The sequence below is a fragment of the Odocoileus virginianus genome, chromosome 2, assembly GCF_023699985.2.
Source record: "Odocoileus virginianus isolate 20LAN1187 ecotype Illinois chromosome 2, Ovbor_1.2, whole genome shotgun sequence".
Taxonomy (NCBI): Eukaryota; Metazoa; Chordata; class Mammalia; order Artiodactyla; family Cervidae; genus Odocoileus; species Odocoileus virginianus.
The window spans coordinates 79,269,722-79,341,810 of NC_069675.1; the positions used below are offsets into that span (position 1 = coordinate 79,269,722).

Below are 72,089 nucleotides of genomic sequence, written 5' to 3' on the forward strand. Positions count from 1 at the left end.
CTAAAGTAATATTAATCTATTATTTTCTGCTTCGTGTTGAAAGTAATTTAATGAGGATAATCCTCATTTCATAGGTAAGGCTAAACATATGCACAAAGTCCTTTAGGAAAGTGGAGGTAAAGCTGAAACCCAAATTTTGAGAATTCTCTGGAATTGTCATTTTCAGGCTTAGCAACCAAGACCATTCCTCTGACCTGAGGTTCCTTATTGTAAGATGGGGACTCAGCAGACACAACTGTGGTGTGGGTAAGAATAATCACAACAGGGAGATCTAGGTATCCCTGAAGATTCTGATGAGTGGGTACGATTTCAGGGCAGTGATAATAAAGCACTACTGCTCAGTGGTTGTCCACTTCGTGCTGGGAATGTCACCCTGAGAGGCCGTGATAAGCCCTGCTGGGAACTCTCCAGTGGTCCATGCCTGTTCTCTGACTCTGCCCTAACTCTCTCCCAGGATGTTGTCATCTCAGACCCCAAGAACTCCTTTCTCTTCCTCTTCATCAGAACCTCCATGTCCTCGGGACCTCAGCCTCAGTTGCCAGGTTACAGAGGCTGGGATCCTAGAAACCACTCTAGACGGCTCTTGCCATGCTGAAAAGGTCTGGATTCTTGAACATAGCATTTGAGAAGACTCAGTTTTGGAGTGGAGGATCCAGGGTTTGCTGGCTGTGCCACCCTGGAAAAGTCACTTAACTTTCCTGAGCTTCTGTGCCCTCCTTTGTAAGTGGATTAATAGAACCCAAACGATCATCATGCGATGAGGATTAACTGAGAGAATTTGTGTGAAACGATTTTGAAACTTTTCTTCTCTCTTTCCTAGCCCAGAGTAGCAGGGATTTGGAAGAAAAAACTAGAAACAGGAATATCTTTATCTGAAACCCACTACATGTGGGTTTCTGGCTGTTGTCAGATGCTGGGAAAGGCATTTTTGAGTGGGGGCATGAGAAGCACTTTTCCATGCTCTCAGATGACAGAGTGAATTGCAGTCCAGGCCGCTTCCCACTCATGTTACAGAAGAGTGGGGAAATGCCTGCAAATATGCAGAGAATGGTCCCCTTCTCGATGCCTCCTCAGCATTCTGTTCCACCTTCACCGTTCCTTCCTCCTGTGCTGTTCTAGAATCCTTTATTTACCCCTCTGTTTCCCCTTAGACTGTGAACTCATGATCTGGTCCTGTTGTATTTTCAGCTCCCAGTGCAGGGCCTGGTCCAATGCTGGTGTCAATTAATGTCCCCTGGATTGATTCATCTAATTGGAATGCCCCGGGTAAGTTGGAAAATACTTGATTGAAATTTTGATATTTATTTGGGGAGAAGATCACGTTTAGAAATTGATCCATCTTTGCTAATTGGGCAGAAAGGGCTCTTTCCTTTGAAATCTGATCTCGATACATCATCTCTAGGGGAGCTCCTATTAGCATGTGACATTTCATTGTTGTGCAATAGCTTTTCCCCAATTATGTTTTGGTGCTAGCCAGTGTATTTTTGTTTTCTTTCCAATAGAAGGGTAAATGTTGAAAGCAAAACATGGGTCACATTTATCTCTTATGGGAAGCATCCTGCTGTCCTTTGGTGAAAATAATTGCTGGATTAAATAGAAGCCTGGATGATAGAATAACCTTGTACTTCTTTATAGTTATTTACAGTTTTGAAAAATGAGGTCATCTCATTAAAATCTCACAACAACTCTGTGAGGGAGGCAGGCCTATATCATCAACCTCATTGTTCGGATGAAGAAATTGAATTTTAGGTAAGTAATGTGAATTTCTGAATTCACAGAAATTATGTGAATTATCTAAGTGTATTATCTAAGTCAATACATAAGATCTGGGGTTCTAAGTCATCCATGCTAGGTCACTTCAGTTGTCTCTGAGTCTTTGTGACCCTATGGGCTGAAGCCCTCTAGGCTCCTCTGTCCATGGGATTCTCCACGCAAGAATACTGGAGTGGGTTGCCATGCCCTCCTCCAAGGAATCTTCCCCACCCAGGGATGGAACCCAAGTCTTTTGTGTCTCCTGCATTGGCAAGGGGGTTCTTTACCACTAGCACCACCTGGGAAGCCCATTCAACTCAGAGGGTAACTTTTTCTCCACAATCTCCCTGGCTGCCCTAAGTATAAACTCTGTCTTTTTAGTTATTTGGTGAAATCTTAATTCCATACTCCACTGAGCCCCTTGTTAGTATGTTTTGCTGCAGATTGCATTTATTTCTCTGTTTTGTAGAAAACCTCATTAATACAGTTTTGCTGTTCATTCTTCTGTATGTGTAACATCAATTGGCTTGAAGATAGCTGAAATAATTGGACTGTGGGGGTTCTGAGCTTGGAGTTTATTATCAAGTCAGCTGTCACCGATGCTTCAGTGATGTGGGGAACTCAACCATGCAAAGACCTTTTTCTCCCCCCTCTTACCTGCGAATCCTGCAGTATCAGCATATTACAGGTAGCCTCACAGAATGCTAATTTTGTCATCCAGAGTCTAAATAACCAGAAACCCAACTAGGGAGCTGTCTTAATTTTGTGTAGTAGCAAAGGAAAGTTAAATTTTTTCCCTCTTTGTTCATCCTAACACTTTAAGAGAAAGTCTGAGCGAGAATTGCTCAGTTTCCTCATCCATGAACTTTGTTCACTGATTCTCTCATTTATCCACCTGGCCAATCACCTTTTACTGTTCATCTACTCCATACCAGGCACTCAGAGGTGTGTGGGAATAGAAGGGTTAACAAGAGGATCTCTGCCCAGGTGCATCATGTTCTCAGGCTGTGGGCAGAGGGAGCCTTTACACTGGGGGAGATTTTTATCATCACAGAGGTGTGAACAGAGCCCTGGCAGCCCAGTGTGGGGTGGACTCAAGGGCATCCTCTTGGTGGGGAGAACCTGAGCTGAGTGCCAAAGGCCTGGCTGGCCGGTAGAGAACCAGAAGTCTACCCAGCAGAACTGGACTCAAAACCTAGGTTTTCTAACTCTTGGGGAATTTTTAAGTCCTGTATACCACCATGGTCTCCTTAGCAAAGATACCCCAGGATAAGGGATAGAAGGAGGAGGGTGGGCTTTCATGCTTCAGAATCGGTTATGTACAAAACACAGAGGCCTACCACAGGGTGACGACTTGAGGTCACATCATGCTTTTGTGGAGAAGGCAATGGCACCCCACTGCAGTACTCTTGCCTGGAAAATCCCATGGACGGAGGAGCCTGGTGGGCTGCAGTCCACGGGGTCGCTGGGAGTCGGACACCGCTGAGCGACTTCACTTTCACTTTTCACTTTCACGCATTGGAGAAGGAAATGGCAACCCACTCCACTGTTCTTGCCTGGAGAACCCCAGGGACGGGGGAGCCTGGTGGGCTGCCGTCTATGGGGTCGCACAGAGTCGGACACGACTGAAGTGACTTAGCAGTAGCAGCATGCTGTTTGAAATTGCTGAGGTTTAGGAGATCTCAGGGACAGCTGACAGCTTCCCAGGTGGCGCTAGTGATAAAAAATCTGCCTGCTAATGCAAGAGACATAAGAGAAGCCAGTCCAGTCACTGAATTGGGAAGATGCCCTGGGAGGAAGAAATGGCAACCTGCTCCAGTATTCTTACCTGGAAAATTTCATGGACAGAGGAGCCTGGTGGGCTAACAGTCCATGGGGTTGCAAAGAGCCAGACATGACTGAGTTACACTGTGAGGAGTGAGGATGGAGAGATGGGCAGACGCCAGGGCCAGGAGGGCTCCTGTGGCCTGAGCCATGGAGGTCTTACTTAGCCTGTGGGTCATGGGGAGATATGGAAGGGCTTTTAGCAGGAATGTGTCCTGCTGACATCTGATGCTGTTAGAGCTCACTGGGGCAGTGATGGATGGAAAGAGATGAGGTTTCATGAGAAAGAGCAGGCCAGGATAGATGCAGCGCTTGTGCAGATGCACTGCTCAGCCAGAGGTGCTTGGAAGGCAGAGGCTGGTTTGTAGCTGGACCAGATTTTAGGGGCCCAAGGCATATAGGGAGGTAACATCTCAGGTTTGCCACCTATCAACTATGTGACCTTGTACACTGTGCCTGTTTTCTGTGAACCCCCAACCCCTTGTCTGTCGAATGAGTCTAGCCATCCCTACTCTGCCTCCTCACAGATTCCAGCCAGTGAAGAAGCAAACCAGGGTGCCATCTAAATGGCCAGTGCTGTCACATAGGATTTGTTATGGTCACTGAATTCAGGGTGGTGGTAAACGATAGACTGTGGACCAAATATGGCTTGCTGCCTGTTTGTGTAAATAAAGTTTTATTGGAACACAGCTGCACAAATTCACTGATGTATTGTCTTGGCTACTTTCAACAGTAGGATGGCAGAGCTGAGTGGTGGAGACAAAAATTGCATGGCCTTAAAATATTTATTATTTGGCCCTTTACTGAAAATGCTGGCTTCTGGTTTAAGTCATGGGTTATTGGTTCTGACAAATTTAATTATTAATTGACTTGGGGAAATTCCAGAATCTCTTCCATTTATGGATTTGACAGTGATTGGGCAGGAGACTGAGGCTCTTGTGGGCGTCTGGCTTTATGCACTTGTCTTGGAATAATTTCTTGTAGGGTAGGGGGTATAGTCAACTTTGAAGCCCTGCCAAGCTCCTCTCTTGTAGGAAACATGCAAGGCCTTTGCTAGCGTCATTTAATTGGTTTCATTCTGGGCCAAACCCTTAGAAGAAATCCAAAGGAGAAGGTGCCAATAGGCTTCCTGTGAATCCCTGCCTAAAACATTTGCATTTCTTTTCCGTTCTTTCCTGGTAGTAATTTTAGCCTGATTGTTGTTCATTTCACTTCTTCCCCCATTTCCTAGAGTAATCACATCTCTCTACTTCCCTCTTCCAGCAATTTTCCTTCTTTGATTCCAATTAACAGCCTGTATAGTAATAAGTAGAAACCCAACCGAACTACGGTCATTATTGCTGCTTGATTTGGCTCCAGCCAGCATGTAACACTGTCACTTCTTTGGTTCAAACTATTCTTGACACCCCTTTGCCTTTTCTGGCATCCAGGATGGCAATTATACATTTATAGATGGATCAGGACTGGGGAGAAGGGCCACTGGCCTTCAGGTGTGCCCCCCCCCCAACCCAGCCTGCTTTTTATTGCCTATCTTACACGAGAAACCAATTTGGACCAAGTTTCTACGTTAGGCTGCCAGCGATTCTCAGCTCCAGAAATATCAGGAGGATATAGAAGCTGCACGTGCTACTAAATATTGTCTGTGTTTAAAGCAAATAGAGCAACACGTGATGCACAAACACCGATCACCTTCATTTCTCGCTTCATTTTCACTCGCTAAAAGAAAGTCTCTTGCGAAGCTGACTTTGGAATCTGTGCCCTCAACTGTGAAAAGGGACCCACCTTCCCAGGCCTTATTTCCATTTCATATCCAAGAGGGGAAAAAAAAAATAAAGGGAAAAAATAGAACATCGGTGCTGGCAGAGCCCTTGGAAGGAGCACAGCCAAGACTTCTCACTGTGCAGATGGTGCCAGGCCCAGATGTGCCGCACTCGTTTATTTATTTATACGAACAACCGTGGGGCGGCTTCTGGGTGCCAGACATTTCTTCATTTGTTCAGGGTTCATTTGTTTCTTTGTCTGATGTTCAGTCAAAGATAACTTCCTGCTATTGTCCTGAGCTGGTGACCCGACCTGGATGCCCCTACCCTGTCCAAGCCACCAGGCACATTTTCCACCCCAGTCTCACCTCTCCTCTGTCCACCCCAGAGGGCTTTATTCCCCTTTCAACAGCTACTGTCTTACCAGTGGGATTCTGCCACATCAGCCTACTGGCTCTCACCCCTAGAGTTGAGCCACTTTTGTTGTCAGGGTTTGTATGGAAGAAGGTGCAGATGTAGGGAACAGAGGTCAGAGAGCAAAAATGCTCCTGGACTCAGAATATGCACAGTTGTTTGCCCTGACCAGTGTGTCCTGATTTCCCAGAGGTAAACCTGGGTTTCTGCATGGATAGCTGCCTTGTTCTTTGATTCCCGAGAAGGTCCTTGAACCTGCCATCATGGGACTCATAGTGGAAACTTTCCTCCAGAAAAGCCTGTCTATTCTCATCCAGGTCTGAGGCTGTGAGGGTGAGGTGTGGACCGGTGTTCCCAACAGCACCGAGACACGTTCTGATCAGGAAGCCCGAGGTGTCTCCGTTTGGCTTGAGTAGAGAGTGATGTGTGTGTGTGCGTGCTTGCTCAGTCGTGTCCGACTCTTTGCAACCCCATGAACTGTAGCCCACCAGGCTCCTCTGTCCATAAGATTTCCCAGGCAAGAATACTGGAGTGGGTTGCCATTTCCTTCTCCAGGGGAGCTTCCAGGCCCAAGGATCGGATTCACTTCTCCCACATCTCCTGCACTGCAGGCGGATTCTTTACTACCGAGCCACCGGGGAAGCCCCACAGAGTGATGGAAATATTGGAATAAGAGATTTGACTTTATTCAAAGGGGAACCCCTATGGCAGGATTCAGGGTAGGGACTGACATGATCAAAGTTAAACTTTGATGAATTTCATCCATCAGTGATGTGTAGGTTAGATTGAAGGGGATTAAGCCTGGAGAGGAAAGTTTAATTAGGCAGTGGTGGTGGTTGATGGTTTAGTCGCTAAGTTGTGTCTGACTTTTGTGATCCTATGGACTGTAGCCTGCCAGGCTCCTCTGCCCATGGAAGTCTCCAGGCAAGAATACTGGAGTGGGTTGCAATTTCCTTCTCCAGGGGATCATCCTGACCCAGGAATTGAACCTAGGTCTCCTGCATTGCAGGCAGATTCTTTACCAACTGAGCTATGAGGGAAGCAGTAGTTCAAGGAAAACAAACCAATTAAAAAAAAGAAAACAAACCAAAAACTTTGAAACCTGTGAGAATTAAACTGAATTTACCTCCAGGCAGGGCAGGGAGAAACTAGTCAGCCAGGGATGGAGGCCGTTGGAGAATGCTGCAGTAAGCTTGGGGTTTCTTAGAGAGAGGGGTGTCTCTGGGGAGCAGCCCTTGTGAAGAGGCTCCCAGACCAAAGGCTGGGGCTCATAAAGACAAAGACTCAAGGTTGACAAGGAACCTTGGTGGTGGGTTTAGTTTTATTTTTTAAAGTGTTTATTCATTTGGCTGCACCAATGCTTAGCTGTGGCTTGCAGGATCTTCGTTGTCCCAAGCCATGTGGGATCTTGGTTCCCTGACCAGGGATCGAACCTGTATCTCCTGCACTGGGAGGTGGATTCTTTACCACTGAACCACCAGGGAAGTGCCCTGGGTGGTGGGCTTAAAGAAACTCTCAGTGAGTCAGTTCAGAAGTGGCTGTTGTGAACTCCACACCTGTTGCTGAGCTCTACATCTGTTTGCTGATTCTGGACAGCACAAGTTCATCAGCCTGCTGGCCCTGATCAGTTTTCCTGGAAGCCTTTGCTTTGATTCCTTCTCCAGAGCCCTGACTGCTGGCTCTTTTACCCTCTGAGGGTTCAAGGTCATCCTGAGCAAGTCTGTATGCATATGCTCAAGACTCAGCAAAGATTGGCTTTATCACAGATTCTTACCCAGCTGTGATTTGGGCTCCGTGTGACCCTGGGCGAACCACCATAACCTCTTTGAGCCTCAGTTTCTTCCCTGTAATAACACTTATTTTATTGGGGCGGGGGGTGGTGGTGCAGTGAGTGTTAAATGAGATAAAGAACATATCTGACACACAGAAAGCATATGGCTGTTGTTGGTTAAGTCTCCCAAGTCATGTCTGACTCTTTTGGAACCCCATGGACTGTAGCCCACCAAACTCCTCCATCCATGGGATTTCCCAGGCAAGAACACTGGAGTGGGTTGCCATTTCCTTCTCCAGGGGATCTTCCTGACCCAGGGATTGACCCTGCATCTCCTGCATTGGTAGGAGGATTCTTTCCCGGTAAGCCACCAGGGGAGCTCAAGCATGCAGTAGGCACATGGGAAATGCTGCAAGGAGTAAAGACTGTCCAGTGGGGGAAAGCACTCCCAGACGATCCATACCTCTTTGTTGGAATCCTGCTTCTGGCAGGTACTTCAAGCTCTAGGAAAGCACCTTTCGAAGCCATGTGCTTGGTCAGCCAGCAGGACAGCACTGAGTGATGTGTGTCTGGCTGGTTCCTTCTCTCCTGATTCCACGCTCATCATCTCTCTCTGCCAATCTGCCCTTCTCCCCAGGGACAGAGGAGATGGATCACCTTCTTGAAGAGGCAGCACTCACCTCACCCCCCTGCCTAACCTGTTACAAGATTTAAGCTGTCACTTAATTTGTTCCCCATTAAGTACAGACGCCTCCTGGTCTCCTCATCTTTAGCAGAGCTTGGAGGAGGGGCTGGGAAGGGAAGTTAAGACATCCGGAGGGGATCGGCTTCCTGGACAACCCTTTCTGAGTTCCCCCAGCCCCCGGAGGCTACAGGGGTAATTGTTTTCAAGCACTGAAGAGGGCCCCCGGAACCAGGGCTGGGACCTGGCCACAGGCTCAGGAAGGGGGCCAGTGGGTGTGAAGACTGTGAGCCGAGCTCAGCTCTCTGCAGCAGCAGATTTGTTTTAAAAGTCACAACTTTCCAAAAACCTTTCACCTTATGTTAGCTTCCTCTGAAATGCTTATCTGAAAAGTTCTGGCTTGTGCACAAAATATTGAGCCGTGCTGCCTCCTGCTTGACTCCTGGGATGGGTTTTGAAGTAATCAGCCTTTGACTTTCAAGGAACCCTTAATCTTCTTTGACCCACATGGAGCCACAGATTAGCCTGTGAAAAATCGTATGTAGCTATTTCTTTAAATCCTTCCCTGGTTTACTTCTATGGGGATTTTGAATCATAGCATGTTTCCGAGTTGAAGACCCCTAAGAGACGGTTCACACAGAAAGCTGAGACCTGCCTTCCAGCTGTCTCCATCCTCAACCAATTTTTTCAGTTGTGCATCTGCTGCACAGTGCTGGCACACCAGCTGTGTGCTTGGCACTTACCTGATGCTTTATCTGCCACGTGACCTCCTGAGATTGACATTAATGTTTCCATTTTACAGACTGGTAGCCACTTAGTCATTTCAGACTGTTTGTGACCCAGTAGACTTTAGCCCACTAGGCTCCTCTGTCCATGGGATTCTCCAGCCAAGAATAGTGGAGTGGGTTGCCATGTCCTCCTCTGGAGGATCTTCCCAACCCAGGTATTGGACCTGTGTCTCTTGTATCTCCTGCATTGGCAGGCAGCTTCTTTACCAGTAGTGCTACCTGGGGAGCTATGTATATATAATTATAAATTAACTATAGTTTTGTTATTTGATGGGAATCATGTGAAATGGAAATTCTCAGAATACCTGTATTTGTAAAGTAGGACCCTGAAACAATATTACCATCAGTAACTCTGTGCATAAATCACATGTTTCGGGCATTCCAGCCACTACTAATGAAAAAGAAATTTTAATCAATCAGGCTGGAGAAAAAAATCAAATTAATTTTTCATTGTCTTTATATAATTAGGCACAGCCAGTTGCTGTCACATGAAAGGATGATCAAAGCCACAAAATGTAGAACAAAAGATTGTAGAAGTGTATCAGGCTGATGCTTAGAGATAAGAAAACTACATTATTTTCTAGGTTTTCTGATATTTATATTTGTCCATTTTCTAAAATTTGCATCTTGGAATCATCTATTTCATTTAATATAACAACTTCATTTCATATAACTTTCATTATTCATTTTCACTTCATTTTGACTTAATATTTTGTATTATTTTTTGAATAGAGGACCCCCCTCACATTGTAAAAGGCCCAGGTTTCAGATAAAGAACACCAACTCCTGGCAACAGAGTGATTTTGTAAACTGTGAAGTGCTGTGACTTGGTAGCAGCTGTGTGAGGCCTTGTACGTGGAGACAGGGCAGGATGGGACAAGGAGAAGAGTAAGATTTGATCTCTACTCCCAAAGAAGTTGGGCTTCTCTGGTGGCTCAGAAGTTAATGAGTCTGCCTGCAATGCAGGAGACCCTGGTTTGATCACTGGGTCAGGAAGATCCCCTGCAGAAGGGAATGGCTACCCCCTTCAGTATTCTTGCCTGGCGAATACCATGGACCTAGGAGCCTGGTGGGCTTCAGTCCATGGGGTTACAAAGAGTCAGACATGACTGAGCGACTAACACACACTACACAAGCAGCAAGCCCAGAGAAGTTAGACGTGGGAGAACTGGCCAGTGTGGAGCAGACCATTAGACTCCAACTGGTCCCATCACAGGAGGAAATGCAAAGCTGTGTGGGACCAGAGGCCATGCAGCACACTTCAGGTCTCCTGCTCTCTCCTGGAGCCCAAAGGCCAGCCTTTTCATTTTTTTAATTAAAAATTTTTTTTAAAAATTAACTTTTATTGGAGGATAGTTGGCTTTACAGCATGTTTCTACTGGAGAGCAAAGTGAATCAACTTTACATATCCATTTATCTCCTCGCTTTTGGATTTCCTTTCCGTTGAGGTCACCACGGAACATAGAGCAGGGTTCCCTGAGCTATTAGAGTAGGTTCTCGTTAGTTCTCTATTTTATACAGAGTGTTAACAGTGTGTTTATGTTAATCCCAATCTCCCGGTTCATCTTACCCCTCTTCCTCCCTCCTTGGTGATCATACGCTTGTTCTCCATGTCTGTGTCTCTATTTCTGCTTTGCAGATACGTTTATTTGTACCATTTTTCTAGATTCCACACATATGCGCTAATATACGATACTCATTTTTCTGTCTGACTTACTTCACTCCGTTTTGACGCTGTCTAGGTCCATCCAGTGTCTACAAATGGACTTCAGATGAAGCGTCCTGAGAGCAAGCTTTTAATTAGTTAGGAGTCCAGAGACTTTAATGATGGAGGAAGGAGAGCGACAACAACTCTCACCCCAAGGAGAGCAAAACACACATGTCAACCTGAGCTCCAGAAAAACACTGATACTTCTGTCCCTTTGGAGTTGACACTTGGAGGATCAAATTGACTCTTTGTGGTCCCTCTCACCCCAGAAACCACCCCATGTTCTAGGCCCCTGTGAAGTCCTCTTCTTCCAGGGCCTTCCTCATTTGCTCAGCCTCCAGGAACCCCCTCTCAGATGCTCCAGGTGTCTTTGCTACCTTAGGCCCTCCTCTTGTAAGCTGGAGCTCTTAGGGAACTCACAACCTCTCTGAAACTCGACTTCTGTAAGATATGGGTGGACAGTGTTCAAATAGGCCCTGCCCTCTCTTCCTAAACATTTGCAACGAGTACCGAATGTACAGTGGGGAGAAAGCCTTTGGTGAGCTCCAAGTTGTAAAGCTCACCGTTTGCTGATTCTCTATACTTCTATCAAAGTATGTCCAATCCTCTGTTATTCCTGGACCAGACACAGCATTAGTAACCTTAGGCCCCCTGCAGCTCTTGTCCAGAGTAGGTGCTCACCCAAGATTTGGGGGGTGACCAGGTAGAAGGGGATACAATTTCTGGAGTCAGGCCTGGGTTAGAATTTGTATTGTCTTATTATCCTTGTGACTTTGAGGAATGTACTTAATCTTACAAGGCTTCCATTTCTTTTTTTATCAAATGGGAAGGAAAATAATTATTTTAGAGAACAACTGAGGGAATTAACGAAGAAATGTGTATAAAGTACCTAGTATACGTCCTGGCACATCATCTAGTAAACTTTGCTATTGTATTTGGAAAATCTTACAAAAATACTTACTTGTGTGTATTTCATATAATGACTCTGCTAGACACCAAACATGAATGATACTCAAGGTCACTAGTCATGCTGTGTGTGTGCTCAGTCACTCAGTCATGTCTGGCTCTTTGTCACTCCATGGACTATAACCTGCCAGGATTCTTTTGTCTATGGAATTTTCCAGGCAAGAATATTGGAGCGGATTGCTGTTTCCTTTCCCAGGGGATCTTCTTGACCCAGGAATCGAAACTGCATCTCTTGCATTTCCTGCATTGGCAGGTGGATTCTTCACCATTGCACCACCTGGGAAGTCCACTCGTCATTAAGAACATGCAAATTAGAACAAAAATTGGATAACATTTAAGAAACATATTGGAAAAATCTAAAATATTGGTATTACTAAATATTAGAAATGACACAGGAAAGCAATCCTCTCATTTATTGTTGGTGGGTGAAGAAATTGAATTTTGAAGAGCAATTTCACAAGCTTCTACTTACACTGAAAATATGGGGACACTTTTAATTCAGCAATCCAGTCTCTCAGTGTTTACCCTAAGGAAACATTTACATATGTAAATTATGAAAGATTTACAAGAGTTTTCACTGCAACATTATTTATAAGAATGAAAAACTGGTCCAGCTTTTCCTCTCATCCATTATCCAACTGTAGGGAGAGGCCAGACTTGGGGAGTTAGTCAAGAGTCTTCTAATTCACTGTGTATGTTGGGATGACTCGGCATTCCCTGTCTTGGGGCTTCAGCCAAGGCTCAGACTGAAGGATTTCCATGTAGGATCCATTAAGATTGCAGTGCAGCCTGACTATGACTTGGATCCCAGACTATGGAACCTTTGAGGTATGGTTCTTAAATGTGCTCAGTCGCTCAGCTGTGTCTGACTCTTTGTCCCCGTGGATTGTAGCCTACCAGGCTCCTCTGTTCATGGAACTTTCCAGGTAAGATTACTGGAGTGGGTTGCCATTTCCTTCTCCAGGGGCTCTTTGCAACCCAGGAATTGAACATGTATCTCTTTAGTCTGATTTCAGTATTGACCATCTGGTGACGTCCATGTGTAGAGTCATCTCTTGTGTTGTTGGAAGAGGGTGTTTGCTATGACCAGTGTGTTCTCTTGGTAAAACTCTATTAGCCTTTGCTGTGCTTCATTCTGTACTCCAAGGCTAAACTTGCCTGTTACTCCAGGTAATTCTTGACTTCCTACTTTTGCATTCCAGTCCCCAGACGACTCCAGATGATTCCAGTCCATTCCAGATGACTTTACATATGGACATCACCAGATGGTCAATACCAAAATCAGATTGATTACATTCTTTGCAGCTAAAGATGGAGAAGCTCTATACAGTCAGTAAAAACAAGACCAGGGGCTGACTGTGGCTCAGATCATGGACTGTTTATTGCCAAATTCAGACGTAAATTGAAGAAAGAAGGGAAAACCACTAGAACATTCAGGTAGGACCTAAATCAAATCCCTTATGATTATATGGTAGAAGTGAGAAATAGATTCAAGGGATTAGATCTGATAGAGTGCCTGAAGAATTAGGGATGGAGGTTTGTGACATTGTATAAGAGGTAGTGATCATGACCATCTCCAAGAAAAAGAAATGTAAAAAGGCATAATGGTTGCCTGAGGAGGCCTTACAAATAGCTGTGAAAATAAGAGAAACAAAAGGCAAAAGAGAAAAGGAAAGATATACCCATTTGAATGCAGAATTTCAAAGAACAGCAAGGAGAGATAAGTAAGCCTTCCTCAGTGATCAATGCAAAGAAATAGAAGAAAACAAGAGAAGGGAAAGACTAGAGCTCTCTTCAAGAAAATTAGAGATACCAAGGGAAAATTTCATGCAAAGGTGGGTACAATAAAGGATAGAAATGGTATGGACCTAACAGAAGCAGAAGATATTAAGAAGAGGTGGCCAGAATACACAGAAGAACTATACAAAAAAGATCTTCACGACCCAGTTAATCATGATGGTGTGATCACTCATCTAGAGCCAGACATCCTGGAATGTGAAGTCAAGTGGGCTTTAGGAAGCATCCCTATGAACAAAGCTAGTGTAGGTGACGGAATTCCAGTTGAGCTATTTCAAATCCTCAAGGATGATGCTGTGAAAGTGTTGCACTCAATATGCCCGCAAATTTGAAAAACTCAGCAGTGGCCATAGGACTGGAAAAGGTCAGTTTTCATTCCAATCCCAAAGAAAGGCAATGCCAAAGAATGTTCAAACTACTGCACAACTGCACTCATCTCACACGCTAGCAAAGTAATGCTCAAAATTCTCCAAGCAAGGCTTCAACAGTATGTGAACTGTGACCTTCCAGATATTCAAGCTGGATTTAGAAAAAGGTGAGGAACTAGAGATCAAATTGCCAAAATCCATTGGATCATCAGAAAAGCAAGAGAATTCCAGAAAACATCCACTTCTGCTTTATTGACTATGCTAAAGCAACTGTGTGGATCACAACAAACTGTGGAAAATTCTTAAAGAAATGGGAATACCAGACCACCTGACCTGCCTCTTGAGAAATCTGTATGCAGGTCAGGAAGCAACAGTTAGAACTGGACATAGAACAACAGACTGGTTCAAAATCGGGAAAAGAGTACGTCAAAGCTGTATATTGTCACCATATTTACTTATATGCAGAGTACATCATGAGAAATGGTGGGCTGGATGAAGCACATGCTGGAATCAAGTTTGCCAGGGAGAAATATCAATAACCTCAGATATGCAGATGACACCACCCTTATGGCAGAAACTAAAGAAGAACTAAAGAGCCACTTGATGAAAATGAAAGAGGAGAGTGAAGAAGTTGGCTTGAAGCTCAACATTCAGAAAACTAGGATCATGACATCTGGTCCCATCACTTTATGGCAAATAGATGGGGAAACAATGGAAACAGTGACAGACTTTATTTTTTTGGGCTCCAAAATCACTGCAGATGGTGATTGCAGCCATGAAATTAAAAGACACTTGCTCCTTGGAAGAAAAGTTATGACCAACCTAGACAGCATATTAAAAAGCAGAGACATTACTTTCCCAACAAAGGTCTGTCTAGTCAAATCTATGGTTTTTCCAGTAGTCATGTATGGATGTGAGAGTTGGACTATAAAGAAAGCTGAGCACTGAAGAATTGATGGTTTTGAACTGTGGTGTTGGAGAAGACTCTTGAGAGGCCCTTGGACTGCAAGGAGATCCAACCAATCCATCTAAAGGAAATCAGTCCTGTATGTTCATTGGAAGGACTGATGCTGAAGTGGGTACTTTGGCCACCTGATGCAAGGAACTGACTTGTTTGAAAAGACCCTAATGCTGGGAGAGATTGAGGGCAGGAGGAGAAGGGGACAACAGAAGATGAGATGGTTGGATGGCATCATCGACTCAATGGACATGAGGTTGAGTAAATTCTGGAAGTTGGTGATGGACAGGCAGGCCTGGTGTGCTGCAGTCTATGGGGTCACAAAGAGTCAGACGTAGCTGAGCGAATAAACTGGACTGAACCGAACTCTTTAGTCTACTGGATTGGCAGGTGGATTGTTTACCACCGTGCCACCTGAGAGGCCTGGTTCTTAAATACTTATCTTCAAAAATGAGAGCACTGAGGACTAGAGATGCTAAACAACTTGTCCAAGCTCACGCAGCTGTTTACTGACAGAGGTGGCAGATAATTATACAAGGTTGTTGGTTGGTCATAACCCTTGCAGTTCTCAATCTCATGTCAATTATCATAAAGTCTAAACATGCGCTTCTTTGTACTTCTTGATTGCTAGTGATTGGTGCATTGGAATAGAATCTAGACATGATATGAAAACATTTTGAGATTATGCACTCTCCTTTTATACTTGTAATCAAATGATGGCATGTAGGCTTAGTGGCAGATCTGAGACTTCAAGCTAGGTTTTTAAGGCTGGGGGCTCAGCAAAGAGGTCACCTGGCTTGTATCCTAGGGATCCAATGTCACACCCGGAGAGGCCAATGTGACATGGTCTCCAGCTATGGTTCTCACCTACGGGATCCGGACTGTCTGAAGACCTTTGTGGTGGTCATAACTAGGAGGGGGGGAGTGTTCCTGGCATCTTAGTGGGTAGAGGCCAAGGATGCTGCTAAACACCCTACAATGCATCCAATGGTGCTCACAAAAAAGAGCCATCTGACCCAGTATGTCAACAGTGCCGAGGTCAAGAAAGCCTTCCTGCACATGAAAGGCTAAAAGCTATATGAGAGAAATTCAGCTGTGGGAAAGGTCAGAGCATGAGCAGAAATCTTCCCTGTACCCCCTCGCCCCTGACACACACTTATGGAGCACTGAGTCTCTTACCTTTCCTGCCAACTTGGCAGAGGGGGGTTCCCACACCCACTCCATCCTCCTTCTTGAAAGTGGCATCTGGAAGAGAAACCTTGACTAAGCCCAGGGTGGGGTGAAGGAACTCCTGGGTCAGCTCATCAGTGTTCAGGTGCATTGGAGAGGGTGCCTTCGAGCAGTGGTCCTCCACTTTTTTGGCACCAGAGACCAGTTTCACAGAAGACAATTTTTCCACACACCAAGGAGGGCAGGGGGTGATTTTGGGATGATTCAAGTGAATTCCTTTTATTGTGCACTCTATTTCTAATCTAATGGCACCGCTGGTCCGTGGCCTGGAGGTTGAATTCCTTAGAGAATTCTGGATCTGAATTTACCCTCCTACCATCATTCCTCTGCTTGAAAAGCACCAAGGCGTTGGCTTTTGTGCATGACTGTGGTCCACAGAGTTCCAGCTCTGAGCCTCCCTCCCCTTCTCTCCCTCTTACTGTCCCCTGACTTCTGTCCCCGATGGGCCACTAGTCTGAATGAGTTGTTGAAGAACATGGCCCACTCTTCTTCACTGCTAAGACATTTTATGTGGTTTTGGTGGGGGGAGTGGAAATTATGCTAAAAAATATCAACTTCCCCCCATTTTCCCAGAGGATGGTTTTCTGAAGACAACAGACAGATGCTTAAATTAATTAGGAGTAGAAACAGTATGATGAAGTTTCCTCCCTGAAGAATTATGAAGGCTGTGAGCCTGAATTTTTTTCTTCATGTTAGAAAGGCTGCTTTTCAGGAGGCGAATTACTAGCATTTTCTGAAGAATGGATCCTTTTGAACACCCTTCTTCCTGAATTCCCTCATTGAGGCAATACTGCAAATATTTGACTTGAGAGTCTGGCTTGGAAGCAACTAGTTCCTTCCCTCCTGTTTCCCTCCACCAGTCTCCTCCTCCCCTTTATATGATGAGTAGCGTTGGGAAGGGCCCTGACCAAAGCCTCTCAGGCAGCCAGTGGCAGAGGTGGCTGGAAGACAGGCCTGTACTCTGCCTATTTCCTCTCCATCCTTAGCTGTTTGGTCTCGGTGGAATCAGTGATTATTTCTGATCTTCTTCATCTGATATCTGCAAAGCTCAGGGTAGAGACAGACGGCAGCTCCTTCTTTTCATAGACTTCTTTAGTGTCTCATGAAAAAGAATTCACCTGCCAAGGCAGGAGACACAGGTTTGATCCCTGGGTTAGGAAGATCCCCTGGAGAAGGAAATGGCAACCCACCTCAGTATTCTTGCCTGGGAAATCCCATGGACTGAGGAGCCTAGTGGGCTACAGTCAGTGGGGTCTCAAAAGAGCTGGACGTGACTTAGCAACTAAACAACAAGATTCTTTTCACTCAGTGTGGCATTTATTCCTGACTGGTATCCATGAATATAAAGGCCGGCTTCCTCCATCCTTCTCCTTTTCTTGTTTTAAATAAAAACGTGGATTAACATATACATCCTACTATTTATAAAATAGATAAATAATGAGGACCTACTGTATAGCACAGGAAACGATACTCAGTGTCTTTAATAACCTATCATATAATAGAATGTAAAAAAGAATATATATATGTATAATGGGATCATTTTGTTGTACACTTGAAACTAACACATTTTAAATTAACTACACTTCAGTTAAAAATATTAAATGTATATATTTAAAGTGGTGATGATTTGATATACATATACACATTGAAATGATTACTACACTTGATAATTAATATATCATCTCCTATTGTTGCCATTTTTGGTGATGAGAGCACTTGAGATCCAATCTCTTAGCCAATCTGCAGTGTTTAGTGCGGTTTCATTAATTAGAATCATCATCCTCCTTTCTCCTTGACTCTGCTTCCCCACCTCCTGCCCCACTCTGCACTGTATCCCCTGATGAAACCTTCCCAGGACACACTCAAGAATGCTCATACACATAGCAGAGTGTTTTGACCAGATACTGTCAGTTCTTCTTGTGCATTTCTCACTACAAAACACACAGGAGTATACTTCCAAGGCCTGCTAGTAGTTTTCAAATTTCTTTTATCTTTCTCAAGAGTATGCTGAAATTACTCTAGCTGGACTTAATATTTTACTTCATTTCCCCCTTTTTAATTCAAAGATCCCTCTTTTCTTTTGTTACTAATAGCAAAAAAAAAAAAAAAAAAAAAATTACCTATAGAGTGAGGATAATGGTGAACCAGCCTGAAGGCAGAGTCTGTACCAGACAATCATTGTTAGCTTATTTTGGTATGAGATTTATAATTCAATTATGGTTCTAAGGGTAGTCACACCTTTGGGAAAAGGAACTGTGATGAACACGTGCAGCTGGACCTTTCTAGACAGACCTTCTTCCTCCTGTTTCTTAGAAAGTCTTTATGTTGTCTGTAAGCTTTACAAGCAGTATTTTACAATCAACCACCCTTTGTTACAAATCCTTTTGGAGCTGAGCAAAAATCAACAAGCATTCATTTGCTCATTCAGCAAATGTTTCCTGAGCATCTGTGCTGTAGTAGGCTCTGAGGCTACAGATATGAACCAGAAAGAATTGTATCTTCCTGAAGCCTACAGACAAATAAGGGAATAAATAAATTGACTCATTGTGTCAACTGTTATTCTAAGGGTTGAAAATTTAGTGGTAAATAGGATGGATGAGCTTCTTGCTGATATATAGGTCACATTTTAGGAGAGAGGGAGAGAGAAGGAAAAGGAAAGAGAATGTCAACAAATGGGAAGATATGATATCAGGTAGTGTAGTGAAAAGGACCTCTTTTAAGACTCTAGGCAGAGAAAGACTTGCATTTGTTTTTCTTTGGGATGGTTTTGGTCACTGCCTCCTCTATAATGTTACAAACATCTATCCATAGTTCTTCAGTCACTTTGTCTACCAGTCAATCTTAAAGGAAATCAACCTTGAATATTCATTGGAAGGACTGATGCTGAAGCTGAAGCTCCAATGTCTTGGCCACTTGATGCAAAGATCTTACTTGTTGGAGAAATTCTTGATGCTGATAAAGATTGAAGGCAGAAGGAGAAGAGAGAAACAGGGGATGAAATGTATGGGTGGCATCACTGCCTCATGGATATTAGTTTGAGCAAACTCCCAGGGATAATAAAGGTCAGGAAAGCCTGGAATGCTGCATGCAGTACATGGGGTGGCCAAGAGTTGGACATAGCTGATCGACTGAACAGCAACAGGGAAAGACTTGCTTGTCCTGAGGCTGCTCCTGGACTGTCAAGAAGAGGTGAGCACATCAGCATCTGGAGGAAGGAATGTTTCAGGAGGAGGGAGTGACAGAGACCACAAAGTAGACTGAGTTTATTGGGATTGAGGACAGAAAAGCTGGGACTCAGAGAGCAGAAGATATCAAAGGAATATGTTGGCATGCGAAATACATCAGGGCATATAAGCCAGAGTATAGAATTTGACTTTTAATCCCATGCAGTGGAAAACAGTTCAAGTTTTAAGCAGGAGATTGGCATAATCTGATTTCTGCCTTAAAAAGATAAAAAGTTTTCAATTAGCAATAATCAAGCCTCAATAAACCTCATTGGCTAATTGAAAAGATAAAAAACCTCTAGGTTTATGAAAATTTGGCATTAAATTTTTTGTCTTCCTGAAATGAATTGAGAACTTTTGGAACAGTTAGGAAAAGTAATTCTCAGATTTTGGTATATTTCAGAATCCCCTGAAAAGATAACAAGCAGTCCATATAGTCAAAGTGATGGTTTTTCCAGTAGTCATGTATAGATATGAGAGTTGGACCGTAAAGAAGGCTGAGTGCGAAAGAATAGATGCTTTTGAACTATGGTCCTGGAGAAGACTCTTGAGAGTCCCTTGGACTGCAGGGAGATCCAACCAGTCAATATTAAAGGAAATCAACCCTGAATATTCACTGGAAGGACTGACGCTGAAGCTGAAGCCCCAACACTTCGGTCACCTGATGTGAAGAGCCAACTCATTAGAAAAGACCCTGATGATCGGAAAGGTTGAGGGCAGGAGAAGAAGGAGGTAACAGAGAATGAGATGGTTGGATGGCATCACTGACTCAATGGACATGAGTTTGAGCAAACTCTGGGAGATAGTGAAGGACAGGGAAGTCTTGCATGCTGCAGTTCATGGGGTCTGAAGGAATCAGACGTGACTTCGTAACTGAACAACAACAGAAACCCAAACTTGCTGAAGTCTGTCAGGGTCTGAGCCTGTGTTTGCTTTTTTTTCTTTTTTTTTTTTTTGCCTCCACCAAATTTCCTAGGTGATTTGTATTCATACCAAAGTTTGAAAATCATTAGATCAGAAAACAATGCAATTATCTGTTATTTAAAAAGTTAGATAAAAATGCAGGTTTGAGCTCAGAGGTTCCAGATGAGTTTTCCGATAGTAGTCCTTAAATCACATTTCAGGTTTCTTCTGTGCTATTGAGCTAGTCAACATAACTATAAAACAATTGCACTCTTGAATGAATATAAAATTGCACTCATGAATATAAAAGCAAATGTTCAAAATATCGATCAACAGAGTCCAGCAATGTATCAAAAGAATAAGATGGCATCATGAGACAGAGTTGTTATCTAGTCAACTGAAGTTCAACATCAAGGAAACATGTAAACATCATCCATTATATCAACAAACTGGAGGAGAAAACCTTTATAGTCATAATAGGAAGTGCTGAGAAGGCATTTGATGGAATTAAGCAGTAATTCCTAATAGCAACTCAAAAAATGGAAACCCAGTAAAATTATTGAATATGGTAAAGGATAAGATAATAATACCAATTACTAAAAACTGGTAGCAAGCATTATTTTAAATGGAAAAAAACTGTTTTAATTAAAATTGGGAATGATTTAGCTTGGATGCCATTCCTTTTATTATTGATGTTCAGAGAGGTTTTAGTGAATACAAAAATATAAGAAAATAAGGTAATTGCTGTAAGCATTTGGCAAGAAGAAATAAAGCTGTATCTTTGAGCTTGTGATCTATTTTATGTTTGAAAATCCAAGCAACTCTTGTAAAATTGTTACAGTCATTAAGAGGATATGTTAAGGTGGCTGGATATAGGAGCTATCTACAAAATTATTAATGACTTTTCCCTTCTCATTTGATACAAAAATAACTCATTTACGATAGTGAAAAATTTAGAGTACTTAAGAGTCATAAAATGAGAAACACAATGAATCAACATAAAGGAAGCTATAATGCAAGCAGACATCAGAAATAGTGTGGTTTAGATTCCACACCACTGCAATAAAGTGAATATTGCAATAAAGTGAGTGCATTAAATTTTTGGTATTCAAATGCATATAAAAATTATGCTTACACTATGGGGTAGTGTAGACTGTTCAATAGTATACATTGCACAGTCAGTGAACATACCTTAATTTAAGAATAGTTCAATTCAGTCACTCAGTCATGTCCAACTATTTGTGACCCCATGAATTGCAGCACACCAGGCTTCCATGTCATCATCAATTCCTGGAGCTTGCTCAAACTCATGTCCATTGAGTCGATGATACCATCCAACCATCTCATCCTCTGTCGTTCTCTTCTCCTTTTGCCCTCAATCTTTCCCAGCATCAGGGTCTTTTCCAATGAGTCAGTTCTTTGCATCTTGTGGCCAAAGTATTGGAGCTACAGCTTCAGCATCAGTCTTTCCAATGAATATTCAGGACTGATTTCCTTTAGAATGGAATGGTTGGATCTCCTTGCAGTCTAAGGGACTCTCAAGAATCTTCTCCAACACCACAGTTCAAAAGCATCAATTCTTCAGTGTTCAGTTTTCTTTATGGTCCAACTCTCACATCCATGAAGTAGGAAATGGCAACTCATACCAGTATTCTTGCCTAGAGAATCCTGTGGACAGAGGAGCCTGGTGGGCTGCTGTCTATGGGGTCGCACAGATTCAGATACGATGGAAGCAACTTAGCACGCATACATGCATTGGAGAAGGAAATGGCAACCCACTTCAGTATTCTTGCTTGGAGAATCCCAGGGACAGAGGAGCCTGGTGGGCTGCCATCTATGGGGTTGCACATAGTGGGACATGACTGAAGTGACTTAGCAGCAGCAGCAGCAGCAGCTCACATCCATACATGACTACTGGAGAAACCACAGTTTGACTAGATGGACCTTTGTTGGCAAAGTAATGTCTCTGCTTTTTAATATGCTGTCTAGGTTAGAGTCCCTTGGATTGCAAGAAGATCCAACCAGTCCATCCTAAAGGAGATCAGTCCTGGGTGTTCATTAGAATGACTGATGTTGAAGCTGAAACTCCAATACTATGGCCATCTTATGGGAAGAGTTGACTCATTGGAAAAGACCCTAATGCTGGGAAAGATTGGGAACAGGAGGAGAAGGGACCGACAGAGGATGAGATGGCTGGATGGCATCACTGGCTCGATGGACATGGGTTTGGGTAGACTCCGGGAGTTGGTGATGGACAGGGAGGCCTGGTGTGCTGCGATTCATGGGGTTGCAAAGAGTCGGACACGACTGAGCAACTAAACTGAACTGAACTGAACTAGGTTGGTCATAGCTTTTCTTCCAAGGAGCAAACATCTTTTAATTTCATGGCTCCAGTCACCATCTGCAGTGATTTTGGAGCCCAAGAAAATAAAGCCTCTCACTGTTTCCATTGTTCCTCCATTTGCCATGAAGTGATGGGACCAGATATCATGATCTTAGTTTTCTGAATGTTGAGTTTTAAGCCAACTTTTTCACTCCCCTCTTTCAGTTTCATCAAGAGGCTCTTTAGTTCGTCTTTGTTTTCTAGTATAAGGGTGGTGTCATCTGCATATCCGAGGTTATTGATCTTTCTCCTGGAAATCTTGATTCCAGCTTATGCTTCTTCCAGCCTGGCATTTTGTATAATGTACTCTGCATACAAGTTAAATAAGCAGGGTAAGAATATACAGCCTTGACGTACTCCTTTCCCAGTTTGGAACCAGTCTGTTGTTCTATGTCTGGTCCTAACTTTTGCTTCTTGACCTGCAAGGTTTCTCAGGAGGCAGGTCAGGTGGTCTGGTATTCCCATTTCTTTAAGAATTTTCCACAGTTTGTTGTGACCCACACAGTCAAAGGCTTTGGTGTAGTCAATAAAGTAGAAGTAGATGTTTTTTTCTGGAACTCTCTTGCTTTTTCTATGATCCAATGCTGCTGCTGCTGCTAAGTTGCTTTAGTCATGTCCGACTCTGTGCGACCCCATAGATGGCAGCCCACCAGGCTCCTCTGTCCCCAGGATTCTCCAGGCGAGAATACTGGAGTGGGTTGCCATTTCCTTCTCCAATGCATGAAAGTGAAAAGTGAAAGTGAAGTCGCTCAGTTGTATCCGACTCTTCACGACCCCATGGACTGTAGCCTACCAGGTTCCTCTGTCCATGGATTTTCCAGGCAAGAGTACTGGAGTGGGTTGCCATTGCCTTCTCCCTATGATCCAATGGATGTTGGCAATTTGATCTCTAGTTCCTCTGCCTTTTCTAAATTCAGTTAGAACATCTGGAAGTTCTTGGTTTACATACTGTTGAAGCCTGGCTTGGAGAATTTTTGAGCATTACTTTGCTAGCATGTGAGATGAGTACAATTGTGCGGTAGTTTGAACATTCTTTGGCACTGCCTTTCTTTAGGATTGGGATGAAAATTTAAGAATATTGTATCATAAAAATGCTAACCAGCCTAAGGGCATGCAAGCTTCAGTAGTTGAGGTGCACATGGGCTTAGCTATTCCACAGAATGTGGCATCTTCCTAGACCAGGGATCAGACACATGTCCCCTGCATTGGGAGGCAGATTCTTAACTACTAGACCACCAGAGATGCCCTCAAGGTGTATTTAATTCTATATCATATATAAAAATACATCCCAGATGAATTAAAGAGGTAAATACAGACAAATTTGAAAAACTACATGTACAACATAGGAATTTGGACTGTCTTGTTAATTGAAAAGGTAAACCTCAAAATAAGAATGTCAAGGGATATTTGAATACATGAAAATTTAAATTTCTGTGTATATACAAAAAGACTCCACGAATAACCAATTATCAAAGGTAATGCTAATAATGAGCAAAGCATGAATATTAAAAAGTATATTTAATTTATTTATTTAGCTGCGCAAGGTCTTAACTGTAGCCTGTGGGATCTAGTTCGGTCATCAGGGATTGAACCCAGGCCCCATTGGAGCATAGAGTCCTAGCCACTGGACCACCAGGGAAGCCCCAGCAAGAATATTTTTAATATCCCAAGGTATCAAGTTGATAAGAAGAAAAAAAAAACATTAAGAAAGTGAGTAAAAGGCATACATTGCCAATTCAGAGAATTATAATTAAATAATAAATGGAACTTGGTGTTTCTTACCAGTGGTGGCCTGCCCAGAGCCTTATAGCCATTGCCGACAGGGGGAGCTGAAACACAGCCTGTTTTCCTGCATCCCTACATCTGGGCGGCTAGCTCATCCACTCGTTCTAGCAAGTCTTGGTGTCCCTTCAATCAGGGCCAAGGAGGGAAAAAGCTTAAGTTAGCTGTAGGTTGGGCCCCGAAAGTCTGACCCAACCAGACTCGATAGATGCTGTGCATCCTTCAAGGTCTAAGCCACAGGTTCTTTCCTCTTTAACACATTTCCTTGGGCTGCTGCTGCTGCTGCTAAGTCGCTTCAGTCGTGTCTGACTCTGTGCGACCCCAGGGACAGCAGCCCAGCAGGCTCCTCTGTCCCTGGGATTCTCCAGGCAAGAATAATGGAGTGGATTGCCATGTTCTTCTCCATTTCCTCGGGCAGAATTCGTTAATTCAACTGACACCGCATAGCAATGCAGATCCTACTATGTGGTAGGGCCCGGAAATGACGTAATATTACGTTCTCCTCTGCCTCCGCTGTGTTTATTCCTCTTGCTTGCCTCTTCTAGGGCACTCAGCACAGGTGACAACTGTTTAAACCTTAGTCTTTCCACTGGATTCTGTGCTCTCCCAAGGTCACCCTCTTAGCTCTGTATGGCAAGCTTTCTGTATAGTGTCTGGTACAGAATAATTGATTTTAATCTATTAGTGGCTTTAAACTCACCTTTTGCTTCAGACTTCCATAGTTTCAGAACCTAATGCTAGCAGAATTATCAAGCTCTTTCCTCCACCCAGGTCAACAAGCTTTGTTTTAGATGTCTCAGAATAAAAGAGATTCCATATAGTAGCAGCTGTGTACTCATAAAAGCCTTTTCTCATGTCTTAAGTCTGAGGAGTTTAAGAGTAACAATGTGTATATTCCCTTTTTGTTCCCAATCTTCATCCTTGCTCTCAGGGATGTAATCCTGTCTCTGTCTTTCCCTCCATCTCAAAGTCTCTCTGCTTTAATTGACTTGGTGTTTCTGCCCAGCTTCTCCTATCTTCAGGGATAACCTCTCCACCAGAGGAGAGGACAACCTCTTTCACCCTTTGGCTGGAATTCTGTTCCATCTATGGCCTCCTGCTTTCATCTTCAGTCTCTCCCTCAGCCTTCATACTCCCGTCCTGAAGCAGGCTTCTTTCAACCCAGCTACCATCTCTACCATCTCAGTACATCTTTCTCACCTTCCACCATCCTTCTTGGAAGAATAACTTGAGTGTTTGCTTCCATGTATTCCTCATATCACCCTTGGCAGGACATTTTCCTCACTCAAAAACTCTGTGTCAGTTCAGTTCGGTCGCTCAGTCGTGTCTGACTCTTTGCGACCCCATGGACTGCAGCACACCAGGCCTCCCTGTCCATCGCCAACTCCTGGAGTTTACTCAACCTCATGTCCAGTGAGTCGGTGATGCCATCTAACCATCTCATCCTCTGTCGTCCCCTTCTCCTCCCGCCTTCAATCTTTCCCAGCATCAGGGTCTTTTCCATTGAGTCAGTTCTTTGCATCAGGTGGCCAAAGTATTGGAGTTTCAGCTTCAACATCAGTCCTTCCAATGAATATTCAGGACTGATTTCCTTTGGGATGGACTATGTACCAGCTCTTAAAAATGTTATCAAGAACATTGTAGCTTTCAAATCAAGTCTTGCCCTTATTTTCTTTAACCACTTTGGGACACTTAAAACTGTTGGTCCTCTCTCCCTTCAGACACTACTTCCCATAGAGAAATCTCCAGCAGTGTGATTGAGCAAAAAATAATGTGTATAAGCCAGACACAGACAAATCATATGACATTACTTATATGTACAATCTTAAAAAATGATACAGATGAATTTGTTTACAAAACAGAAATAGACTCACAGAAAATGAACTTATGGTTACCAAGCAGGGAAGGGTAGGGAAGGATATATTAGGAGTTTGGGATTAACATACACACACCACTCTGTATAAAAATAGATAACTAACAAGGGCCTACTATATAGCACAGGGAACTCTACTCAATCCTTTGTAATAAACTGTCAGGGAAAAGAATCTGAAAGAGAATATATGTATATGTATATATCTAAAACTGAATAACTTTATCTATAACTGAATAACTATTCTTCAACCTCTGTTGTATTGCATTTACAATGTAAATCAACTCTTCTTCAATAAAAAATAATACATAATAAAAAGAAGTGGAGGTGGGAGTTAAGCACAAGGAAATTCACTTTCTAGTACTATAAGAGTAGCTGTATGGCAGCTTCCTTAACTTCTCTAAGCCTTGATTTCCTTATCTGTAAAATGGGGAGATACTTGTAAAGACCATATAGAGTGGCCATAAGCCTAAAATAAAAGATGATATATTACAGCTTGCATAGCCTAGAGGCCCTCAGAGCGTATCACTGCCTTATCAATTTCTCTTGAGTTTCATGTCTATGCACAATGTTTGTTCTCTTTCCCTTTTCCTAACTGCAGCTCCCTTTCCTCTGCCCATGCTATAACAAAGATGTCCCCCCCCCAAAAAAAAGAAAAAAAAAAAAGATGTCCCCAAGAGGCAATGAATGAAGAGATATAAAGGGAGTAATCTGACCTTTTGATAAGGATCAGATAGGAAGTTATAAATATAAAACTTAAAGAATAAGTCCTTGAATTTTGGCTTATTTATTCACCTCGTGCATAATATAGCCAGAAGAAGTTTTTTCTGCCGTTTCAACATTATACTTAATTCATGTTTATTTACAATAATCTCTAAAGATATTGCAACAATGTCTATATCCAGGACTCTGATGGTAGAGAATACATTTGGACTGTTTATTTATTGTGTATTCAGAGTGAATGCAAATTGTCTTATGTTCCTTGATAGGAATTAGACACGGCTTGATATATTAATGAAATCATTACCATTTCATTAAACTGTGTGTTCTGAACACAGACTACTCTGTGGCTTATTGACATGCAGCAAGTGCATTCATTCTTTTATGTGAAAAATCACAGTTGATGGACAAACACACAGCACTCAAAACCTGAAGTTTTTTGCATGAAATACTTTGCTGTACATGCATGAAATTTTGCCCCAAATAACAAAGAGTCAGATGCATTTCAATAAAGAGCAAACCATGCAAAACAATTACAAGATGACTTTTTAATCTCAGAGAAAAAGTTTTTGTCTGACTCTCAGAAACTAAGTTTGACCTATTTGGGTACGTGTATAAATTATCATGTGTAGAAATAATCGTCAACCCTGCAAACTTAGGAACAAAGTTTAAGAATACTCTTGCATAGCAACTAACATTATTAATTGATTAATTCCTTGATTAAGAAAGATAGAATAACTCAAGCCTATTAGGCATAGGCCAAGGTGAATTTCTCAAGCTTCACAATACCAAAATTATTGTATAATACTAAAAAAATTTTTTTTAAACAAAATCAACAACAATCATAAAGCAAGCCGATGGTTTGGGAAATAATCATATTTCTCAATGTTTTGAAGGATCTGCAAAGGAGTCAAAATTATTTATTAGCTTTTAAGGTCTCATGGTTATACTGGTCTAGAGCAGGCGTGAGGAGGCAGTGTTGTATCAGTGTCAGATTACAGAATCTGCACACAGGAATCTGGTTTATATTCTGTTTCTGCCATTCACCAACTGTGTGCAATCTTTTTGGTTATTTTTTCCTTTGGGGCTATATTTTACCTTCATTTCGAGAATAGGGCTCCTCCTGTACAAGTTTGACAGTATTGGATATCAAACTAGATGGTGGATATGAAAGTTTGTTGTCAGGTTGCGACACCATAAAACAGTGGGGCTTAGCACTGTTCCTGGGCCGTCAGCTGAGCTAGGCCAGGGCTCGAAGGAGCATTCCAATTTGAGAACAGCTGTGACATTTCAGCTCTCAGGCCAGGCACAAGATGTCCCTGAGATGGAGCTGGAGCTGGAACTTCCACTTATAGTGGAAGTTCCTTTTTCTTTCCTGGAGGTGTCACAGAAATGTGAGGGTCTCAGCAGCACACATAGAGGGAAGACCCCTCTGAGTCAGAAGATCCCACATCATTTTTAGGCTGGAGAGACACATGCCCCTCATGTCATATGTATCCTGGGTTTGGGATCCTTTGCTAGGCTAATTAGTGTTGGAATACAACTGTCTCTAGATTTCTTGGTGTTCAGGCATGTTTCAGGCCTTCTCTGCCTTAGAAGCTGACCAACTATAAAGTGAAAGGACAGATGCCTCTTCTCCTCTGCCATTTGCCCCCATTCTAAGGGTAATTTTAACAATAACATCTTTTTGTCTCCCCCAGGGACTGTTGTTTATATTCTGAATTAGAGACTTTCACTTCTTTCCCCATGAAACTGCATTCTGGAGTAAATTATAAGCTGTCTCTCTCTCCCCCAGAAGTGAGGTTTGGGAAGTGTGCCATGTCTTGCCATGTTACTATATAAACTCTGAGTTGTGTGATTTTGGGGTTGCGTGATTTTGGGGTTCTTCTCCTGTAGAACAAGCTGCTGCATGTGCAGGGCCATCTGACAGTCACCCAGGTGAGGGACCATCTTCCATCCTTCACAACTATGGCTTTAACAGTGACTTTCTGCATCATTTTCTGAGCCTAAAGAGTAACAACCACACAGACCTTCAGCTCAGGCTCTACCATGCCTATCTTGGTCGATTTATTCTTAGTAGTTCAGGTTTAGGAATCTTTGACTGAGGGCTGAAGACTTTTAAAACAGCGTTTAAAAAGAAACAGGCAAGTGTTTTTCTGATGGGTGCCTAGTGCATCAAAAGAGTAATTTGCACTTTTTACTGGTTAGTTTGAGTCCTTGATGTCGCCAGTGTAGAACTTCCTTGGAGCTAGATTACTGTGTGTGTTTGGGATGGCCGGATACTGGCTAAGAGAGTGGCTATTCATAGATTTTTGTCTGTGTCTCCAAACTTTTGGGAAACAAGGGACAAGATTTTTACTTGCTGGCATTTATGACATTTGTCACTAACCAAAGGTCATCCTTGATGTATTAATAGTTTAACATTCCCACAGCAATTGGTGCGCTGGGGTGAGCACAGGACTGAAGGCCAGATTTGCATCAGAGCTGGCTTCTGGTTCTGACTGTTACTAATTTGATGGCCTTGGCAAAATCACTTAATTTTGTTAATCCTCAGTTTCTTCACTTAAATTGGGATGAATGAGCTGCTTAAAAGGAATTTTATGAAGATCAAATGGGCCATGGGTGAGATATGTTTTTTAACCTAGGAGGGGAAGGGTTTTTAGTTTTCTTTAATTAAGATGTTAAATTAATTAATTATGCTATTTGCTGCTGCTGTTCAGTTGCTAAGTCATGTCTGACTCTTTGAGACACCATGGACTGCAGCTCACCAGGTTCCTTTGCCCTCCACTGTCTCCCAGAGCCTGCTCAAATTCATGTCCATCGAACCAGTGATGCTATTTAGCCATCTTATCATCTGTTGCCCCTTTCTCCTTTTGCCTTCAGTCTTTCCCAGCATCAGGATCTTTCCCATTGAGTTGGCTGTTTACATCAGGTGGCCAAAATATTGGAGCTTCAGCTTCAGCATCAGTCCTTCCAATGAATGTTTGGGGTTGATTTCCCTTAGGATCGACTGGTTCGATCTCCTTGCAGTTCAAGGGACTCTCAAGAGACTTCTCCAGCACCACAATTCAAAAGCATCAATTCTTTGGTGCTCAGTCTTCTGTATGGTCCAACTCTCACATTCATACATGACTACTGGAAAAACCTTAGCTTTGACTATATGGACCTTTATCGGTAAAGTGTCTCTGCTTCTTGATATGCTGTCTAGGTTTGTCATAGTTTTCCTTCCAAGGAGCAAGTGTCTTTTAATTTCATGACTGCAGTCACTGTCCACGGTGATTTTGGAGCCCAAAATTATGCTATATAATACTTTAAATGGCTGATATGCCAGTGTATTCCTTCTTGATGAACTTCAGGGCAAGGAGAGGAAAATAGCACGATATGTGCCTGATTTCATCCATTTTCTATTCTCTTTATAAGTTTCAGGAAGACATTCAAGTAAATATTATGAAAGTGTAATCATGTTTACACAGGAAAGCAAGCAGCCTTATTAGAGGCGTATATGCCTTGGGACAGCAGGAGCATCCAGACTGAATTCCAAGGCATAATCTCTACCAATGAGATGGTGCCCTGCTGGCAGGGACATGGGAAAGAAGACTTTCGGCTCTGGGTATCTGCCTGCTCTGGATACAGAGCGTGGAGCCCCAGGGAGAGCCTCTAGTGGGAGAAGTGTTTGGAGTTGCCACCACTGCGGGCTCTTCCCGGGTGACCACCTCTGCTGTTAGCATTGCTTTTCGGGAGTGGCCCTTGGGAGTCCTAATTATTAAAGTATTGCCACAACTAACAGGGAACGCATCCACAGGAGAGTTGTTGCTGGGACATCTATCACACAGGGATATCTCACTAAGCTGGAGAGATCAAATTGTGTCATTTTAAACTCCTTGTTATATTTCTGCACTCTGGAAACTTTACTTTGTGAATCTTCATGGTAGTTCTGTAATTCAGGTGTTATTATTTGCATTTGACCGAGGAGGGAACTGGCACTTGAAAAGTCTAAGCAACTTGACTTAAGTCATGCATATAATAAATTGTGGAGCTCGGATTTAAACTTAGATTGAATGCAAAAACCCTTGCTCTTTTTACTTTCAATACATTTTGTCACTTAATATTCTTCAGCCTCTATTAGCATCCCAGTGAGAATCATGTTTGATACCTGGAGTTGGGAAGAGACATTTTTGTCTTTAATGCACTCTCTACCAAACAGGAAGAGTCACGATTTCTCATCAGAAAATCTGATGAGGTTGTCCCACCTATTAACAGGGACATTTGACTTTTGCTATTAATATTTTGGTGCAAAATATATAGTTCACAGGGAAAAAATATAATAAAAAACTCTTCAACAAGAAAAAGAAAAGAAAAAAACCTCTCCACCCCCTTCAAGTAAATAGTCTTAAGTTTAAAAATAATGATGGCAAAAGATGGGAAATTATATGATATGTTTGAGTTTGAGAATCATGAATAAATGAGACACATATGAAAGAGAGAAAATAAAAAACATTGATAGAATTGGCCTCCTACCTATCAAACAGCATGTGCCTGAATGAGTCTCAGCATCCACTGCTGGCTTCTAAGTGGAATTACCCATTACGTGGGGAAGAAAGATTGTGGCAGCACTTCATGGCTGGTCTTAGTTAATTGGCTCACCTAGGGTCTCCCGATAAATTAGTTTCAAAATTAGTTCAAATTCTATGACAATGAAAATCAGCACATGTATTACAAATGCCCTTGGAAGAAAGTGAAGTGAAATGATCAATGGTCCTGTGTCTTTGCTTGGTATCATGTCCAAGGTGCCCCTAGGGTGGCTGAGAATTCCTGACTGGCTTAATGTCTGCGTTAATGGTGACAAAGAAGGACTGAATAGTGTTTAATGATGTTTTAAGTAGATCCTAAGTAGAGGCTCATGACCAACGTTGCAGAGTAGAGAAAATACAAATGAAGGCCTGAAACAGAGCAATAACTACAACCTTCTGCTGCAGTCAGGATTAATAATACTCAGAAAGCTCATCTGACCAGCCAGCAAGTGCAAGTCTGGATATGCTTAACAATGTGGCTTTGTTGGATATCTGAGTTTGCAAAGAAGATGCTTGGAAAGCTGAAAAAGACATTTAAGAGATGCTGTTTTCTGAATATAGATAGATATTTATTAAAGGATGCTTGTGTTTTCATAAGAACCCTCTGTTCTGAAAAAGAAGAATAAAGAATTGACTTTAGTCTCATCACCAAACAAGTGAAAGTGTTAGTTGCTCAGAGGGTGTCCAGCTCTTTGCAACTCCATGGACTATAGCCCACCAGACTCCTCTGTCCGTGGGATTTTCCAGGCAAGAATACTGGAGTGGGTTGCCATGCCCTTCTCTAGGGGATCTTCCCATCACAGGGATTGAATCCAGGTCTCCTGCATTGCAGGTAGATTCTTTACTATTGGAACCACGAGGAAAGACCAATCACGGAACAAAAAATCACCTTTAATCTTATCATGTGAATCCTTCCTGTCGATCCAGTGGAGATTTTATTTTTTAAAGCATAATTGTAATCATATTGTGAGTACAACTTATATCACACTTTCAGGTATTATTATTTAACAAGCATTTTCTTTTTAAAAAACCCTCTTCATAATTATATATTTTAATAGCTTACTTCTTGAATAAAAGTATCATAGCAAACCAGGTCTCTTATTATTATCTAGATTACTTTTTGTTTCAATTTTTCACTGCCATAAAAAATGCCATGATGAACATCTTTATATATGAAATTTACTTCCTGGCTTCCAAAGGATCCCTTTGGATTGATTTCCAGAAACAGAATTTCTGAATCAAAAAATCTGATAAGCTCTTGATACCAGCTGACAGTTTGTTTCCTGAAAGAACTTTGTGGTTTTGTCTATTAATACTGTAACATATGCTCATTAATACTAGTTGTTCTTATTTTTGAACTCAATTTAAATTTAAAAAGTATGTATTTGTTTCATTTAAAGTTATTGGATTACTGTTAAAATAGAATATTTTCCCAAGTTGGTTGCCAAATGTTTATCTTGATGCTATTTGCTTTTTAAAGTGTTCTTTGCCCATTTATCTTGAACTGGCTTTAGACTGGTCTCCCTGTCTCAGGTCTAACCATCCTCCCTTCCAGTCTCTACATGCTGCTAAAATTGTTCCTAAAATCAATACCCTCATCACATCACCACTTCCTCAGATCTGTCAAACACTGCCTGTGGCTTCTCAAGTAAGCTCACCTCTGCATGGAAAGCCACAACAATGTGGTCCAGGCTGCCATATTTCCTGCCAGACTCTGAGCACCTGCTTTGGTAAATATGGAGTTAAATATTAAAATATAGCTCTTGAGAGTTGTGTAGTAAGAGACTCACCACGGGTCATGTATTGTCTTAATTCTAGCAGGTAGGCAGTCATGGTCTCCTTGATAAGAGCATATGGATGGATGAAAGAACCACAAGGATCATCCACATCTCACCTTCATATTCCTAACAGGAAACCAAGACTGTTTTTGGATTAGATCTTCCTAGACTCCAATCCAGCCTCCGCCAGTTATCTGGCTATTCCCTGGAGCATTTCTTTAACCTCCCCAGCAATCATGCCCACCTCTTGGAGTTGTTTAGAGGATGAAATGAAATGATAAAGTGTGTTCTGCACACCAGTATGTTAGGAAATGAAAACTTCTAAATCAACGATGCTACTCTGTTAAAGTATAATTGCTGCTGTATATCCAACTCTTTGTGACCCCATAGACTGTAGCATGCCAGGCTCCTTTGTCCTCCATTATCTCATGGAGTCCGCTCAAATTCATGTCCATTGTGTCAGTGATGCTATCTAACCATCTTATCCTCTGCCACCTCCTTCTTCTTTTGCTTTCAGTCTTCCCAGCATTAGGGTCTTTTCCAGTGAGTCTGCTCTTGGCATCATATGGTCAAAGTACTGGAGCTTCAGCTTCAGCATCAGACTTTCCGATGAATATTCAGGGTTGATGTCCTTTAGGATTGACTGGTTTGATCTCCCTGCAGTCCAAAGGACTCTCAAGAGTCTTTTCCAGCAACACACTTTGAAAGCATCAGTTCTTGGGCACTCAGCCTTCTTTATGGTCCCAACTCTCACATCCACAGGCACCTTTGTTGGAAAAGTGATATCTTTGCTTTTTAATATGCTCTTTAGGTTTGTCATAGCCGTTCTTCCCAGGAGCAAGTGTGTTTTAATTTTGTGGCTGCAGTCACCATCTGCAGTGATTTTGGAGCCCAAGAAAATAAAATTTGTCACTGCTACTACTTTTTCCCTTTCTATTTGTCATGAAGTGATGGGACCAGAGACCATGATCTTAGGTTTTTGAATGTTGAGTTTTAGGCCAGCTTTTTCACTCTCTTCTTTCACCTTCATCTAGAGGCTCTTTAGTTTCTCTTCACTTTCTGCCATTAGAGAGGTATCATCTGCATATCTTAGGATGTTGATATTTCTCCCAGCAATCTTGATTCCAGTTTGCAATTCATCTAGTCTGGAATTTTGCATGATGTACTCAGTATATGAGCATATTAAAAAATAAAATAAGCAAGATGACAATATACAGACTTGTCTTACCCCAATAAAATAAAATTGTAAAGAATTTAATTCTCAGTATTTTAATTTTATAAACTCAAGAAACTTAGACTTGCCAAAATTCACAGCATGGGTTGTAGCAAGTTTGAGTAAAACAATGTTGAATTGTTGTCACTTCTGGGATTAAGGTCATTCCTTAACTGGCAGGCAGTTCTAGTAGCTTTTCCAGGAGAATCCATGTCTAAGCTGTCTGATTAGTATCATTTTACTGTTGAAAATATAAACTTCATCATACAACAAAGGCTGGTATTTGTCACTCACTGTTTGATCCCTAAAAAATGTTTTTTAAAAGTAATAAAATAATGAAAATAACATAATCTCCTCATTTAGTTTGGCAAGTGATACATTACCAAATGCCAGTTTGGGGAAAGTCTCAAGGATTACTTAAAATTTGAAATAAATGAAAAATCAGCAAAACTTAGTGACAAAAATATTAAAAAGATGGCTTGTGAGCAAAACTTTTTCTTCGTCTTCAAATGAATGTTATTAAAAGAAAAAACTCTCTGAAACTGTAAATTGTTTGTATATATTTGCAGATCTAGAAATCACTTTATTTTGAAATTTGGCATCAAATCAGAAAATATGAATACAAAGTAGTACAGAAGTCAGTGCTGTGCTAACTGAACTGGATATTAAAGAAACTATTTTCTCCTTTCAAGGAGACCGAGTTTATTAGTGACCGGAGGCCAGGAATTCAATTTGTGAAGATAGCTGGAGATTGTACATATGAATCCTTGGCTCTGAAACACTCTCCTAAATGTTAGAGATTCCAGTGGCCTAAAAATAGTTTAATGTGTCTCAGTTTTTCATGGCATTAAAAAACTAGATGTCTGGACGCGACAGGAAATGTCTCAAGTTGATTTATCTTTCACGAGTCACAAGAGTAGAGCTGATTTTCTGATACCGGGTCCTGAGTTTTATCTTTCGAGAATGGGAGAACATTCTAATTAAAATGAATCCAGTCACGAACTTGAAATATCAGGTACTTGAATGTGATTTGCTTTTTAATGATCAAGACTATTTTGCCATACATATTTTGCCCCTGGTTGGTTAGAAAGAAATTAATTCAAAGAAGTGGCAAAGTGGTGATGACAGCTGGGAATCTGGAGTCTTAGGTTCTGTCCGAAGAGTTTGGAAATTTCTCAGTGGGAGAGAAATCTCGGGCTTGGGGAGAGAGCCAGGGGGTTCTCTGTTCCCTCACTGGAGAAACCAGGGCTGCGGGCAATCGGTCAATAGGGTCTATACAAATGCATTGTCTTTAAAGGGAGAAAGGCTTCCCCAGCCCATCTACATAGAAGAGCACAGCTCACCCTTCCCCTGTTGATTCTAATTTGTAGCAGTGATCACCGGGTGATGCAAACAGAATGTATTTCTTATCTGTTGTTCCTGTGCTAGAAAGTAAGCTTTGTGAATACAAGAAATTGTCGGTTTTGTTTGCGACTGTATTGAGAGTATCTAAAACCGTACCTGCACACACTAAACCATTCTGAGTATGGGTTGCAAGAATGGGAGGCTAAATGAACAGAAAAAAACAAATCACTCCCAAACCACCCTCTAGGTTTCTCTGATCATTCAAAAAGCACTGAATGCAGAATCAGCTGTATTCCCTGGACTTTCCTCCTATCAAATATTCATCCATTCATCCATTCATTCAACCTATATCCCTGAAGCTCTTATATTGACCTCTGCTCTGGAAGTTAATTTCTGCGTGCTTCGAACAGCTTGAGCATTCCACAATACTTTATACTACGTTGGACTCTGTATATTACATGACAACTATAATTTGATTTAATATTGTTTTATGTTATATAATTATATTATACAATACAATATTATATTGTAATATATGTGTAACATAACTATGCATATTTTTCTCCTGTTAGACTCAGAACTCGATAAAGTTAAGAATTGAACTGCAATCATTTTTTTTGTCTCTGAAAATGTCCAATATCTTGCATAATATATGGTAAATATTCCATAAATGATTTTGGACTAAGCAGTCAATTATGATAGAATATATATGAAAATCCTGTAAGAAAGATCTGGAGCGTGGATAGGTCATTAGCAGGAATCTTCCATCAACCTTGTACTCCTTGTAAAGACATCAATTCACTCTATGTTATACAGCCATTTTTTGTTTGAGGCCTCTAAGATACTGTGGCCTCTAAGATACTCTTTTCTTTCCAGCCCCACTCAGCTGGGAGGGACACTGTGCTGTGATGGAGTCAGGCACACTTGTGCTCAAGAGTTGTTCCCAGCCTTTGCCAGCTGAATCTCAGTTACTTCTGCAAAATGGGGAGAGGAATTCTCGCTTCACTAGGCCCTTTTGATGGTGAAGTGAGAAAATGATTGTCAAGAGCCCAGGCGTGCCTGGCACATCACAGGCTCTCAGCAAGCAGTTGCTCTGATCTCCTTGGCTATGGAATCAGGGCTATTCCAGAGGCCTCCTGCTCTTGCCTTCACTGAACATTTTTGTCCGTAAGGAAATTAGAAGCATTGTTTATTTATTATGCTTCACCACTGATTATTTAGTATTTGTCACCAGCTTCCTCAGTTTCTCTGTACCATTCATTATAGTCATATTACCTGAGCATTATAAACCCTGGAAAAGAATCTCTTTTGGCTTATGTTATAATGATTGCAGTCATTGGTGCTAGATACTTTGGTGCTGCACCAAGGATTTTACATATATTCTCTTTCCTTACATAACCTGGGCTCCTACCCTCTCAAAAGTGGCATCTCTCATCTTTTTAAGACATTGTCTCATTTTGGGCCAGTTTGCGGGGTTAGGATCAGAAGCAGGAAGATTGGTTTTATGTATTCAGCATTGACTAGTCTAGAGGGACCCAGGAGTTAGTGTATCCTGGGATTGTCAGCTTTTCTTTTTTCAATTCAGTCTAAGTGCTTTACTTTCAGATATGGGCAATACTGGGTTAAAGCTGACAGCTATTACTGGGCAGATATCCTGCTCTAATGAACTGATAAGAAGGGCTTGATCCAGCTCTGTTTAAGCCAGCATGGTCTCTACTCTTAGCCAATTTCACTGCCCATGTGTAAATATGCCCTGATCTAAGTCACTCACTGTTTGATTCCTTAAACACATTTTTAAAACTCATCAAAGTTATAAAAATAAAAAGAACTGTGATTCCTCCCTTTCAGTTTGGCAAGCGAGTTGTACACAGTGTTGCCTTGTAGGCAATGAGAACTATCATCAAACCAACTAACATGCATGTCTGCAATTTGCAGAGTTCTCACAGTTCTTATTTGTCATTATTTTGTCATCTGGTTTCTACCATATGCATGATGGGTCCTGTTGTCTGTATGAGAAATTTGTGGCTCAAAAGATTGAAGTCATTTGCTGGAACACACAGAGAGACAGAGAGTAGATGTTGGAAATGAGGCAGGTCTACTGGGTTCCAGCTCAGTGATGTAATGAATAGATAAAAATGATTTTAAACGATCACATCTGCTCATCAGCCCAAGCATTCCTCGTACCTGCTTACTTGGCAATTACCAGGTAAGTCTGTAAATGGGCTCCTCTGAGGTCCTTCAAAACAATAGCTGTCTGTCTTGTAATGGCTAATGGCTCCTTGGTGACTGTATTGATATTTGCAAGATTCATTTGTTCTCCATGGAGAGCAGGGATGTAAACTGGAGTGGAAGCCCTCTGAAAATCAGGGCGGAGTTCCACAATCCCTGCAGCCCTGAGTTAATGGATTTTCACTGCCTCTTTCTTTCGAGTTGCCACAGATGGCTGGTAGGGCCTTGGGAAGGTTACCTGACTCGGCAGGGCCTGGGGTTTGGAGGCTTATGTGACTCCCAGAGCTGTGGTCCCAAACCACCCCCCCACCCCTACCCCGCCCACCCACAGGTCTGGTGCCTGAGCTTGTGTGCTTGCCCGAACCTTAATTAGGACAGATCCATCCATTGCCAGCGAGCTGTGCTGTGATCTCTGGAAAGATGATCAGATGTGGAGAAATTCAGCCTGCTCATTGGAAGTCAGCCCCATCACAGTACTGTCCTCTTGTGAAGGGAAGTGTATTCCACTTCAAGAGGATATGAGGGTGAAATTTTAATTGAATAAAAGACAGGAGATGCTCAGGCATGGTTCCCATAGCAACTGCAGCATGTGTGTGTGTGTATGTGTGTGTGGTGTGTATTTAATATATGCACTAGAAGAGAAATAGCAGCTCATCTTCATGCGTGAGGCTAGAATATGAAACTGGAAAGGGAGGAAATGCAAGGGCCCACTGCTCGTATATGTTCTCTTCCACATGGCAACAACCAACTACACCCCTCTTTTCTTTCCTTGGCTTCATGGAGCCGCCTCGCACAAGGACACTGTGAGGACAAAGCCACTGGCTTATAAGAGGCAGGGTCCTATAATAGGTCTGCTGCACGCCCGCCTTTGTTTCTGCAGAGGGTTCTATCACCTGATCCATGAGCGTGGTGGGAGTGGGGGCTTTGTGGGCAGACAGCCTGGGTCAAGTACAGCTGTCACTAATCAGCTCTGTGAACTTGGACCCGTTTCTTGACTAAGCAGAGCCTTTTTTGTTTATTTGTCTTGTTTATTTTTCAAACCAATCAAAGGGAGAATAAATTGACTTGTCCAGTGTAGCATCACCCTGGGAGGAAGTTAGAAGACAAAGATTAGGAGCCATGCTTTATTTCTTTTCAGGGACTGGCAGGAGTGGCAGGAAACCCCACCTGGCTGGGGTTGTGCTGTTTAACTGGAAGTCACCATGACTTGGAAGGTTGTAATATTTGCTGGCTACAGATAACATGTAAAGAATATTACAGCAAACAGAGGAGGCTTTCTGGAAGGGAGCCATGAGGAGAAAGGAAAGTGGGCAAATGCAAGATGAACTGGGCTTGTTCCCCTGTGTATCTTGCACCTGTCTCTTCTGTGGGCACCTCGAGCCCAGCAACTTCGGGCTTATTTCAGGGACCCAAGACCCAGTTCAGCATCAGGTGGCTTGGTCAGTGCTGGGAAAAAGCTGGGCTGAGCTGAATCTGACCTAGTTTATTTGGCAGAGAAGCAAGTTTATGTGCCAGACCAGAGAGTGAAGAGATGCAACTCATAATTTATTCAAGTATTTGGCATCCCTTTATTTTTATAAACAAAAGCAGGAAATCACTGTGATAGGGTCAGAAACTTGGACTTGGTATATTCAAGTAGAGGCTTTTAAAAAAAAGTCTGCTACTTTTCCTGTTGTTGTTTGGATATGAGTCTTTCTGAAAATTCCAGTGAGTCTCTGCTGGGTGACTTGGGATGAAGAGGAGGGATCTTCACTTTGCACACAGCTTTGCTGGAGAGAAAATTGAGGGGGTGGCGGCAACTTTTTTCTTCGGTGCCCTTGAAACATTTTGTACTTGGCTTATCTAAGGAAGGAGTGATTTTCTCCTAATATCAGCATCTGCTTCTCCGCCCTTTGGAAGGCAGGCAGAGCTCTGGGGTCCCCCGGCAGACGGCTCCTTCCCACAATATTAAATTCAGCCTCGTCAAGTCAAGGTTGGGAACAGTGTTCCAAGCACCCGAGGGCATCTGTCATCTTGAAGAGGCAACAGAATCTTCCGACAGCCCAGAGCAATTATTTTGGAAGTATTTCCCTCTGGGCTGTGGTAAGAGCAGGTGGACAAGGCAAGAGCAGATGTCTCCTCTCTTGGAGGGGGCCTTTGACCTTGGAGGACAACGCCTAGTGTAATGACGCATGCAGTTTGGTGTCGAGACTCTCTGTGTTGGAATCTGGACTCCACCAAGCCTTTGCTTTGTGACCTTGGATAAATTGTGTCACCTCTCTGGGCTTCTGTTTCCCCATTTGTAAATTGGAATCTCAATACTGTTTATTCTTAGCTGAGAGAGTCATTTGTGGTGATGCTGGTGGTTTAGTCGCTCAGTTGTGTCTGACTCCGTTCGACTTCATGGACTGTAGCCCACCAGGCTCCTCTGTCCATGGGATTTCCCAGGCAAGAATACTGGAGTGGGTTGCCATTTCCTTCTCCAGGGAATCTTCCCAACCCAGGGATCGCGAACCCAGGTCTTCTGCATTGCAGGAGGTTTCTTTACTAACTGGGCCACCAGGGAAGCCTGAGAGAGTCATTAGGATTAGACAAGCTAAGACTTCCATGATGCTACAGTGGGTAGGAATCCACCTGCCCATGCAGGGAACTTGGGTTTGATCCCTGGTCCAGGAAGATCCCACATGCCTTGGAAGAACTAAATTCCTGTGCCATAGCTACTGAAGCCCAGGAGGCTAGAACCTGTGCTCTGAAATAAGAGAAGGCTCAACTAGAGAAAGTCCGAGTGTAGCAATGAAGACTTAGAGCAAGCAAAAATAAATAGATTAATAATTAATTAATAAAAAAACAAGGTAATACATGTAAAAGTCTTGAGAGGTTGATGCCTGGCACACAGCACATAGACATAAATATTAGCAGCTGCTGTTGCTCTCAGCGTCCTGATGATTCTCACCGTCACTGTGATCCAGTGAGATCTCTTCTATGTTCTCTGGACTCAGAATCACGTGGCATTTATTGGGGATCTACTGTGTGCTCAGGACAGTGACGGTGACTGCTGACGGGACCAGCAGCAGGGTCTGGTGGGGAAGACAAGACAGAACAAGGAGTGGCCTCAGGACCACGCTATCCAGGGTGCGGGCGTGCCTGGCAGCTAAATCTCCCTGTAGCGGAGATTCGGGTACCCTGGGCTGTGACTCTCTGGGACCCTTGTTAGAAGGGAACTGGGGAGCATCACCTACCTCTAAGGTGCTGGGGGCAGCTGCAACCGTGTATGTCCTCTACCTGCCCTCCCCAGACTGCCTCCTGGCAACTGCTGGCAGCATCTCTGAACTGTGAGCTGTTACAGGCTGAGGCTGCCGCTGGGCGCGAGGGTGTCAGAGAACTTCAGCAGGTCTGAACCCTAGCAATGAATAGCATCCACCTCATCTTTTATCTCTCTATCTCCCCTACTGGAAATAATCCCTTCACCGTCTCTCACCACCTTTAATAGTTGGAACCCTAACTTTTCTCCAAGTTTACTTAAAATAGTGATCTTTCATAGGTTGCCAATTTTTCTTTTTTAAAATTATCGTCAGTTTCAAGTTTAAGGCAATTTGATCCAGTGAAACACATACTTCTTGAGTACAAATGATGACTCAATCCCTGAATCTGATCCTGGAATGTACAAGAAAAATTAGGACATATTTTCAGTTCTTACAGAGCTCAGTGCAGGGTAAGAAAAAAATGCAGGTCAACAAATGTCATTTCATGTGCCAGGTACTATGATAAGGGTAAATTCCAATTTTCAAAAAGCCCGTATAAGAGTTGTTTCTGTGCATGTTTTATCTCCTCCACCTGACTCATCTTTATAGAAGGCAAGGGACATGTCCCATTCATTTTTGTAATTTCCTCCCTCTGAGACAGTGAATAGAACATGGCTGGTATTCAATAGGTCTTTGTTGGTCTGGTTTAAATTGAATTCTACCTGGCACTCTGTTTTTTTTTTTTTTTTTAATAAATTTATTCTTTGATTTAAAAATGTTTGAAAACATATTATATAATGTTGGTCTAGGTAAGACAGATTTGAGAAGATTTGAGTTGGATTTGTCTTATTTCTGGTGGTGACTAGGTTTTTAATAAACCCAAGGAGTCAAAATAAACTACAAGGAGTCAAGATAAAATATAGTTTGAATATTTTTAGACAACTCTGAATTAGAAGAATTTGCTGGCACTTTGAAAAGGCAAATTGTGACACAAAATTATTTGGACCAGTTATAGGATTGGTGAAATTGAATGGGATGTTTTTCACTAGGGCAAGGTGTCATTCTAGAAAGTACTGTTTCCAAATGCCAAGTGAGAGAGCCATGGCCAGAGACTGCCTTAGAAAACAATAGGGATTGGAGAGAAGGAGAAAAGAAGTGAAAATACCAAATAAAGGTAAATATTCTGATTTTCCCCTTCTGTTTCCTACTAATGAAATAATTTGTCTTCACTGGGGTATACATGAACAAGCATGTGGGACTTCCCTGGTAGTCCAGTGGTTAAGACTCTGCTTCCACCGCAGTTGGGTGAGGGTTTGATCCCTGGTCTGGGAACTAAGATCCTTCATGGCCAAAAAAAAAAAAAGAGAGAGAGAGAGACAGATCTGAGTTTGAGTTAAAACAGAGAGTCACAAGTATACAAAATTGTTATGTTAGGCAATTTAGCCTATCTAATGTCAGTTTTCCCATGTATAAAATGGTACATGATCTCCAGGGCTGCTACAAGAGATGGTCCAATGAGATAAGAAATGTAAAGACGCCTGCAGAGTCCCTTGCCTGTAGTTCAGTAAATGGACCTTCCCTTTCAGGTTCTTTCCGTGAGATAACTGTGGAGAGCTTAGTGGCAGTTCAGAAATCAGGAATGTGTTCTCACAAATGTTATATAATTGTTCTTTTTGATGGTGCCATGAGCAGTGTCACTGGTATTCTCAGAAGCTGAGCGTGGAGATGTGAAGATGGAGCTGGTCGTGTGTGCATATGGGCAGCTGGTGCAGAGAATCAAAATGGGACTGAGAGGGTAACAGGCAGGAAGGCTAGGGGTCTCCAAATGGAGGAAATAGGCTGCAAGTGCCAGACGTTTTCCTCTCTCTCTTAAGCGGCAGGAGAAAACAAACAACAAGGGTCAGATTTTTTCCCTTCTCTACACAAAATTAAAAGGAGATTTCTCTTAAAATTCTATGTTGCCATGATGACACCTAGCTCCACTTGAACTTAACTTTTCCCAAACCTTGAGCTAACCATTGTGGTTTTTCTTATGGAAATTGTTTTCTTAAGCTATGTTAATGAACTATGTATTTACCCTAGACTCTGTCTTTCTTCAAGTTGGTCCCACTTAAGGCTCAGAACAATAAGGGTTCAACAAACCAGTATGTTTTACTCATATATTGTTCTCCTAATCTATGCTAATGAAACTACATATTTACTTGGAAACCTGCTTTTCTTCAAGATTCATGTCAATCATTTTATGGCCTGGGATGACTCATCTGGTGCCAATGTTATCTCAAAATGCATGTTGTGGGTGAGGGGCCTGGTGCCACTCTGAGTTTTGAGATATCTCCTTTCTCTAATTAACTGTTTGCTGATAGGTATATAAATACTCCTAAAGGCTAGCAGGGGGCACTCTTTCTGCCCCCTGCTGATGTCTATGTCAGAAGCTTTGTTTATCTCTTTTATACTTTAATAAAACTTTATCACACAAAAGCTCTGAGCAATCAAGCCTCGTCACTGGCCTTGTCATTAGCCCCAGATTGAGTTCCTCTTCTCTGGAGGCCAAGAATCCCAACGTGTTTCACGGCTCAGCAACAACCTTTCAGCACTGAGATGCTGGGTTCAAGTTGAGGCTTGTGTGGATGGTGCACTGTTGAGGTTTGTATCACCCCCTCTCTCATCTGGCAAGGACTCTTGGCCAGTGTGATTGGTGGGGTCCTTTGCCACCTGCAGATCACTCACCTGGAAGCCTTTGCTGCTCCTCACTCAAGCCTGTTGGGTTTCAGACACTGGTATGGGGTGTGCATGATATTTGGGGCTCCTAGGACTGTTTCAACCAAAGGAAATACTCAGATTCAGAGCTGATTCCATATAAACCTGGGTACAGTCCCTGCTGGGAGCAGCCCTGGGCCATACCTTGAAAAATGAAGAAATGACTATTTATTTGAAGCACCTCTAGGTCCAACATGCGATGATCATATATTTTTTAAAAATTTTATTTATTTTTGGTTGTGCTGGGTCTTTGTTGCTGTGTGGGCTTTTTTCCTAGTTGCAGCAAGCAGGGGGCTACCTTCTGTTGTGATATTCTGGTTTCTAACTGCAGTGGCTTTTCTTGTTGCAGAACATGGGCTCTAGGACATGTGGGCACATTAGTTGCTCCATGGGCAGGTGGGATCTTCCCAGATCAGGGATGGAGCCCATGTTTCTCCTGTATTGGCATGTAGATTCTTCACTCCTGAGCCACCAGGGAATCCTGGCAATGTATTTTCATTGTCCAGAGCAGGATGCTTTTGAGAATGAGTGAGGGCATCATAGAAATTGTGCTGGGATGTCAGGCACAACTAAGACTGTCCCGGACCAAAGCAGGATGTAAGATCATCCTTGTCAGAGAGCCTGGGCAAAGGGGTGTGTATTAGATTGTTCCGTCTGGAGTTACCTTCATTGTCTTTGCAAGGGCTTCAGCCCATAGCTGAATATCCATCTTGATTTGGTTGATTTCCTTTAGCTACAATTAAGAGCTTAATTTTCTGAAGACTCCATTATGAGAAAGACACACTAGGATTTGTGAAGAATAATGTAAATACTTTCATTTGCATAATTATTTACAGTTTACAGAGTATTTTCACACACATTATGTCACCAATCTGGACCTCCTCCCTAAATTTCAAACCTCTAAACAGCAAACCTCCTATCTCTGAAATATAACAGAGTCCTCACTGCGCTCTGCAGTGTCTGTCTGTCTGTCCCATGCCTATTTCTCTTCCTCCAGGAAGCATTCTCTGATCTCAACACATCATCCCTACTCTCAAAAAAAGGTGGCCCTCCTTAGTAACCTATGTGCTTATCTACCTTGCTTACTAGAGAGTGCTTCTTTGAGGAAGGAGTGGGGTTGATTCTCTGCTGCATTCCAAGAACCAACTCAGAGTAGGAACTCGGGGAAAAGTTGCTGAATAAATGGAGCTGGGGCTTCCCAGGTGGTTCTTCCCAAGAATCCGCCTGCCAATGCAGGAGATACAAGAGATGTGGGTTTGATCCCTGGTTCAGGAAGATTTCCTGGAGGAGGAAATGGCAATCCACTCCAGTATTCTTGTCTGGAGAATGCCATGGACAGAGGAGCCTGGTGGGATCCAGTCTATGGGGCTGTGAAGAGTCAGACACAGCTGAGCAACACATAGACAAACACACAATGAATCGGACCTGACTGGTGCTTCTCAATCACCTGAAGAGCAGCCCTGGGTGGGGCTGGAGATTCTGCATATCCACCAAGCACCCCGGTGATGCTGAGGCTGTAGTCCTTGGACCATAGTTTGGGTAGGTGTGCAAGCACTAATATTTAAACCTGATTGTTCACTGAAATCACCTGGGAAAGTTTTAGATTGCTCCATGCCTGGAGCACACCTGTGGATTTTCTGATTAGATGGATAAGGGTACACTTGGGCATCAACAATTTTTATAGTTTCCCAGATGTTTCTAAGTATATAGCAGAGTTTGAGAACCAGGATACTGTAGGGAAATTTGCCATGACTATGTAGCTTTCAAAGGGAAGGGTGTGGTTCCATATAAACCTAGAAAGGTGAGTGTTAATTGTACCTTATAAATTCAGAGTTCACAAAGGACTTTAAACATGCATCCATTATTTCATTAGTTCCTTACAACCTGGGAGGAAGGCTTTTTCACATGAGAAGCAGACTCAGCAAAGTGAAAGAAAGTGAAGTCGCTCAGTTGTGTCCAACTCTTCGCGACCCCATGGACTGTGTAGCCTACCAGGCTCCTCCATCCCTGGGATTCTCCAGGCAAGAATACTGGAGTCGGTTGCCTTTTCCTTCTCCAGGGGATCTTCCTGACCCAGGGATCAAACCCTGGTCTCCTGCATTGCAGGCAGATGCTTTACCCTCTGAGCTACCAGGGAACTGAACAAGGTGATCCTTAAAAGCAGAGCTGTGAATCAAACTTTAAAAAAAAACTTCAAATGTATTTTTTTTTCTGAGGTCGATGGAAAAAACAGGGTGGTTAAGTCAAGTCCCAGCCCTGACAGTTGAGCTGCGGGTCACTTGAGTTTGGACCTCATGTTTGTTCTCTGTTTCAACCCCTCCCCCATGCTCATGACACCCAGGCAGCCCTCCTGGGCAATGGGTCCTGCCAGCTCCTCTGTGTCTCCTCTAGGTCCTTGGATGAACACACTCCTGTGCTCTCCCCTTATCCAGCTGTCAAACTCCCATACTATTATTTTTTTTTCACTTATTTTTATTAGTTGGAGGCTAATTACTTTACAATATTGTAGTGGTTTTTGTCATACATTGATGAATCAGCCATGGAGTTACATGTATTCCCCATCTCGATCCCCGCTCCCACCTCCATCTCTACCCGATCCCTCTGGGTCTTCTCAGTGCACCAGGCCCGAGCACTTCTCTCATGCATCCAACCTGGGCTGGTGATCTGTTTCACTACAGATAATATACATGTTTCGATGCTGTTCTCTCGTAATATCCCACCCTCGCCTTCTCCCACAGAGTCCAAAAGTCTGTTCGGTACATCTGTGTCTCTTTTTCTGTTTTGCATATAAGGGTTATCATTACCATCTTTCTAAATTCCATATATATGTGTTAGTATACTGTAATGGTCTTTATCTTTCTGGCTTACTTCACTCTGTATAATGGGCTCCAGTCTCATCCATCTCATTAGAACTGATTCAAATGAATTCTTTTTAAATGGCTGAGTAATATTCCATGGTGTATATGTACCACAGCTTCCTCATCCATTCGTCTGCTGATGGGCATCTGGGTTGCTTCCATGTCCTGGCTATGATAAACAGTGCTGCGATGAACATTGGGGTGCACGTGTCTCTTTCAGATCTGGTTTCCTTGGTGTGTATGCCCAGAAGTGGGATTGCTGGGTCATATGGCAGATCTATTTCCAGCTTTTTAAGAAATCTCCACACTGTTTTCCATAGTGGCTGTACTAATTTGCATTCCCACCAACAGTGTAAGAGGGTTCCCTTTTCTCCACACCCTCTCCAGCATTTATTGCTTGTAGACTTTTGGATAGCAGCCATCCTGACTGGCGTATAATGGTACCTCATTGTGGTTTTGATTTGCATTTCTCTGATAATGAGTGATGTTGAGCATCTTTTCATGTGTTTGTTAGCCATCTGTATGTCTTGGAGAAATATCTGTTGAGTTCTTTGGCCCATTTTTTGATTGGGTCATTTATTTTTCTGGAGTTGAGCTGGAGGAGTTTCTTGTATATTTTTGAGATTAATCCTTTGTCTGTTGCTTCATTTGCTATTATTTTCTCCCAATCTGAGGGCTGTCTTTTCACCTTGCTTATAGTTTCCTTTGTTGTGCAAAAGCTTTTAAGTTTCATTAGGTCCCATTTGTTTATTTTTGCTTTTGTTTCTGAAATTCTGGGATGTGGGTCATAGAGGATCCTGCTGTGATTTATGTCGGAGAGTGTTTTGCCTATGTTGTCCTCTAGGAGTTTTATAGTTTCTGGTCTTACATTTAGATCTTTAATCCATTTTGAGTTTATTTTTGTGTATGGTGTTAGAAAGTGTTCGAGTTTCATTCTTTTACAGGTGGTTGACCAGTTTTCCCAGCACCACTTGTTAAAGAGGTTGTCTTTTTATCGTTGTATATCCTTGCCTCCTTTGTCGAAGATAAGGTGACCATAGGTTCGTGGATTTATCTCTGGGCTTTCTATTCTGTTCCATTGATCTATATTTCTGTCCATACTCACTTTAATACTCGGCTCGGAGGTCCCTGCTTCCCTTGGCCAATGGTAATCCCTCCCACAGGCACCTCTTTAGTGACCACTGCTGTCTATTTCTTCTTTTACTTCTTCTAGCCTGTGAGATCTTCAACTCTATGAGCCATGTCTTGTTTTCTTGTACTCCCTACACACATTACAGGGTCTGATACTGATTTGCTCAGTAAATATGTTAAATAAAAAGAGTGATGAAATTAATCTGCTTTGGAGAGACGTTTTAAGATGATAAAGACTAGGAAGACTTAAAAAATTACTTTAGAAAGTTAAAAACATGTTGTTCAATGTAAGATATTATATTGCTATTATTATTCATAGTAATATTGTTGTTTATTAATTTTATTTTAGCCTTCCAGGATGCAAACCTACTTATGCATTTTTGTATCTGAAATTTCCAATTGGTTAAATAAGTCTTCTTGTTGCTTTACTAGTTCAAGGATATGATGAGAAGAAGTCTCATTTAAAGTTAATCTCAAGATGGGGAACAAAAGAAAAAAAGTTACCCATAATCTCACCACCCAAGTGTACACTGGTAAAATTTTGATATATTTCTTTCCAGTCTGTTCTTTGCACACTGTGTTTTCTAAAATAGAGTTGTAATTATGCTGTTTGTGTTCCACTTAAGATTTTAGCACTTTTTCACTTAAGATTGTAACATACTTATTCCCACCAGTTGTCCCTACTTTTACAGGCATCTTTTTCAGTGGCTGTGTACTGTATAACAACTGTGGTTGTATAGACCACAGATTACATAGGAGTTACCCAGCTACTGGACATTGAGATTGTGCTTTTTGTTTTCATCTATGTTGAATGATGCTACAGTGCTGATTTGTGATAAAGACATTTCTCTGAATTTAGGATTATCTCTTTGGGGGTCAATTTCCAAAGGAGTAATCCCCCAAATTTATTGCTTTTCATTCACCAAAAGCAGTGTATGTGAGTGATCACTTCATTGTCCTGTTTACAGAACTAGGTATCATAAAATCTTCAGTTTTGGTTAATTTGATAGGTGAAAAAAGTTATTTCACATTAATTTGCATTTCTCTTATTACTAGGGAGTTTGAATAAATATCAAATGTTTAGCATGGATTTAGAGGTTCTTCTGAATTTAAAAGGAGTTTTTAATATATAAACTTCCCAGGCAACTATTATCTGCCTCTCCCTACTGTAAGAACTTATAATTCTGTAATGTATAAATATCAGTGTCTTATTTAATAGACATTCAGTGAGCTCCATCTCTGCTAAATGCAAATGAAAGATGGTATCTACCCTTTCCATAGATGTTCAAAAACTTTCCTATCGTATATTAAAAAATTATTTTCTTTTAAAAATGTAGTTAATATTACAATTAGTTTGGTAAATGAAAAGATGTCTACAGAATCATATTTTGCTTGTTGGACATAATATTGTCTCTTTCAAAATTACATATTACTTGAGAAATTCATCAAATTGAGAATTGAGAATGGGAGGGAGGCTGGTAGGAGAGGAGGAGGTTAGGAAACCAACCTCAAAGTTCATCAAATCTTGATTACTGGGGTAAGATATCAACTAAGTAAGAAATGTGCTTTCTTGGTGGTTCAGTGGTAAACAATCTGCCTGCCAATGCAGGAGACATGGGTTCAATCCCTGGTCCAAGAAGATCCCTGGAGAAGAAAATGCAACCCACTCCAGTATTCTTGTCTGGAGAACCCTATGAACAGAGGAGTCTGGTGTGCTGCTGTCCATGGAGTCACAAAGAGTCAAATACGACTCAGTGACTGAACAAGAAAAACAGCAAAGAAATGCATAGAAAATAAAGCAAAAGAAAACATATCAAAATGTATTTAAACATTTCCCTACTGTTGAGTATTTGGATGAATTGCTGCTTGTAGCTCTGAGCATAAAAGAAAATCTGTGTGGTAGGATTATGGGTAATATAGAATTTTTTCCCTTTATGCTTTTCAAGTTTTTGTCATTATCCTTTCTTATTTTTAATTATCAAGTGAAATTGTTGTATTAAAATTATTAGTACTAGTGGTTCCTTTTTCATATGGTGTTTTAGCAAAGTATTGTACTTCACTACATTTATTGCAAACTTATTTATTTATTTTTTGAGTAGGAAATTTCCCCCCAAATATTAAGAGTATAATGTTAAAAGATACCTTCTGACTCTATAATCTGTGATCTTGTGATCTTTGTATAATACATATGTGTCACAAAAATGAATATATGTTAGCATTAAGTTATGCTGTGTTTGTATAATATAAAACAACAAATGGCATTCAATCTAGCAGTTCATCACAACAAATCAAGAAAGTTATTTTTAATTAAAAATAACAAGGAAGACTAGTATCTCGGGGAGTTCATTGAGAAACCAACAATTTCATTCTGTGAATTTAAATGCTATTACTTTAAAGCAATGCTTTAAATGATCTTAAAATTTTTCAGACACTTCTTAGGCAGGCACATAATTTATATTTGTCAAATAAATTGGTTCTAAATAAAGAAGGCTGAGCACTGAAGAATTGATGCATTTGAACTGTGGTGTTGGAGAAGACTCTTAAGAATCCCTTGGATTGCAAGATCAAACTAGTCAATCTTAAAGGAAATCAACCCTGAATATTCACTAAAAGGACTGATACTGAAGCTGAAGCTACAATACTTTGGCCACATTATGTGAAGAGCTGACTCATTAGAAAAGACCCTGATGCTGGGAAAGATTGAAGGCAGGAGAAGGGGATGACAGATGACAGATGGATGGCATCTCCAACTCAATGGACATGAGTTTGAGCAAGCTCCAGGGGATGGTGATGGACAGGGAAGCCTGGTGTGCTGCAGTCCATGGGGTTACAAAGAGTCAGACATGACTGAGCAACTGAACAACAACAAAATAAAGAATCTGAATATTCCTTTATTTATAAAATTTTTGTTTCATTTAAAATGCATCTGCTCTTTTGAAGATTTTTCATGGACCAGGTGATTATTATCTTTTAATCTGAATTCTTTTTGATTAAAAAATAACTGATTGACTATCGAAATCAATCCATACCTAATTTTAGATCTATATTTATAGAATAATCAGGGCACTGACTTGCCAGGAGAGAAGAAGATGAACTAATGAACTTCTGAAAGACTCTTCTCTATTTTAGGTATTTCAGAATTTAGAAGTTAAAAAACTATAACAGGAAAATATCACCTAAAATCGATAAAATTTTATCCTATGGACTTTGAGGGCTCCTATGTTGATTAAATGCTTTGTTTAGAGTACCTGTGTGTGTGTGTGTGTGTGTGTGTGTGTGTGTTTGTGTATAAATAGGAGATTCTCACTTTATCAACTAAATTTAATATTTGATTTTCCTAATGCTTGGAACAGTGGAAACAGTGGCTAATTTTTTTTGGGGGGGGCTCCAAAATCAGTGCAGATGGTGATTGCATCCATGAAATTAAAAGATGCTTACTCCTTGGAAGGAAAGTTATGACCAACCTAGACAGCATATTAAATAGCAGAGACATTACTTTGCCAGCAACGGTCCATCTAGTCAAGGCTATGGTTTTTCCAGTGGTCATGTATGGATGTGAGAGTTGGACTGTGAAGAAAGCTGAGCACTGAAAAATTGATGCTTTTGAACTATTGTGTTGGCAAAGACTCTTGAGAGTCCCTTGGACTGCAAGGAGATCCAACCAGTACATCCTAAAGGCAATCAGTCCTCGGTGTTCATTGGAAGGACTGATGCTGAAGCTGAAACTCCAATACTTTGGCCACCTCATGCGAAGAGTTGACTCATTGGAAAAGACACTGATACTGGGAGGGGTTGGGGGCAAGAGGAGAAGGGGATGACAGAGGATGAGATGGCTAGATGGCATCACCGACTCGATGGATATGAGTTTGGGTAAACTCCGGGAGTTGGTGATGGACAGGGAGGCCTGGTGTGCTGCGATTCATGGGGTCGCAAAGAGTCGGACACCGACTGAGCGATTCTGAACTGAACGGAACTGAATGCTTGGAAAGGTGCTAAAACCTTTCCTATAGATTGTTTTAGAGGAAGAATTCTTGAATGTATAAGCACTGAAGTTATTGCCAAGTTGAAGAAAATAAACTTGAAGTTACAAGCTATGGTGTATTTTCTGCAAATGAAGCAGGTTATTATCAATTTCTTCAAAAGTGCATGAAAGTTGTTACTGTGAAATATAAGAAAATTCTTGATATGAAATACTTTTGATACAGTCCTTTTGAAAAATCAGGAAATAATGGAGAATTGAGGAGACTAATGGAATGTGTTACGTATGAAAACCAATTTTCTTTCCATGAGCTGAAGGTATTATATTGTAAACCAGTGTTTATATAGTATATCCTCAGGGGAGGAGAGCTCAATGTGTTAATTTTTTAACAGCATTCTACTTGGTAGTATTAAATGTACTCTCTCTTTGAACTGTTGTGAATTTAATGGGTCATTCTAAATGTTGGCAGGAGATATTATTATGGGAATTATAATGGAACATTCTAATCCATATCTTTTTAGTTAGAGAGTTGAAAATAGCTTTTATCTGCCTCCCCCAAATATGCTGCCCCAATATATACCTATGAGAAATTTAAACCTCTGGAGATGAGCAATTTTATTCTGCTCTGGGATATCTGGAAGATGACTCCTAGCCAGAACACACACTCAAAATAGAATCTTGTTAATAAAATAATTAACATCCACAGTTTACCTGAAGTCTACCCAAATGTATAGTGTTTAAAAGGATCTTTAATTATTTCAACAAATGTGGCAATGACTTGTTTCAGTTGTATTTACCCAGAGAGTATCACACAGGATTGTATGATCAACATCAGAAACTGGCTTTAGATCACCAGTAGCCTTGAGATTTCTAAGTGTGCCCTGCTCTATGGTATGTAAACACACTAATTTCCACATATTGTTTCAGAATTAGTAATACAGTAAATTGCATTTGATTTTTTTTTTTCGTATTCAGGTGATCTCAATTTAAAATATGAAAGATCCAGACATTCAAAATGGGAGCCATGCACAGAATATTTATTCATGTAACAAAGCATTCTTTGATACCTTATTTTAGGTACACAACTAGCTTCTAGACATCTAAACCAACAATTATAGTTACCAGACCTCTAAGACAAAGACTCCTGTCCTTGATAGCTTTCTAATGGAAACTGAGGTTGTTTCCATAGTGTAAGTTCTCAGGGGCTCAGAGAGAAAAATCTATCCTTGTTATATAGCTTTGTCCAAGATCTTACCTTGCCTCAGCTTTTTAGTGGTACAGACTTTGTCTTATTCTTTAATGCTAGTTAGAAGCTTTTCTTTTTATCATCTTTATTTTCACAGTGGTGAGTTATATTTCTAGTGCACTATTTCCCTCCTATTGCTGTCCTTTTTTTTTTTTTTTTCAGGCTGTGTGTCAAATAAGTTTAAAAATTTCTGCCTTGTCCTGTAGTTGTCCTCATTTTCCTTCATCACGTGTGGGGCTAATAGTGTATTCTGGGTGAGAGTGTCTTATCTTTCTTTTTACTTTCTTTTCCTCTTTATATTATAGAACCCAAATCTGTTTTTAAAACCAGATCCCTCTGGTTCTAATGTTCTCTCCCCAAATAAGACTTTTTTTGGCTTTGTTTTGTTTGATTTTTGCAAAATATATTAATTCTGAAGCCTTCCCAGCCTCTCACAACTATCTCCTTTCTCACTTAACTTTTATTTTTCTTGAATAAATAATCACCTCATTTTTCACTCGCTTCATTATCTATTTAAAGAAAGAAAGTGAAGTTGCTCAGTCGTGTCCGACTCTTTGCGATCCCACGAACTGTGGCCTACCAGGCTTATCCGTCCATGGGATTTTCCAGGCAAGACTACTGGAGTGGGTTGCCATTTCCTTCTCCAGGAAATCTTCCCAACTCAGGGATTGAACCAGGTCTCCCACATTGTAGGCATATGCTTTATTGTCTCAGCCACCCGGGAAGTCCCACAATCCCCAGCTCTGGAGGCTGATGCCTTATCCATTAGGCCACTGGGTCACCACCCATTATCTATGTACTTATTTTTATTTTTTCTTGTGCATTCAATCCAAAGTCATATGCCACCCACTGTTTTTTTTTCCAGATGTTCAAATATATCAGAAAACTCATCAAATCTGGTTTTCCTAAAGCCCTCCTTCCTGAAACCCCCTCTCCTATTCCACAAGTGACCAGTTGCTGCTAAGTCTGCCTCTCAGCTCTCCTGCTGGGACAGTTGATAGCACTTGCCCTTCCTTCCTGGACTCCATGTCTTCCTTTTCTTCATTTACTCCCTTGCTGTGTTGTCTAACTGTTCTATTTATCCATTCCTGCATAATAAACCACATTAAAACTCACTGTCCTCAAACAGTGTCTGATCACCACCATTCAGGGGGTTAACGCCCTCTTCGGCTCCACTTGGTGGTGACGGGGGAACAGGGGTGTCTGCAGTCGTCCTAGGGCCTGACTATTCTGCAATGTGTAGGTGCCTAATGCACACGGTTGGCGGTCTATGCTGCCGGTTGACTGGGGGCTCAGCTTGGGCAGTCAGTCAGAGTGCCTGGGGCATGGCTTCTCTGTGTGGTTTGGGATTTTCAAAGCATAGTAGCTGAGGAAGCATTCCAAGAATGAGTTTTTCGAGATGCCCAGAGAGACTCCTCAAGTCTTTTTGTAGCTAGCTTTGGAAGTCTTAGAACATCATTTTTGCTGCATTCTGTTGTTCAAAGAAGCCACTGAGGCAAGCTCAGATGCCAGGGAGAGGAACTAGACATCTCTTGATGTGAGGAGCAGCACGTGTGTAGAGAGGGGGCGATCCATTGGCAGCCATCTTTGAAGTTCGCTAACATGATGGGTTAGCTAACGCTCCTGTCGTAAACGCCAGCATTTCAGTGACTTGAATTAATGCCGCTTTGTTTCCGATTCACATATCGCTTCTCTTCCCTTCCATCTCATGGCTGGCTCCACATTCCCTTAGAGAATTAGAGTCCTATGCTGTAATTTAACATAGTTTTTCTTTTTTTTTTTTTCCATTTATTTTTATTAGTTGGAGGCTAATTACTTTACATCATTACAGTAGTTTTTGTCATACATTGAAATGAATTAGCCATGGATTTACATGTATTCCCCATCCCGGTCCCCCCTCCCACCTCCCTCTCCACCCGATCCCTCTGGGTCTTCCCAGTGCACCAGGCCCGAGCACTTGTCTCATGCACCCACCCTGGGCTGGTGATCCGTTTCACCCTAGATAATATACATGTTTCAATGCTGTTCTCTTGAAACATCCCACCCTCGCCTTCTCCCAGAGTCCACAAGTCTTAACATAGTTTTTCATTCATTTTTCTCTGCACTTGGTAGAGACTCATGTGCTTCATGTATAGGAAAGTTTCCCGCGTTATTTCTTGTAAATTTTTCTGTTCTATTTCTGCCCCCCTCCCCCCACTTTTCCCTTTATTGTTTCCTTTTCATTCCAGTTAGGTATTGGTAATCTTGAGCTGATTATCTGATTTTCTTATCTTCCTTTCTTCTGCTGCTTTTATATATACTTTCGGGGGGACTGCCCTAGTTTTATCTTTGAACACTTTTATTAAATCAAAAATTGGGGTCTGTCAAGTTTGAAAAGTATTTTTTCTTGTGTTTTGGATTTTATCTTTCTAGAGCATCTTGCTCTTGTCCGTAGGATGTATCTTCTCTTATCTTTATGATGATATTGTCATGCTTCTTAAAAAATATTAAAAAAAATTTCTTGCTGCTTCTGTGTCTTGAAGATTCCTAGTATCTTTTCTTTGGTCTCAATCTTTTTCATTAGAAATTATGTTTCCATATCTAGTGATTTCCCCCTTTGCTTATTCACATTAAGAATTAAAGCATTAAAAATTTCATGGTGAAAAGTCTAAGCTGACCTCCTGAGTGGGCATAATACCCTCTGATGAGCTTCCCTGTAAGGAGGTTTGACAGGAAACTCTTCCTTCTGGCCCAGAGGCAGTCCTTGGGAGTTTTTTCTCAAGGGACATTCAGTCTCCTCGACACTAATCTCTGTAGGGGTGTGCACACTCCAGCCACTGGTGGTTTAGGAGCAGGGCAGGACAGGAGGGCTGAGGTGGTGTCTGTCTCGTATTGCTTCTATTTTCAGCCCTTGTGCTTCATTCTTGCCTTCACTCTGTTGTCTCCAAATACAGAGTTTTCATGGTTGAATTTCCTTGGAAGATACATTTCCAACCTCCTCATGGGGGTCATGTGTGTGTGTGGCGGGGCGGTGGGTGGCCATTGCCTGGATGTTCAGAGGTGAGAAGAGTTCCTTGGGGCTTGACCAGGGATCTTTAAAGTGATCTCTATGATTACATCCAGTTGCTTCACCCTGGCTTATGGCGGTATGGGTGCTTCCAATGCTCTTGTTAGCATTTTTTTTTTTTTTTTCTGGCAGTATTAGCTACTTTCTTCACTCTGTTTTTTTTTTTTTTGGTTTTTGTTCTTTAATTGGGATAAAGTTGCTTTACACTGTTGTGCTAGTTTCTGCTATACAACGGAGTGCATCAGCTATAGGTACACATACATCCCCTCGCTCTTGGATCTCCATCCCACCAACCCCCCGTCGCATCTAGGTCACCATAGAACACGGAAGCGAGCTCCCTGTGCTTGGCTCAGCAGGTTCCCACCAGGTGTCTTTTCCACACACACTAGTGTCTATGTGTCAAGTCCAGTCTCCCAGTTCATCCTCCTCCCCCACCCATGTCCAGTTATTAATCCTCTGCCTGCTCTGTGCCTCCCAATTCCATGAAATATTTCATCTGTTGACACCTTCTTTCCTATTCAGTTTTCCCCTGTAAGTTTGTAGCTTTTTCATGCCTTTATCTTTGTTTAGCAGGGTTCTGAGAGGGACAAGAGGGAGAGTGATCCCATTGCCTGTAGGGTTCCCCCCCCCCAATTATTTTTATTAGTTGGAGGCTAATTACTTTACAATATTGTAGTGGTTTTTGCCATACATTGACATGAATCAGTCATGATCTACATGTGTGTAGGGTTTTATAACAACAAGGAAGACCCACACTTAGCTCCTGTGGTTGTCTTTTTGCATTAAAATGGCAGTCCTAGGCTTTTCCCCAAAGCACTTAAGCCTAAGCTAGGCGTGACTTCCAACACATCTATACCATGTCCTGGGAGCAACCTTCTCCCATTTGTATTAAATTTTAAACTTGCTTTTTTTCTAAAAACAATGAAGGATTACAGATTTATTCATGGTTAGGAGTGGAAAATCAGATTATGAACAGTGGGGCTTTATGTGAGTTGGTCTTATATAGACTAGTAATATGGGTGTGTGTGCTCAGTCATGATTGACTCATTGCAGCCCCACGGACTGTAGCCCTCCAGGCTCCTCTGTCCATGGAATTTTCCAGGCAAGAATACTGGAACAGGTTCTATACCAGGGGATCTTCCTGACCCAGGAATCGAACCACATCTCTTGTGTCTCCTGCATTGGCAAGTGGATTCTTAACCAAGAGTGCCACCTGGGAAGTCCATATACTGGTAGTGGAGAAAGCAAAAGCTTTTGGAGTTATAAGCATCTGGTTGTCCATCTCAGTTTTGCCACTATTACTGTGTGACTTAAGGAAATTTGCCCAACCTTTCTCAACTTTGGTTTCCTTATCTATAAGGTATTAATAACACCTAGCAAAGATCTATTGAGAATTTAAGGAAATGATGGTAGAAACTGGGCTTGTGATGATGCTTAATAAATTGTAGCTGTTTTTTACTCTTACTAAAGTCTTGCCCAGACTTCCAATAAATAGAAGTTTCTAGAGCTACACAATATTCTTTCTCAGTCCCAAACAACAGGACACCAGCAGACAATGCCTATTTAAAGAAAAGCCTCATTTAAATACTCAAGAAAAGCTATCTCCTTATCTTCCCCATAAATCTTCTTCTTTGCTTCTCATAATCCAGAAATGAGTTCCAGGCCTGGAGACAGCAGTATCAGGGCAATATTTTATGGTGTTATTGCACTTTGGATCCAAACATGCCCCGAGGATTTTATAAGCAAAAATGAAATTTCTTCCCATCCCTGTGGCATAAGCATTTCATTACTAAATTTATAGACAGATAAACAGTGACTCACAAAAATGAAAACTTTCTCCCCAACCTTGGCTATGACTAATGGACTTTGGCAGAAAATAGCTGTCCATGTACCTCCAAGCATCTCGTATTCAATTTCTGCAATCTGAATCTCCCACCTGGTACCCCAGGGATTGTGTGGAAGATGAGACTAAAGAGGAGTCTTCTCATTAAGATACCAGATGTTATGCTGGGACTGGAGTCCGGGGAAGGAAAGACAGGGGCTGGAGGGAATGTCACCAAAATGTGAAGTTGCAAAGACTGTTGTTTACTGGAGTACAAAGGTATAAGTGTAAATGGGGAAGAGTGTATCTCGTAGAAAGAGAGGACCTCCGGAGACTTGATTCTTCTGATTCCTAGCTGGTGATCTGGTCATGTTGTTCAATTTAACAAGTGTTAATTGTCTACTTGAGCTTCCTATGTGGCTCGGTGGTAGAGAATCCACCTGCCAATGCAGGAGACACGTGTTCGATCCCTGGGTCAGGAAGATCCCTGGAGAAGGAAATGGTAATACACTGTAGTATTCTTTCCTGGGAAATCCCCTGGACAGAGCAGCTGCGGGCTTTAGTCCATGGAGTGGTAGAGAGTCAGATATGACTTAGCGGCTAAACAACAACATTGTCTACTTACTATGTGCCAGTTACACTCAAAGCCAGCACTGTATTGATTTTTTCCTCTCTACCCAGAAAAGAAATCCCTGTTCTTTGAACATTTCTTGATAGTTTTATTATGTAAGTAGATAAAATTCTTTGAGATGAGTTAGTCTCTGCTAATGAAAAATTTGATTGAATTCAGTAAATATTGATTAATCATTATATGTGCAAAGTTTCACTGGGCAGGATCAGTGAGGGTTTCAGAGATGAATAAAGACCCAATTCATGCTCTCCTCTCCCCCTCCCCAAAGCCCACACTCCAAGCGAGAAGGTAAACATCAACAGAATGAGCTTGAATAGAAGCTGTGTGATGATGCATGCTCTCCAAGAGATTTATAAGACTCAAGAGTAGAGAGATGAAGAAGAGCTTTGGAAGGACCAGGGAACATTTCACAGAGATGATCTCATGACCGAGCAATAAAGGAACAGATAGAATTTTGATAAAAGAAGGAGAGAAGGAAAGATGTTCTAGGTGGAGGGATTAGCCTAAGGAAAGGCATAGCAGCATGACAGGATATGGGCATTTGGGGAAATAATGCATGAAATATAAAGTGTCTGGCAGAAGAATGACAGGAGATGACTGAAGAGGACCACTTATTCTTTGAATGTTTTACTATTCCCTCCTGCAAAAAGAGGGAAAATAAAAACATTTACATCAAGATCTCTTCACATTTTACAGCTTCATGATTTTGATAACTAGAAGTAGGTCAGCTTAAAAACTGTCTATTGAAGAATTGGAGCAAAGCCAATCAGAAACCCTGAGAGAAGACCATCACTTAATTAGACGTAGAAGAATCTCTGACTGAGGGAAAACTTACTCTATTTTCTCATTTTATTTAAAAATTCAAAGGGAAGTACACTAATTGTCCCAGTTTGTATCAGACTGTTTCCCCAGACCAAGGATTGTTGGCATGGAATATGGGATTTCTAAGAAGAAGTTTGCTTTAATTTGAACCCTTGTTTATGGTGTTTATGATTCCCTGGTGGCTCAGATGGTAAAGAGTCCGCCTGCAATGCAGGAGACCCAGGTTCAATCCCTGGATTGGGAAGATCACCTGGAGAAGGCGATGGCAACCCACTCCAGTGTTCTTGCCTGGAGAATCCCATGGATGGAGGAGCCTGGTGGGCTATAGTCTGTGGGGTCACAAAAGGTCGGACACGACTGAGCGACTTCACTTTCACTTTTCACTTTATGGTGTGGACAAAAAAGCAAACCCTGGAGAAAAGTGGGATGCTTTTCAGGTCAAAAAAATGTATATTATGTATCAATATTATGGTAACTTGCCCTAAATTTCATGGCTAGAATTTGAATGCCAAGCCTTGTGATATTTCCACTGGATCCTTCTGCTTCTTAAATGAGATAATGTAAAATGTAAAATTAGATAATGTAAAATGTAAAATTATTAGTTTTATAGTTGTTTACAATAGGAGGGCTAGTCCAGTGTCAGTTACTCTGTCACTGTCAGAAGGGATATTTCTTCATAAACTTTATAGATCACACATACATTTAAGTGGCTGCCAAGTAGAAACCTGGATGGAATTGAAAAATCAGACAATCAGATAATGTTAAATGTAAAATTTAGGAATTTATAAAACATTTCAGATACTAGAGGTAGAATAATACTATTTTTGAAGTATGGACTTTCTGAAATCTCAATTGAATACCTGGAATTTTCAACAAGCTTTATCCACTCTGATCAATACGGGCTCTTATGTCTCTCAGAACTATTCTTATGGAGTGCTACCGTTATACCTGTACAGCTTAGTATTCAGCCAAAGACTTAAAGTTAGTTGTTTAATCATGTCCACCTCTTTGTAACCCCATGTATTGTATCCCACTGGATTCCTCTGTCCAGGGAATTCTCCAGGCAAGAATACCAGCGTAGATTGCCATTTCCTTCTCCAAGGGATCTTCCCAACCCAGGGATTGAACCTGGGTCTCCTGCATTGCAGACAGATTCTTTACTGTCTGAGCCACCGGGGGAGCCCCAAAACTTAAGGGCACCCCAAGTGCAGGTTTAAAGTACTTTCTTCTATGCAACTCCCTCTTCTATGCTACCCTCACCTGCAAATTCTGGCCAACTCAGTTCAGTTCAGTTCAGTCGCTCAGTCGTGTCCGACTCTTTGTGATCCCATGAATCGCAGCATGCCAGGCCTCCCTGTCCATCACCAACTCCCGGAGTTTACTCAAACTCATGTCCATTGAGTCAGTGATGCCATCCAGCCATGTCATCCTCTGTTGTCCCCTTCTCCTCCTGCCCCCAATCCCTCCCAGCATCAGGGTCTTTTTCAATGAGTCAACGCTTCGCATAAGGTGGCCAACTCATTCATCCCCAAATCTGATTTCTGTCTCCTCAGCTCAGCCAGACTATATTGTTTCTTTCTGCACCACAATCTGAGAAGTGTTTCCAGGCAGAAAACCAAGGCAATCAGGAGGCTCAGTCTGTGCTTTGGTCATCAGTTACTGCTTCTCAGCTCCAAATCTGCACCCTCGATGTGGGAGCCCTCACTGTACAACTCCTTTATTTCCTTGTCTCAAGGATCACAGTCAAGTGCTATCTGTTGTTTCATGTCTAAAAAGAGTCACTTAATATATTTTTCCCAGTTTTATAGTTGTTTACAGTAAGATGACTAGTCCAGTGTCAGTTACTCCGTCATTGTCAGAAGGGATGTTTCTTCATAAACTTCATAGATCACACATACATTTAGGTGGCTGCCAAGTAGAAACCTGGAATTGAAAAATCAGACTCCCCCGGATCATTTTTGTTTCTTTCAGTTATGATGAAACAGTGGTTGACCCAGAGATATCCAGGCAATCTCTCTCTGGAAGTTGAAAGTTGATTCATCTCATAATACCAATTATCCATGTACCTTAGACTTAGGCTTTAAGCTGGAGATAATTGGTGGGGCTAGCCTAAGACATTCTGAGTTGGTGTAGCTCCAGCAAGTGGTGTATTGATATAGGATGCTTTATTAGTGCCTCACTTTATTAGTCACATGGATAGATGATGTCATACTCACAGAATGTAAATAGAATGGCAAAAGCATTCATAGCTACACTATATAAAGAAAGTTTTAAGGGACTAAATATGTGACATGAGAAACATTTTTAATCTTTGAAGGGCTGTCACATGGAAGAAAAGTTGAATTTGTTCTAGGTGAGCCAGGTGTCAGGAGCAGGATCAATGGGTGTTATAGGAAGAAATCATTTGTTGAATTGAAAAAAGAACTCTCTATCAACCAGGGTTCTCCAAAGATAGAAGAAGCTGTCACTGGAGAGAGTGACTTTATGTCAGTGGAAGTGTATTAGTTTTCTTTTGCAGCCAAATGCTCACAAATTGCCACAACTTTAACAACTCAAAACCTTATCCAGTTTTATCTCAGTTATGTTGGTGAAAATTCTAGGTAGGCTTAAAAGGATACTCTGCCTAGCATCTCACAACCTGGGAATCAAGATGTTGGCTAGCCTGGGAGATAATCTGCTTTAGGTTCATCCACGTTGTTGACAAAATTCAGTTCTTTGAGGCTGTAGGACTGAAGTCCTCATTCCTTGCTGACTCTTAGCTAGGGGTCATTTTTAGCTTCTAGAAGCCACCTGGACGCCCTGGCCTTTTGCCCACTGCATTTTCAAAGCCAGCAGTGGAGTAGTGAGTCCCTCTTGTGCTCCATGTCCCTCTGACTCCTCCTTTTGCTACCAGTTGAGAAAGCTTTTAAAGGCTCATGTGATCAGCTTCAGTCCATTCAGACAACTTCTCCCTTTTAAGGTTAACTGTGTCTTATGACACCATCAAGGGAGCAGTATTTTCTTACATTTACAGGGTTCAGGGACTAAGGGCTATGGAATATGGGAGGCTATTTTTAGAATTCTGCCTACCATAGGAGATATCCCCACAGAGAATGGATGATTACTTAACAGGGATGTCATTCAATCTTCTCAAACATAGAATGTATCCTTTGACTAGATGAGCAAAAGGTCCTTTTCAGTCCTGAGATTTTATGAGTATTTTATTTAAATAGGATGCATAATAAAACATTTACTAAAACAGGGACTGAAATAGAGGACATGTTTACCCAGAGTATGTGTGCATGTTAAGTCGCTAAGTCATGTCCCATTCTTGCAATGCTGTGTAAAGCAGTCTGCCAGGCTTCTTTGTCCATGGGATTTTCCAGGCAAGAATACTAGAGCTGATTGCCATTTCCTACTCCAGGAGACCTTCCCAACTCAAAGATGGAAACTGTGTCCCTTGGGTCTCCTACATTGGCAGGCAGATTCTTTACCACTTGTACCACCTGGGTTACCCAGAGTAGAAAATTTCATTTCTCTTCTAATGTTGAGTAATCAACTTGCACTGTGGCAAGTATTTTTGGTTACAATGCTAAACCCACAATATTTCTCTTGTTTCCCACCAATAGAATCATTCCCTCTGGCCACACCCCATAACTGCTCCTTCTACCTGACACCAAAGTAGTCTGCCACAAACCTCTTCTACCTTTCTATTCATCTAGGATGCTTATAGACACTAAAACTTACATTCACTCATTGATTTTTTTTTGAACTCCTTCTATGTGACAAATTCCTTCCTAAATAATTCAAGGGTTTCAGAGACATGAAGACATGACATCTGTTCCTGAGGAGTAAACCGTGCATTAGGGGAAACAAGTTGTGCACAAATAACTGTTATTTAAGACCAAATGTGATATTTTTATAAATCAGTTGTGGCCTAGCATGGATAAAATGATGTGGAAATTTGAAAAAGGGAGGAATCATCCTTTTGTCCTGGGGGAATCTTGAGAAATATTCTGGGGGAGAGTTGGCTTTTGATCTGGGCCTTGAAAGATAGAAAGGGCTTGGGCATGTAGAAAGGGGGAATTGACATTTCAGACAGAGGGAGCTCTAGGGGCAAAGCTGGAGAAATAGGCTGGACTTATTTTGTAAGGTCTTGATATGGAGTTTAATTTGATTCAATAGACCATAAGGAATATTCTGCTGAAGGCATATAACAATGCACCTGCCTCCTCCCAAAAAACTTAACAGAAACAAAGCAATTCAGATATTCACCAAGAACTCATGCCCAGGATTATAATGGCCCTAAGTAAACTTTAACAAGAAGCAATAAACTAAAAATATTCCTGGGGAAGAAAGAACACCTCGCTTTATCTCGTTTGTTCATTTTCCTTTGCCTTTGATTCTCATTGTTCCTATTTTGTAGTTTGAAGCTTCTTTTTGTGTTTGTCAATGAAATCTGTGCAATGCTTTGAAAGCCCTGGATCCACTTTAAATTCTACTTTTTTTTTTTTTTTCTCCTCAGTTGCTTTAACATACGTCTGTCAAAAGCATATTTTGGTTCAGATGAATGCGCATATTCAAAGCCATTTAAAAAATTCTTTTTTAAATAAAATCAAATCAATTTTACTTCTTGAAGTATTCCCAGGTTGTCTTTCCTTTGATCGTAGAGGCTTGTTTTATACACCATAATTCAAAAGCAGGTGCACAGATTTCAGGTCTACTTGATACAGCAGGGCTTATAACTTTTGAGGACTAGGTATCTATCATTAGGTGGCCATTTCATGACCCCTAGAAAGGTTCCAGCTCATCCTCCTTTTTCACATGTAGACTCCAGGGCTATTGATGCTTCTCAAGCTCTCATGTCTGGGCTTGAGGTGCATGACAGTTAAAACCTTTCTAGGGCTTTCTGGGTAGCACTAGTGGTAAACAACCTATCTGCAAGGCCTCCTATAAGAGATGAGGGTTTGATCCCTGGGTCAGGAAGATCCCCTGGAGGAGGGCATGGTAACCCACTCCAGTATTCTTGCCTGGAAAATCCCACGGACAGAGAAGCCTGACGGGCTCCAGTTCATAAGGTCACAAAGAGTCAGACATGACTGAATTGACTTAGCACACACACCTATTGGCATTAGCCATTGACAACTCAGAGTGACCAGAATACCAATAGGGGAGGGGATTAAGAAAGAGTGTCATGAGGTGCCAGAAGGGTAGTGAGCTCCATCAAAGGTTGTGGGGAGAGCCACCATCACAGGGAGAGGCTCCTTCCTCATTGCACATTTGAAGGTTGTAGCCAAGTGTTATTTACAATGATCATTTGACCAACATCACTTCTAATCTCAAAAACACTTCGTCACTCAGCATATGCCAGTTCTGGAGCCAGCCAAGGTCTTGGAAGACAGTGTGGCCTTCTACGTGGGCTACTGATCACCTTGGGTTACTAGACGTATCTCCTCTCAGACATCCAGCCTCCACTTCCTGTCTCCCTCTTCTTTCAGGGATCTTTCCAGGTGGTTTGAGAGGCAATCCATTCTTAAGAATTATAGAGACCTGGACTTATATCTGGTTCCACAACTCACTAGCTATGTGACTTTAGGAAACAAACTAACTTATTTTTTTGTTTGTTTTAATTGAAATATAGTTGATTTACAATATTATCTTAGTTTCTGGTGTTCAGTGAAATGACTCAGATACACACACACATATATGTGTGTGTATGTATATATATATATTTTCATATTCTTTTCCATTGTGGTTTATAACAGGATATTGAATATAGTTCCCTGAGCTACACAGTAGGACCTTGTTTATTCATTCTATCTATAATAGTGTAATCTCTAAAGTGAGAATCCTGAGAATCTCATTACTGAGAATCTCATTACTGAGAATGATCTCAGTTTCCAAGGCAAACCATTCAACATCACAGTAATCCACATTCACAAGTGGTGCTAGTGGTAAAGAACCTGCCTATCAATGCAGGAGATGTAAGAGATGCTGGTTTGATCCCTGGGTCAGGACGATTCCCTGGTGTAGGAACTCTATTCTTGACTGGAAAATTCCATGGACAGAGGAACTAGGCAGGCTACAGTTCATGGGTCACAAAGAGTCAAACACAACTGAGTACACACTCATACCACACATGTCCCAACCACTGATGCCAAAGATGCTAAAGTTGACTAGTTCTATGAAGACCTACAAGACTTTCTAGAACTAATGTCAAAAAAGATGTCCTTTTCATCATAGGGGACTGGAATGCAAAAGTAGAAAGTCAAGAATTACCTGGAGTAACAGGCAAGTTTGGCCTTGAACTACAACATAAAGCACAGCAAAGGCTAACAGAATTTTGCCAAGAGAACACATTGGTTATAGCAAACACCCTTTCCCAACAAAACAAGAGATGGCTCTATACATGGACATCACCAAATGTCAATAATAAAATCAGATTGATTATATTCTTTGCAGCCAAAGATGGAGAAGCTCTATACAGTCAGCAAAACAAACAAACAAACAAACAAAAAACAAAAAACAACAACAAAACCTGGAGCTGACTGTGGCTCATATCAGCAGCTCCTTATCACAAAATTCAGGCTTAAATTGAAGAAATTAAAGAAACCGCTAGGCCATTCAGGTATGACCTAAATCAAATTCCTATGATTATACAGTGGATGTGTTGAATAGGTTCAAGGGATTAGACCTGGTTGACAGAATGCCTGAAGAACCATGGACAGAGGTTCATAACATTATACAGGAGGCAGTGACCAAAACCATTCCAAAGAAAAAGAAATGCAAGAGGGCAAAGTGGTTGTCTGAGGAGGATTTACAAATAGTTGAGGAAAGAAGAGAAGTGAAAAACAAGGGAAAAAGGGGAAGATACACCCAACTAAATGCAGAATTCCAGGGAATAGCAAGGAGAGATAAGAGAGCCTTCTTATGTGAAGAATGGAAAGAAGTAGAGGATGGGAAAGGCTAGAGATCTCTTCAAGAAACTTGGAGATATCAAGAGAATATTTCATGCAAAGATGGGCACGATAAAGGACAGAAACACTAGGGACCTGACAGAAGTAGAAGAGATTAAAAAGAGGTGGCAAGAATACAAAAAAGAACTACACAAAAGAGGTCTTAATGACCCAGATATCCATCATGGTGTGATCACTCACCTAGAGTCTAACATCGTGGAGTGCAAAGTCAAGTAGGCCTTAGGAAGCATTGCTATGACCAAAGCTAGTGGAGGTGATGGAATTCCAGCTGAGCTATTTAAAATCCTAAAAGAAGATGTTGTTAAAGTGCTACACTCAATATACCAGCAAATTTGAAATACTCAGCAGTGGCCACAGGACTGGAAAAGGGCAATTTTCATTCCAATACCAAAGAAGGTCAGTGCCAAAGAATGTTTTACTATACTGGACAGTTGTGCTCACTTTGCATGCTAGCAAGGTCATGCTCAAAATCCTTCAAGCTGGGCTTCAGCAATATGTGAACTGAGAACTTCCAGATGTACAGGCAGGATTTAGAAAAGGCGGAGGAACCAGAGATCCAATTGCCAACATTCGCTGGATTATAGAGAAAGCAAGAGAACTCCAGAAAGGCATCTACTTCTGCTTCATGGACTACACTAAAGCCTTTGACTGTGAGGATCACAACACAGTGTGGAAGATTGTTAAAGAGATGGGAATACCAGACCACCTGATCTGCCTCTTGAGAAATCTGTATGCAGGTCAAGAAGCAGCAGAACCTTACCTGGAACAATGGACTGGTTCAAAGTTAGGAAAGGAGTACATCAGGATGTATGTTGTCACCCTGTTTCTTTAACTTCTATGCAGAGCACATCATGTGAAATGCCAGGCTGGATGAATCACAGCTGAAATCAAGATTGCTGGGAGAAATATCAGCAACCTCAGATATGCATATGATACCACTCTAATGGGAGAAAGTGAAGAGTAACTAAAGAGCCCTTTGATGAGGGTGAAAGAGATGAGTGAAAAGCTGGCTTAAAACTCAAAGTTCAAAAACTAAGATCATGGCATCTGGTCCCAAAACTTCAGGCAAATACAAGAGGAAAACGTAGAAGAAGTAACAAATTTTATTTTCTTGGACTCCAAAAATGACTGCAGATGGTGACTGCAGCCATGAAATTAAAAGACGCTTGCTCCTTGGTAGAAAAGCTATGACAAAGATAGACAACATATTAAAAAGCAGAGACATCACTTTGCTGACAAATGTCCATATAGTCAAAACTATCATTTTTCCAGTGGTCATGTTTGGATGTGAGAGCTGGACCATAAAGAAGGCTGAGAGCCAAAGAATTGATGCTTTTGAATTGTGGTGCTGGAGGAAACTCTTGAGAGTCCTTTGGACAGCAAGGAAATCAAGCCCATCAATCCTAAAGGAAATCAACTGTGAACATTCATTAGAAGGACTGATACTGAAGCTGAAGCTCCAATACTTTGGCCACTTCATGTGAAGAGCTGACTCATTGGAAAAGACTCTGATGCTAGAAAAGATAGAAGGTAAAAGGAGAATGGGGCACCAGAGGATGAGATGGTTAGATAGCATCACTGACTCAAAGGACATGAATTTAAGCAGACTTGTGGGATAGTGAAGGACTAGGAAAGGCTAGTTTGCTGCAGCCCATGGGCTGCAAAGAGGTGGACAGGACTTAGTTACTGAAAACAGCAATGCATAATAGCTTGCATCAGCTAGCCTCAAACTCTCAGTCCAGTCCTCCTCTGCCCCTCCCACCCCTTGGCAACCGCAAATCTGTTCTTTATGTCTACCATCTAAGTTCTCTTAGCCTACAAGTGTACATTAGATATCCCGTGTTTAAATGGTACATATTATTACACGGATATGATATATATACATATACATTTATATATATGATATATATTAGATCTGTATGAGATCTAACATATATCACCAACTCAATGGACAGGAGTTTGGGTAAACTCCAGAGTTATTGATGGACAGGGAGGCCTGGTATGCTGCAATTCATGGGGTCGCAAAGAGTCGGACACGACTGAGCGACTGAACTGAACTGAACTGAATATATATCTTACATATATATATATATATATATTAGATATGTAATAGGTATAATAGATATCCACTCCTGTTTGGATTAATTTCATTAGAATGATAACTGAGTTTTAATTTTAGAAAACTTTGCTTTTCATCTACCTTTTTTAGCAGAGTATAGCATTTGAGAAGTATTGATTGACATTTTTCCTATGTGCTGATCTCCGTGTTAGACATTGTGAGACCTGTAGAGTTGAAATAGAACTGTTTCTATGCTTTAGTGGGGTGCAGTTTGTTACACCGATGGGCTGTTTCTATGCTTTAAATATTCCATCACATGCATCATTAAGAGCACTGCTGATTGACGGGGCTGGGTGATGGAGATGCAAGAGCCATAGGGATGGACACCGAGCTTGTGACAGTGAGGTGTTCTTCAGCACCGTCTTGCTATTTGAGGATTTAGTATTCATGACTCATGACACACATAAATCCCATGACCTGCGTGTAGTTATTTAGAGTCTAGCTCAGCACAAATATGAATTTCATGAATCCATGGAGTGGTAAGTAGACTTGGCTGGCTTGTCAGCACCCACATCTCAGTGTCGTGTTGCTGTTTCCTACTCATTATTGGTAAGCAGTCAAGTTTGTGATGGCATGAAATATTCTTTGTGGCACATGCCAGGAAGGCCAACGGGTTGCTGGTGGAGGTGGAAACAAAGAGAAAATGAAGGGACTTTAGGAGGCGATGCCTCTTTGGCAGTTTCAGATCAATAAAGCAATCCAAATAATGAATTTGGTGATAATTTTAATCTAGTAAATTTCAATAAGTTTCAACTGATTACTGAGCTGAACCAAATTCTATGCAGAATTAAGAAAACAACTCAAGACATCAGTTCAGCAAGGGCTAAAATTTGTAGTCATGAGAGAAGCAAATATAATTTAAACCCACCTTTTAGGGAATGAAGGGAAAATAGGAAAGGACTAGTTGATCTTCCAGGCTTTCCTGGTGGCTCAGATGCTAAATAATCTGCCTGTTGTGACGGGGTTCGATTCCTGGGTTGGGAAGATCCCCTGGAGAAGGAGATGGCAACCCACTCCAGTATTCTTGCCTGGAGAATTTTATGGACAGAGGAGCCTGGTGAGCTACAGTCCACGGGGTCAAAAGAGCTGGGCATGACTGAGTGACTAACTAGAGACTAGAGAGTTGATCTGCTGCTGTGGTTCTTCCTAGAGATTCAGTGTTTCTTGGAATTTTGTACCATTACTGTCACCACCCTGGTGGCTTCTAGGAGGCTTTGCTCTTCCTTAAATAATGATATTGAAGAAGAGACAAAGATCCTTGCTTTAATGCCCCGTGGCAGTTGGGGAGGAGCTGGATGAGGTTTTACTTGTCTTGATGGTAACAAACTGGAAATGAATGGCATCTGCTTCTATATTTAGTCTCACAAGACATGGTGACTTGTCTTCAAGTTTGAAGCCTCCTAGCAGAGGTCTTCTTATCTGGCTCCCAGGCCACCTTCATTTGGCCAGCCTCATCTTCCTGCATCTACTTGGAATGCTCCCAAGAGTGTTAGATTCCTTGAATCCAGGCCCAGGAGACTAAGTCAGGAACACCTTTTCCCTTTAGAGGAGAGCCTTACATCTGCCTCTAGGAGTAAGGCTTTATAGAAGTAAGGCTTTATCACTGGAACAAATTTCAGTACAGTGTTACAATATTACCAAAAAAAAAAAAAGATTTTAAAAATAGTAGCAGACTTATTTCATTATTTTTATTATGCCCCAGTGCCACTTGTCACCTGCTTCTTGGAGCTGCTCTTTCATACTGTGTCAAGCCCATCAATGTGGCCCTTCTTTCATAGTTTCTTTTAAAGATTAGATATTCAGGAAAATCTTAATGATCAACTTAGAGTTTTAATGGATAAGACAGAGGACTGAGTTGAAGTCATAATTCCCCAGTAAAATGTAAAATGATTCACTACACATTTCTGTTTCTCAGAGACATGTCTTGCACAGACTATTCTATGGGCATGAGAAAAATCAGGGATAGGATATCCTTTGCCCCTTTTCAGCCAGGTTCAGCTGTCTGATTCGTCTCTTAATCTCTTCATTATAAAATATTTAGCATAGCACATTCAAACTGATCAAAGGGATCTGCAAGCTGACAGGGGCTCCACTATTCATAGAAGGCTGTGAGCAGTTAAAATACAAAATTAATGGGAGGATTTTGTTATGTGACAGTGATCTGAGCTCCAGTTTATGGGAAGCTGACTATGTCTCAGGCACTGTGTTAAATGCTTTTCTTGAAGATGTTTTTCATTTCATTGCTCACAAGCATGTTACATGCTTTTATTATTCCCATAATGTTAATGAAGACAGACTATTTAACTTCCCTAAGTGGAATGTAGGTGAAAATTCCAGCAGTCCAGATGTGAAGCCTGGGTTCTTAAACACTATGCTGTAGAGACTTTCATAAACAAATGAGTTTCATACCACAAATTGGAATCATTACAGATCAAAATAGGTCATTTAAAATTTTTTTGCTCTATTTTATATTCATTTTCAAGCAAAAATATATCCATCAGGGCAGTGTTTCCTAAACTTCCTTCACTGATAAGGCTTACATTGGATACATGTAAAATTGGAGTTGACCAAATTTCTCCCAACCCACTCTACTACTCTTGCCTGTAGAAGTCCATGGACAGAGGAGCTGGGCAGGCTACAATCCATGGGATCACAAAGAGTCAGACATGCCTGTGTGATTAACTTTCAATTTTTTTTTTTTTTTTTCACTTTTTCAAATTTTTCCCAAGGAGAAGATGATTGAATAGGAGCATGGGTTAATGATGCTTAAAAAGTTTATTTTAGGGAGTCACTCCAGATGATTCTTGTCTTTGGGCAAGTTTCAGAAATTCTACTGATGAGTGCCCTGGTTCTGATTATATTTGGAGCCCTTTGCTCATAGTCCTAGAGGCTAGGCATCTAAAGTCAAAGTGTCCAAGAGTCAGGCTCGCTCTGAAGCCTCTAGAGTGTGTGTTTTCTTGCCTTCTCCTAGACTCTTGTGATTACTGCAATCCCAGGCCTTCTTTGGCTTATTGATACATCTCTTCAGTCTTTGCCTCCATTGTCTTATGATGTTCTGCCTGTGTATCTTCTGTCACTGTGTCCAAATTTCCATTTTCTTATAGAGCATCACTCACTGGATTAAGACCACCTTAATCCATCCTGAGGGACTTCCCTGGTGGCTCAATGGTCAAGAATCCACCTGCCAATGCAGGAGATGCAGGTTCAATTCCTGGGCAGGGAAGATCTCCTGGAAAAGTAAATGGCAACCCATTCCAGTATTCTTGCCTGGGAAATTCCACGGACAGAGGAGCCTGGTGGGCTACAGTCATGTGGTCCCCAAAGAGTCAGACACAACTTATCAACTAAAAAAAAAAAAGAAAAATCCATCATGAATTCATTTTAACTTGGTTCCATCTGCAGAGCTTATTTCTAAATAAGATCATTTTCACTGGTAATGAGGGTCAGAACCTGAACATATCTTGTC

At 41.6% G+C, this 72,089-nt stretch overlaps 1 long non-coding RNA gene across 1 annotated transcript; it reads left to right on the top strand.

Moving 5' to 3' along the window:
- Positions 1-1,154: 1,154 nt before the first annotated feature.
- Positions 1,155-48,684, top strand: LOC110123128 (uncharacterized). Its single transcript, XR_002309439.2, has 3 exons — positions 1,155-1,266; positions 1,636-1,749; positions 48,435-48,684. It is a non-coding gene; the product is annotated as an uncharacterized lncRNA (long non-coding RNA).
- The last annotated feature ends 23,405 nt before the right edge of the window (positions 48,685-72,089 follow it).